The sequence below is a fragment of the Eutrigla gurnardus genome (genome assembly GCF_963514095.1).
Source record: "Eutrigla gurnardus genome assembly, chromosome: 19".
Taxonomy (NCBI): Eukaryota; Metazoa; Chordata; class Actinopteri; order Perciformes; family Triglidae; genus Eutrigla; species Eutrigla gurnardus.
Genome location: NC_139930.1, coordinates 11468218 through 11536065, shown reverse-complemented (window position 1 = coordinate 11536065; position 67848 = coordinate 11468218). Strand labels below are relative to the sequence as shown.

General features: G+C 43.0%; 3 protein-coding genes and 1 pseudogene across 7 annotated transcripts; all 4 read right to left on the bottom strand.

Annotated features, from left to right (window-relative positions):
- Nucleotides 1–11999: 11999 nt before the first annotated feature.
- On the bottom strand, nucleotides 12000–21646 carry LOC311030172 (kelch-like protein 10; the record flags this gene model as incomplete). The annotated part of the gene is made up of 5 exons (XM_084035777.1): nucleotides 12000–12371; nucleotides 12501–12650; nucleotides 12794–13390; nucleotides 14998–15481; nucleotides 21570–21646. The coding sequence occupies 5 exons, from the start codon at nucleotides 21644–21646 to the stop codon at nucleotides 12000–12002; spliced, it is 1680 nt and encodes a 559-aa protein (XP_083891903.1).
- Nucleotides 21647–24431: 2785 nt separating this feature from the next.
- LOC311029520 (protein NLRC3-like) lies at nucleotides 24432–49700 on the bottom strand. Of its 4 annotated transcripts, none has more exons than XM_084034686.1 (11): nucleotides 49561–49700; nucleotides 39768–39873; nucleotides 38838–38966; nucleotides 36953–37075; nucleotides 35443–35509; nucleotides 35067–35286; nucleotides 32408–34211; nucleotides 31183–31356; nucleotides 28428–28601; nucleotides 27916–27962; nucleotides 24432–26138 (listed from the first exon to the last, which is right to left on the bottom strand). In XM_084034686.1, the coding sequence occupies exons 2-11, from the start codon at nucleotides 39854–39856 to the stop codon at nucleotides 25624–25626; spliced, it is 3342 nt and encodes a 1113-aa protein (XP_083890812.1). In that variant the 5' UTR covers nucleotides 39857–39873; nucleotides 49561–49700; the 3' UTR covers nucleotides 24432–25623. The 4 variants fall into 4 exon arrangements, with proteins under 4 accessions (XP_083890812.1, XP_083890813.1, XP_083890814.1 ...); XM_084034687.1 differs by having other exon boundaries at nucleotides 39768–39870; nucleotides 49561–49697; XM_084034688.1 differs by lacking the exon at nucleotides 38838–38966.
- A 3162-nt stretch (nucleotides 49701–52862) lies between these two features.
- Nucleotides 52863–55848, bottom strand: LOC311029405 (kelch-like protein 10; annotated as a pseudogene). The gene is made up of 5 exons: nucleotides 55694–55848; nucleotides 54417–54895; nucleotides 53669–54265; nucleotides 53376–53525; nucleotides 52863–53234 (listed from the first exon to the last, which is right to left on the bottom strand). The product of its transcript is annotated as a kelch-like protein 10 (transcript).
- A 4070-nt stretch (nucleotides 55849–59918) lies between these two features.
- LOC311029404 (uncharacterized protein) lies at nucleotides 59919–67367 on the bottom strand (the record flags this gene model as incomplete). Its single annotated transcript, XM_084034540.1, has 5 exons — nucleotides 59919–60607; nucleotides 62119–62165; nucleotides 62866–63039; nucleotides 65570–65743; nucleotides 66850–67367. The coding sequence occupies 5 exons, from the start codon at nucleotides 67365–67367 to the stop codon at nucleotides 60084–60086; spliced, it is 1437 nt and encodes a 478-aa protein (XP_083890666.1). The 3' UTR covers nucleotides 59919–60083.
- Nucleotides 67368–67848: the final 481 nt, after the last annotated feature.

Sequence of the window (67848 nt, the reverse complement as noted above, 5' to 3'; positions counted from 1 at the left end):
CCATTGGGAGTCAGGCACAGGATGCAATAAGAGCAACAACAACTGTTAGAAGTAATCTATCTTGTTCTGTATTCAGACTCTCATAATCAAACTTGTGTTAGTGATACAGAGAAGCTCTACAGGCCTACTGTTTTCCTGTGCAGGATCTAAGTAACTATTGTCTATTGTGACTTTGAACACCTGTTGTATTTTTCTTTGCAGGCTGGAAAAGCATGGTTGACCCAGAGCAGGCTGCAGAGGAATACAGAAAACAATGTCTGCACAATAAAGAAGATGAGCCTACGCTTAAAATAAAATTTGACATCAGAGAGGATGTAGAGGAGCAAGAAGGCAGTATCTTCAACTTCTATAAGGCTCCTAACACTGACTGGGCCAGGCCATTTCAAGCTAAATTACAAGGTACTGTAATACCAATCAGGAGTTCTCCAAATCTTAGACTGTGGGCTTGATATGATGTTACAATTTGAAGTGAGCATAATGGATGGGGGACATAATTTACAGAAGGCCAACATTTCCGTATTAAAATTGCGTTTTTTTATTTGTCTTGTGTAATATTCAATTTCTTTGAGATATTGAATCGGGGTCTTTATTAAGTGAAGCCATAATCATTACAATTAAAATAAATAAAAGAAAACAAGACTTGAAATATTTCACTTAGTGATGAATAGTAATGAATCTATATTTTAAATTCAACCATTGAACCTTTATGTTTGCAGGAGATGTAGCCATTGGAGATGGGGTAAACCGCCACTTCTTTAGCATGGTCATGCACAAGTTGCAGCATGGTTTCACTACTGATTTTGGTAAGTTATGTATATGTCAAGACAAGTTAATATAGATATGAATATCTATTAAAGAAGACAACGTAAATAATGTTCTTACTACACACTTTTGGACTATCCATCCCAGATTTGATTCATAGCATACCAAGACAGAAAAAAGACAACAACACAAGTAAATCTGTTATACAATTTAAGTGTTTGTTGTCACCATGTAAATATGCATTTCTGCATTCACTACTGGATAGTTATGAAGTCAAAAAGCCTTCAAAACAAAGCATGATGGAATCACATCAGCTGCATGAGCATGTTGATATTGTAACTCATAAGTACTGACCACATCCTTTTCAGAAACCTGTCTTCATTTTGATCTCAAGTATACAACTTTTTAGCAGGTAGTCGAGTGGTTAGAGCGCATGCCATGTACGCATATACACAGCAGACCCCGGTCCGAATCCCGGCCGGAGGTCCTTTGCTGCATGTCACATCCCCCTCTCTCTCCCGTGTTTCCTGACTGTCTACTGCTAAATAAAGGGGTCTATGCCAGAAAGAATCTTTAAAAAATAAAAACTTTTGCAACAGTATGTCACAGATTGGGACACTTGTCTAACTCATGTGGCATAAATCTGTCTAGACAGTCGTCACATTTATATTGTGTTCTCTGTGGTGTTATTTCCCTTTAGGAAATGCATGTGGCACTGTGCTCTTTGAAGGCCAACCTGACCACCTAATCCCTTCCACGTCCCAAGTGTTGGCACAGAATGACATATTTGTCATGGCAGGGAGAATGATAGGACATTCTTTCCTTCATGGGGGCCCTCGTCTGACAGGTTTTAGCCCAGCAGTGCTTCATGTGCTGTCAGACAATCCACCCCAGACAGCCACCATCACCCTTGAAGATGTGGCAGACATAGACATCAGGGAGACCATAAGACTGGTAACACCAGAGAACCATAAAACAGTTCATTTGTGACAGTTTGTATTGTTTGATTTCTGTAGTCTGGTCCTGCATTTTTTGCTAATTTAGCTGTGGCGATGTGAGCGTTTATATTTTAAGTTTTGAATTTAGGCTTTTAAACTTGCATATAAAAGGCCTTGAATGTGTCATTATTCCTCATGAAAGTGGCTATATGTGTCATATGTGATTGCCATGTTTTCTTTATGATACGGAAGCTTGAAGATGGACAAGGAGAGAATAAAAGAAAATTAAGTGTACTCACTGAGGATGAGAGGGCAGCTGTGAATGCTTTGGCACTGGCATGGGACCTTCCTGTGTTAACTGAACGCAACCGCACCTGGCTCCTGCATAATCTCCTCCAGTATGCAGTAAGTATAAATGTCCAGTCCACTGTCCAGGAAGGCCTTGCTCAGTTCAGAGTTAAAGTTATGCTAATATTTCTTGATATCTATATAACTGGAAAAATCTCTATCCAGTTGAGTAATTTAAGAATAACTATCTGGAACACTGTCAAGCTCAATCATAAGACAATAATGATACATTGTTATTTATTTTAGAGCTCAGTAGCACAGAAGAATACATATCTATGGTTGAAGTGTGAATTAAAAGATAAAAAACATGGCCTTGAAAAGAGAAAGTCCCTTCACGTTATCCCTCTGACATTTTGAAGGTCCTTGGGCGGAATATGCGCCAGCTAAAGCAGCTCAAACAAGGGCTCAAGGACTCTTCGATTTGGCCATTATTGGAAACTCGTCCAGATGTAGTGGCATCATTGTTTCCACGTCAGGCAGCAGCTGGATGCAGTGCTGAGGTATTCAACAAAATAGTTTGACAACAATATATCTTGAAATGACAGCTGGTTGAGCGATTGTGTCGCTCAAGCAAGTCACATAAGCAGCAAAAGAATGAAACCTGTGTATAGTTGCCATAAATATACAATGGGTACAGAAAGTATTCAGACCCAATTCACTATTTCTTAAGGTGAAGCCTCATGTCAAAATAAAAAAGAAATCAGTTCAGTTTGGCTGGACCTCCAGCTGTAGGTACTGGTTGACCCAAACTTCTTCCATATGAGAATTAGTGAAAAAAAAAAAGAAATAGTGAAAATTTTAAGAGTGTCTGAATACTTTCCGTACCCACTGTATTTATTTCCAACAGGTCCTGCTACAGCAAATACTATGGCCCGAGGAAGGACATTTGGAAGATGAGGACGATGGGGTCTCCGTTGAGAGCAAGTGTCGGGTGATGGGATACTTGCGCCAGTTTGTGACAACAGGTGAATCATGTACTGATATTCTGTCAGTTTCAGTATTCTGTCCCCTTGGAATGTCCTTTTTTTTTACAAACTTCTTGTTCAGTTATCTGTTAGGATGATTGAGTAGGGAATTTAATGAACTGCAATGTGAGCACTATCTGTGGCTCTGAAAGTGTTTTTAAAGTCTGATATTTGTCTATTGAGGCATGCTGTAATCCAATGATGTTGATGCACTAATACAACTATTGATGTGACTCTTTAATTTTAGTTTCACAAGACACTCTGACATACTGTTTTAACAAGACACACTGGCACATTGTTCGAGCAAAACACATTGTTGTACAAACATTGTTTTACAAAGTTATTTGTGTTCATTTATAGCTATTGGTCAATTAAATACCTAAATTACTTGACTCACAAGTCGCTGTGTCCTGTGTTTCTATTCACTGCCAGTAGAAACAACTATTTCAGATGTATAGTTAGGTCCATATATATTTGGACACTGACACATGATAGCTCACCTATTTACTGGTATATATTCAAATTACAGTTACGTAATGCTTATGGACTGAAGCTTTAATTTGAGGGTATCCTCATCTAGATTGGAGGAATGGTGTAGGAATTACAGCTCCTTAAAGTGTACCACCCTCATTTTCAAGGTACCAAAAGTAATTGTACAACTGATTCAAAAGCTATTTCATGGACAGTTGCAAGCAAATCCTTCGTTATTTCATCATCAATAAATCACATACAAGGTCTGGAGTTTATTCCAGGTGTACAGGAAAACAGATACAAACATGAGAGAAATCACAAGGATATTATGATTGGAAAAATCCACAATTTGGTACATTCTGAGGAAACAAAGCAGTGGTGAACTCGGAAACACAAAAAGGCCTGGAGGTCCACAGAAGACCACAGCAGTGAATGATCACAGAATGATCTCGATGGTCTTGAAAAAAACATCACAACATCCAGTGAAATGAAGAATGCTCTCCAGGAGGTAGGACTTACAATATCCAAATCTACTATAAAAGCAAATACAGAGGGTTCACTGCAAGGTGTAAACCACTATTAAGCCTAAAGAACACAAGGACTGTATATTCAGACGTTGGTTGATCAAATACATTTTTAATTAAGTACAAATGTTTCCATTTGACTTTTTAGTTAACACCTCAGCATCCATACACCAACATTGCATTTTGCAGCCCCACGGGGAATCCATTTCCTCAGGGCATTTTGTGCTTTTTTGGCAGACCCATACTTTGGTCCAGTGTTCAAGTGTTTTCTTAATACAAGTTTGTTTATATAGTCTATCTTTAAAGTTTGTCTGAAATGGCTTTGCACAGCATACAGCATAATAACAACATCCTCTGAGGAAAAACTTGGAGAAACCACTGGGTGTGTGCCAGAGGAGGGATCCCTCACTCAGGACAGGCAGATGCGCAGAGAGGGGGAGGCTCCACGTAACCTAGCTGTGCCCCCCAGCAGTCTAAGCCTATGGCAGCATAGCTATAAAATGGTTGAGGGCTACCTGAGTCAGGCCTAACTAAAAGCTCTGTCATAGAGGTAGGTTTTAAGTCTGGACTTCAATGTGGAGAGAGTGTCTGGCTCTCTGACCCAAGGAGAGCAATTGAGGTATGTGTCTCTACATGAGCATCTATTCATGCTGTGCACTGTGCAGTCTGAGATGGACCAACTCTGTTACATATTGTTTTTTCAAGTTCGAACCACCAATCTTCCAATTGGAGGATGACCGCTCTACCTCCTGAACCATAGCCACAGCCGCCCCCTAAATCTCTATTTTTTAAATGCAGTAATGACACAGCAGCCAGGTCAGTTGTGGAAACGAAGAAAGGTTTGAGTAGGCCCAAAGTTAGAGGATGCACCCCAGCATTGTCTCAGTCTGCTGTGAGGGAGCATTTTGGGTGAAGTGCTACTTTGAGGTGAATTAAGATGACTCTACACATGCCCTCTGCGTTGCATATATTCGAGTGCAGTTAAATATTTGTCCACTCCCATGGATGATGAGGGTCCCATTGGGTCCACAGCAGCATGAATTTCAGCAAGGCCTTCAGGTGTAAGAGGACAGTCGATCTCAGGGACATGGACACCACTGTCAGGATCGCTGGGTATGAGACCACTACACTCCCAGTCAATCACTGGGATGCGCAAATCCTGTAACATAAGGAGTAATTACTTATCTTGACTCATTCCATGCATAGTGAGTGTGCTTCACAAATACTTACCCCATTATTGTATTCCTCAGAGCTGTGCCGTAGTCCCATGTGCCACAAGTGGTTTGGGGTGAGATTCCTCTCTGTAGAAAGAGGGTGATTGTCCCAGCCCTCTCTGAATGTGTCCAGATGAGCTTGGAGGCGAGGAATGAACACGTAGTGGCAGCAGAAGAGGTGAACACTGCTGGACAGGTCAAGAAGACCATCTTCCTCCAGCTGGTGCAGCATAGTGTAGAACCAGCATGTGACCGCTGTGAAAACATCTCTCCACAGACGTTCAAGTCTGTTTGAAGGACATGATTTGCATTCACCATTTTGAATGATGAAGACAACAGAGTAAATGACTGTGACAACGTTTGGGGATTGACGTGGTTAATATGGCTATTGATGTTATTGTTGTTGACAATATGAGTAATATTTATGTATCTGACGGACTCTGGGAAAACTGCTTTCCATCTTGGACAGCACCTGAAGCAGGCATTTTTGTACAGTTTGTCTTTTCACTGGATGTCTAAAATAACCTTGATGAAAAAGTAAATATCTATGGATGATTGTGAATAATGCTACCAGTCACTTCAAACTAGCGCAGTCGCCATTACAATATAATTGTCCAAGACTAATACCCAAATTGTTTGAACTGCATTCTTTATAATAAAGGTAAAATATGAGATTGGTGTGCATTGTTATCACCATAACTGTTCTGTTGCTACAGAGATGTCATGGAAAACAAATCATCAAGATGTGAAGAGACATGTTTGACATCACAGAAGTTTTATAGTTGAAGTGAGTAAGAAGTGAAATAAAAATGACAATTCACAATGTAATTTCATATCTTAAAGCCTGTCCATTTGGTCCAGCATGATGTTTTCGCATACTATGAAGTCCTAATAGAAAATGATAATATGAGTATGTGAATTGTTTGTCTCTATAAGTCAGCCCTGTGGTAGAATGGTGATGTCAGCTGAGACTGTCTGAGATATCCATCTCTGAACTCTATAGGTAGCTCTATCCTCCTCATAGTTTCTGCTCTCATATGCATGACAGCTGGTGTGTGTCCTTTCACATCATTTCAGTCAACTGAGTGTGCCAATGTTGGACTCAGTCAAGGTGTGAGCACATGCCAGAGATCATCAATAGGAAAATAAGAGATGAGATAATGAAATTAATCTTAAAATAAATCATATTGTGAATGGGTTGATAATGGGTATTTTTCATATGATAAAAGTGGGGAGGGTTTGGAAGTATTGTAGGTGCATGCGTGTATCTTTGTGGTTACCTCTGGTTATGAACACTTTTCCCAGCAATGAAGCTGTTTCTTCCGGTTCCTCGAACAGAAAACATCAGACGGGCAACATCAACGTTTTCCACCCCGTGGTCACCCCGAACCCTTGAGAGATGATTGTGGAATTTGTGAGGACTGAAGTTTTTAATTTATTGTAATGGTAGATTTAAGGCAATAGGTGAGGTCACTTATATGACAATGTGAGATATTGTATATACAGCTCGAAAATATCGATTTAAATGTACAAGATTTACCTTTGTGGAAAGCCATGCTTCTCAACAGCTTCACTGAAGAAGGCAAGGGTTGTGCTAGCCTTGTTGTTGTTGCTAACCCCAAGATACATAATCTATGGAAATAATAAAGAATACCATATTGTATACAAAACATACATATTTTCAAAGATTGATTTAGCTAAATATGAAAACATAAACTGATTAAACCTAGTAGCCTACTACATATAGTCTACATGTTCAGACGAAAATACAGATGTCACTTCAACATGGTACTAGTCTTTAAATAATCACTACGCCATGAACATACATTCTGTAACAATATTCTTCAAATTATAATCCCTACCTTCCTTGAGAAGCCATCAATCCCACCGAAGATCACAATGTTGTACCTTATTGTAGATGGGGGTAAAACAAGTATAATCATCGAACCATTTATCTTGTACATTTACAATAAGCCCAAAAAACTAACCCTATACGTTTGTGGTTGGTGTCTTTGGGTGCAGTCGAATAGTCAAAAAATAAGGTCCTAACTCCTATTCCTATCTCCTATTCCTTGACCTCTGGGGAAAACGTCACGGGGTTAAGGAAAGGCGATAGGAGAACTCAAAAGGATTTAGGAAAAGTCGGCCGGGGTGCTCAGAGAATCCGACCGGACTTTCACTAAGCTACGTCATTATAACGCTGCTGATGATTGACAGCTGGTGATCGGCACCGGCGATTGACGTGCGTCTGCGCTGGAGAAACTACAATAATGGACTACAAAAAGCGCATCGTCCACTTCTCCACATGTTGGTTTTATAAACAGCTCGTTCACTGACCGGCTTCAGTCCAGCAGCTCCTCCTTCCTGTTTGACTGTTGCTTTATTTACGTTTCATTTGTGGTTTTAGTTTCGTTTTTGTCAAACATTTGTAACATGATTGAAATAAATAAAAATACCATTCAATTATTATCACTGTCCACACACATTTATCATCACTATTCCAATGACTATATGTCTGCATGAAAGTCATTGTTAAATATGCAAATTCACATATCGTTTGTTTTCATGAAGGGCCGAGGTGTGCGGCACTTTAAATGTTGCTCTCGCAAAGAATTGTGGGTCAGCGTAATCTCCTTTCCTTTCGCATAGGAAGGTCCGTTGCATCCTATGCTAAAGGAGCTCTGAAAGGAAGCATTGGAGCTCCTTTCCTCTGCATTTAGAGAATTCGAACAGCTCTTATCATGGCGGCCACTTGTTTACTTCCGGGTCACTTCTTCAGTTAGGAACCTTCCTAAGCAAAAAAGACTATTCGACTGCACCCCTATATGTATCAGGGATCTGGGGCCTGGGACACAGTATGACCTGCGCACCACACAACGCAACTCAGACATCTTTGTCACAACCCCCAAAGTGTCGACTCTGCACGCGATGTCCTTGTGCCCGTAGCAGTCCCATCACCATCCGGTATCCGGCATTTGGGTTGGTGGTGTGGATATCTGAGATCAAGCTGTCTAGCTCCTCATCTGATAACGTACTGTATAGATCCCTAACAGAGAGACCCCACTCTGTCATCCGTCTCTGGAGTGTCCACCTGGAAAACCCTTGAAGATGGGCTATACAGGTTACTTGTTACGGAACAGCTTCGGTGATGATACGCTGGCTGCATATATACTGGCCTAATCCTCCGGTCAGAGAAGACGCAGCAACTTCTCCATGTGAGATGACTTTATTGACCTCCACATGAACAGGACACTGTAGTACACTGTAGTTTGTGCTTGTGTGTGGTTTGTGATGTCTGCAGAGGACAACAATAATAAAACAATATTAGTAATAATTAACCTACTATACAGTAGCATTAATAATAGAACAACCTGAATTACAATAGACATAAATAACATGTCATACTGCAAATCACCGACAGGGGTCAGTGTAGGATCGTTAAACAACACTACGGCTTGGCGCAACAGGCAAGTCACGTGACCAAGCTAACATGAGACAGCCACGTCGGCTACCGGTCAGGCCAATTTGACACGCTAGCAACAATATGATAGCCGCCTCAATGAACGACAACTACATTGCTAAATAAACAATCACAGAAGGAAATCAAATGTGCGGTAATTAAGTTACATGTCGGGCCGTCCATGTTTCATGGGGTTCAGTAAGACATGCTAAAGTAAGCTAACAAAGCAAACCGAGCTCATTAACGTGGTAATATTAATAGCTCTTGTTACATACAAAATATAAACGATATCCATTCATCAAGTAACTTACATCATCACCGACGCACAACAGTGTACAAAAGAATAAAGAAGAGTGCCGACGATCGGTGGAAGATTAACTAGACTTTTTAACTGCACATAAAGTTTTATCGAACACACTGCGCATGTGCAAACAGTCCGTCAGTCTCTGCATGAAGCAGTTTGCTGTGACGTGTCCTCCTCCCAGCAGGGAATTCACAACAGCCGCCCCCACATTCATTCATGAATGTGTAGAAGAAGTGCAATTCTCTGCTGTTGTTAAGAGTCCCTGGTGTCCACATTATCCTCGGGCATCTTGGGGAGAGGTACCAGCTTGGTAACTGGACGAGTGTAAACTTTCCCCTTGATGTTGACATCCGCTGAACGAACTGTCCCATCATCGCTGGGATGAACTTTGGTGACCTTTCCTATGGGCCAGAGCGCCCTAGGAAGCTGGGGATCCACTACCATAACTACTTGGTCTGCAGCAAGGCCAACAGTAGGTGTCCTCCACTTCTGGCGGCGCTGAAGGTCGGGAAGGTACTGACGGGTGAATTGGCTCCAGAACCGGCCTGCCAGGACCTGGCTATGCCTCCAACGGCGGCGGCCTAGGAAGTCACTGGAACCATATGCGGCTTGGGGAAGCGATGCGTCGTGCCGCCCCATCAGCAGCAAGTTAGGCGTTACAGGATCGGGGTCAGCCAGATCAGAAGAGGAGTATCCAAGGGGCTTTGAGTTAATGATACCCTCTACTTCCACAAGGACGGTCGACAAAACCTCCTCTGATACAACTTGGTCCCGCAGTACGACCTGGAGGGAGGCTTTAAGCAACATAGACCATCATAACCCAAGTTAATAGCACAATAAATGTATTTTTTTCCATCTGAACGGCTACCGAACTAGAAGCTAACTGTGTGCTAACTCACCGGAGTCTCATGCATTTTACTTCACAAAGGGGGTTTTTCCTCGTCGGCTCACGGCTTATCGGGTCTGCCTCGATGCCGTCAGTCGTATTGCCGCCACTCCAGCCTCCAATGGCCAGCAGGACGGCGTTTGGAAGGCGAGGACGGGCGAGATGGTGGTAGACATCAGGCTGGTTTTGCATGACTTCTATGGCTTCCCTGACCATGCGCTGGCAGTCTGCGTTGTTATTCACCAGCTTATAAGACATCACACTGATCCTCATGTAGTCTGTACCCATGGAGGCCAGCCACACCTACAGAGAAAACAGGACAGAATGTTTGGATAGAAGTTCATGGACGGCAGTACTTTAGGCCGGTCCTTAACTCTAGAGGTGTCCCTACAGACTACTGTTCAATCAGGATGAAACCACGGAGAAGAAATCATGTGACAGGAAGTCATCCTACCTTAGACAAGAGCACAGCCATGTGGTCTCTCCTTTCCTCCAGTGAGTGGGCGATCCAGCGGAGGACGGCCTCATACACAGTCCTCTCGTCTCTCACTCTGAGGTCGTCTCTGTTCAGGATGGCGCTGAGTTGCTGCACAGAGCTGCGGGAACTCTTCAGTGAAAACGAGCTCCTCAAAGTGGTCGACGATTAAGCTGTAGGCCTGGCGGTGCAGTTCGGGGCAGAAGCAGACGGCGGTGAACTGGAAGATGCCGATGCAGTTCTCTGGGCAGAGCTGGCTCTCCAGGAAGTCGCAGCACGTTTGAATGACGCCCATCCCATTGAACTGATCGGCTGCTAGAAGCAGCTCCTGAACATTGTCCTTGAACATAAAATGAATTACAGTTTTTATACACAAAAGTGCATTTTTCTTCATCAATAAATGAAATATACCACACCAGAATGGTGCTGTTATCATTTGCAGTGGCTAACAACACAAATAAACAGTTCGAATGGCATAAAAAAATTATTAAACTGCATCCTCTCAATGTAAACCGCATGGAAAATTAGCCTTAGCTTAGCGATTAGCATGGCGACTAGCATTACTAAGCATAAAACAATGGACAAAATAGCATCCCAACCTAGCAGTTAGCATGTCGCGGTTGCTAGTAGCTTTAGCATTTCAAGCTAGCGATCTTTTTACAAACGATAAACTACGGTAGAAATTGCACAAAAGTAACAGAAAAACATTGGAAGGCATCATATGGCATATTTTAAGCAACATAGACCAGCATAACCCAAGTTAATAGCACAATAAATGTATTTTTTTCCATCTGAACGGCTACCGAACTAGAAGCTAACTGTGTGCTAACTCACCGGAGTCTCATGCATTTTACTTCACAAAGGGGGTTTTTCCTCGTCGGCTCACGGCTTATCGGGTCTGCCTGCGGACGTCTCTGCCGTTATCCGCAGCTTTCTGCTACTCTTTGCGTCGTGTTTTCTTTCTTTTAGCTACCGACTCCCTCGGTCTGGCTTATGCCTTGAGAGAAAATGGCGTCTGCTCTCAGGTGCAGACTTCACGCGATACCTGACCTAGGTTCACGCCGGATACAAACACTAGCAGGGGAATACTGACATCTACTGGGGGTTTAGTAGAACTGTCTAAATGACAAATATGGGTTTAGTAACCTGATTTTTCATGCTGGTTACACATGTATTATATAATAGCCAAACCTGTTGTATATTAAGACTTACTCATTTGTATGCATTTTACTTTTGCTTTATGTACTTTCAGATGACAAGAATGAATGCGAGAAGTATGATTTTACTACAACTGCTGAATTGAGTGGCTCAGAAGAGGAGTTAAGGTACTGCCATGTTTATATTGACCTTTGAACTCATCACTCTATTGGTCTTTGAAAAAGCCAAAAATGTAAACCTTGGTGGCGTTTTAAATCTCAAAATGCCAAATACCATAGAAGCATATCACACTCTTAGATATGCTGGAATACACATTTAGCAGATAACAGCCAACAGTTTCATTTTTTAGTTTGACTACCTTATAAAATTCCCCTTCACATGGTATAAAACTAAAAGTTCACACAATCTGTCAGTAGCAGTTTGATGCAGAAAGAAGTTTATTATTTATTATTTACATTTTAAAAAAAACATATTAATAAACAGGGTGGGTGGTGTTAGGCAGAACGTCCTGCCTCCTCAGACTCCACAGGAACACTATCCAAATCTAAAAGAGGCAGAACATCACGTGGGACCAGATACTGGGCCATGTTGGGGAGTCCGGACACCACACAGCAGCTCAGAGCACTGCGGCCGATCCCCATGTCAGAGACCTCGGACCACTCACCAGTGGTCACGTTGTAGCACTCCACGTTGGTGGAGGTGTCGGTGCTGTTGAAGCCCCCGGCAACGAAGATCCGGTCATCGATGACTTTGATGCCGAAGTTGCTGCGAGGGGTCAACATGTGGGACACTTGGTTCCAGGTGTTGCTCCGAGGGTCGTAGACCTCAGCGCTGCGGAGATATCTGTCGTCATCAAAGCCACCGACCTTTGGGAGGAAGAGGAAATGAAAAGGTCAAACGGAGATTGAACCAGTTTCTCTGAATCTACAAAAAACAACTGCTGATCAAATCTCTCTCTCTGTTTTGTGAGGGTCAGCAGTGTTTCCTGGACTTACAGCATAGAGGCGGTCTGCATAAGTAATGACGCCGAGCCCACTGCGGACGCAGGTCATGAGGCCGATGGTCGTCCACTGGTCGGTCTCTGGGTTGTAACACTCAGCCGTCTGCAGGAACTCGTTCCCATTGAAACCACCGCAAACGTACACCTGGGAACAACAGGAAAGGACTTTAATAGGATTTAACAATTAAATGGTTTAAGAATTAACGCTTTTCTTGGCTTCTACTGGTAATAAATCATCTGAAATATCACTACACAACTGTGAGATAATGTGAGAATTATGAGACCCACCTTGTTGTGGAGCGTCGTGGAGCTGGCGTCACTTCTAACCTCCTGCATGGATGAAATGAGACTCCACTGGTTTGTCTCGGGGTTATAGCGCTCTGCAGTGGAGAGTCGTCGATGCCCGTCGTACCCTCCCATGGCATAGATGCACCCGTTGAGTGTAGTGACGCTCACAAAGCAGCGGCGGAAAAACATGGGCGACACCTCATGCCAGGTTTTTGAGCTGAGGTCGAACCTGCACACGCTGTTTAAACGCTCCAACTTGTCGAAGCCCCCAACGCAGTAGACGCTCCCGTTGAGGAAGGCGGTGCCATGGTAGGCACGAGGACGCTCCAGATGCTGGGTCAAGCTGATCCAGTCGTTGGTGTGGACGTTGTAGGCCTGGATGCCGTCAGTCGGATCGCCGCCACTCCAGCCTCCGATGGCCAGCAGGACGGCGTTTGGAAGTCGAGGACGGACGAGATGGTGGTAGACATCAGGCTGGTTTTGCATGACTTCTATGGCTTCCCTGACCATGCGCTGGCAGTCTGCGTTGTTATTCACCAGCTCATTAGACATCACACTGATCCTCATGTACTCTGTACCCATGGAGGCCAGCCGCACCTACAGAGAAAACAGGACAGAATGTTTGGATAGAAGTTCATGGACGGCAGTACTTTAGGCTGGTCCTTAACTCTAGAGGTGTCCCTACAGACTACTGTTCAGCTGTTCCTTCTTTGCTTCACACTAATAACTAGGATAAAAATATAGTGGGGCGCTTTTCAAAACAGCAGCAGAGTGAAATATGACTGATATCAAGGCTCCTCCCAGTTTACTTTAAACCACCACACTGATAAACCCAACACGCTGAATGACACACATGAAGTCTATTGAATAAATGACATCTGGAATGGAAATAGTGAATTATATGCATTTTGTAACAGATGTGTAACTTTTCCGAATGAACTCCATTCTAAAATCTGCTTTAAAGTACAGTAGTATGGAACTGAGAGACCAGCAGCTCAAATTCTACTTCACATTTTTAAAAAACAACAAAACAATAACACGTTTGGCAAACATCATAAATCCAACTTGAGCTGAGTCTACAACCGATGTACAAACTTCACATGTTGGAAGTTGATATGAGATGAATGGAAACAAGAAACCTCATTTGAGATGATATCCAGTCAAGTCATTATATTTATAAAAACTATAGACAGACAGGGAAACTACACCACTGGTTGAATTCTGAATGATCCTTTCAAATATGTTACAAATATTCTCGTAGCCGTCTATCAGGTGTTTAATGTCCTCTTGTTTTTGTTTAAATCACAAATGCTCTATGAGCTTGTTACGTGTTGTGGCTGTTCTCTCAGACTTCACATCGCTAATCAATCAATTTGCTGTTACTTTCTGCTCATTTGAAGGATATAAATTCACAAGTTTCCCCCCTAATATCAGATAATGTACTCACTCGAAGTAGAGGCTGCATCGACAGAGGAAGATCTTGTGGATTTGAAATTCCACGTCTTCAACAGTGATGACTGCGTCGCAAAACGTTCCCTCCAGACGTAAATCATTGAACCCTGAGGCAGGAAACAGGAAAGAAGAGTGGCGTTGATTGGCCATCTTGATTTGCTGATGATAGAGTTGTTGTTGTCTCTGGTTGTTGGCTTGTGTGGAGATCAAGAGAGAGACTGGACACCTTCACAGATTACACTTCTAGAATAGATGCTCATCACTTCACTGTGATTTGTGATTGATGCAGAATGTTATTGTTCAAATGTAGTTTGTATGTGTTTAACTGCATCTTCTATCAGTCAGACAGGAGGTGAAGGTTCACTAAGGCAGCAAAATCTAGATGGCTGATCAACGCAAATCTTCTTTCCTGTTTCCTGACTCAGGGTTCCATGATTTACGTCTGGAGGAAACGTTTTGCGACGCAGTCATGACATCAAATTGATTGATTAGTGATGTGAAGTCTGAGAGAACAGCCACAACACGTAACAAGCTCATAGAGCATTTGTGATTTAAAACAAAACAAGAGGACATTAAACACCTGATAGACGGCCACGAGAATATTTATAACATATTTGAAAGGATCATTCAGAATTCAACCAGTGGTGTAGTTTCCCTGTCTGTCTATAGTTATATAGAGGTGTCCCTACAGACTACTGTTCAGTCAGGATGAAACCACGGAGAAGAAATCATGTGACAGGAAGTCATCCTACCTTAGACAAGAGCACAGCGATGTGGTCTCTCCTTTCCTCCAGTGCGTGGGCGATCCAGCGGAGGACGGCCTCATACACAGTCCTCTCGTCTCTCACTCTGAGGTCGTCTCTGTTCAGGATGGCACTGAGTTGCTGCACAGAGAGCTGCGGGAACTCTTCAGAGGAAACGAGCTCCTCAAAGTGGTCGACGATGAAGCTGTAGGCCTGGCGGTGCAGTTGGGGGCAGAAGCAGACGGCAGTGAACTGGAAGATGCCGATGCAGTTCTCTGGGCAGAGCTGGCTCTCCAGGAAGTCGCAGCACTTTTTCACAACTCCCATCACATTAAACTGATCGGCTGCTAGAAGCAGCTCCTGAACGTTGTCCTCCGTCACTGAAACGGAGCCGGTGTATGCAAAGTCGATGAGGAGCTGCATCATGTCAGGAGTCAGGCCGGGGATGTTGAAGACCTTCTTGTCTGAAGAAGACCAGCGTTGGAAGAGAGCTCTGTGGGTCAGGATGAAAACACAAAGAAGAGGATGAGAAACTGACGTCAGCTGTTCCTTCTTTGCTTCACACTAATAACTATGATAAAAATATAGTGGGGCGCTTTTCAAAACAGCAGCAGAGTGAAATATGACTCATATCAAGGCTCCTCCCAGTTTACTTTAAACCAAAACACTGATAAACCCAACACGCTGAATGACAAACATGAAACCTGTTGAATAAATGACATCTGGAATGGAAATAGTGAATTATATGCATTTTGTAACAGATGTGTAACTTTTCTGAATGAACTCCATTCTAAAATCTGCTTTAAAGTACAGTAGTATGGAACTGAGAGACCAGCAGCTCAAATTCTACTTCACATTTTTAAAAAACAACAAAACAATAACACATTTGGCAAACATCATAAATCCAACTTGAGCTGAGTCTACAGCTCAGAGGGTGGGACCAAAGTATAATAGAGGTGAACAATTGGCTGAAAGTTTGTGTGAACAGTCACCACAAATTCCTGATTTTCTTATCCCGGTACGTCTTCCTCACATTCATACTGGGAGTGTTGGGAAGTTGTTCTCTGACCAGTATCTTCTTCTCTACATTGAATTCTGGATCTGAACCAGCTCCCAACTTCCCAGCAAACAGCTCAGCCGGCAGGTGAGTCTCGCGTTACAGTTTGTGAAGGTGTGCTGTACGTTAATTGATAAATTAATAATTTATATAGTATAAAAACTGCTTAAAACGTTTAATTATATATTAAAAAACACTTTAAAGTATTAGAATATTAGATAAATCATAATAAAAACATTTTGGAAAGCACAACTAAACTATTTAAAACAAGTATTCTATAAATTGCTGCAAAAAAACAAACAAAAAACAAACAAAATAAAAAAGTTTTTTTGTTTTAAATCTCATCCCTCTGTGTGTTCAATGCTCCAATGATCCTTTCAGATCTCCTTTAGGATACAACAGACCTTCCTTCACCAAAGGAAAGGATCTCCAATGATCCTTTCACATCTCCTTTAGGATACAACAGACCTTCCTTCACCAAAGGAAAGGATCTCCAATGATCCTTTCAGATCTCCTTTAGGATACAACAGACCTTCCTATACAAAAGGAGTTAAAGTGCCACACACCTCGGCCGTTCATGAAAACAAACCATTTGCATATTTAACAATCACTTTCATGCAGACATATAGTAATTGGAATTGTGTTGATAAATGTGTCTATTATAAGTGAAGGAGTTGCATTCATGAAGGACCACAAGTTGCATTCATGGACAGTTTGCAGTCTTGGTTTTGGGACACTCTGGTCTGAGTCTCATCAACGGCCCTAACTTTACCCTCAGGATCTACTTTTAACTCACATTCTTTGTATTATTATTTTATTTGAACGTTCTCATGTAACTTCCTTATTACACAGAGCTTTTGTCTTTTTCTTATTTCAGTCGTTTGATTTGAATCCACACATTCTCTCATCTTGATCTTAATCAATTTCCTTTTGGAGAATATTATGCGTTACCCACTGCGTCTAGGCCGAGGTGAAGCTGACGATAAAATAGTGGCAAAAAGCCTCCGACCTTTATTTGCGTCCGCAGTGTCGGAGTTGCCCAGAGCCGAGATGCAGCCAGCGGACGCTTCTCTTCTTCCAAGCCTGTTGGTGACTGTAGCGGCCCCTCGGATTTATTGATTAAGACGCAGAGAGTTTCAAACGGGTGTCTTTTATTTCGTTCTTCTGCGTGCACCACGCACCATATGCACCGTGAAAACTACAGAATAAACAGAAGAAATACAAAATGCTTCTTTGTAGTTTCACAAATAATTCACATAAAACATGTTCACATATTAATCATATTCTCTTTTCCTTGAACAAAGTATCTTCTGATAACAACACACTTTACATATTTTCATACCTCATTCCGCTCTCCAAGGGCGCTAATTACTGAGTTTCAGCCATCAGCTAGCATGCTCTCTAGCTCGCCACACACCTCACAGTTTGGAGCTCTTAGAAATAACAGGTACGAACAATACAAAAATAATAAGGTAAATCACAATGTAAACTCTTTTCTTACAGGGTTCAAACAGATGAAAAGGATGAATAACTAATGAGTTTATAAGTGTTACCGTTCCTCCGACGATGCGTGAGCACATTGTGAAAACAGAGTAACAGGAAGTTTAGCGTCACAAAAAAAACATCAGAAGAAGAAAACGATGCTCTTCAAAATAAAAGCAGAACAGACCACTAGGTGACACTATAGGGCTACAATGACCTGTTAACACATAAACAATCCTGTATGAGAATATAAACGCGATTTATCAGACATTTACACTCCCACCAAATCCTAGCACAATGAATGAATAAATACACAAAGAGTAAATGAATTGTACAGGATTTCTTGACTCTAGCAACATACATAATAAAAACAGTGTGTGCAGTGTTGTCTATCGCTTTGTTTTAATCAGTTCTCAAAGAGGAGCACCAATTTTTTGATTGGTCTCTCAATAACTGAGGGTTTGGAGGGGGGATCTTGTTTTTTACGAGGTTTCTGCTCCCCGACTTGCACTTTAACTCGACGAACTAAGCCATCACTACTTTGAACAGCTTCAATCACTCGTCCAAGTTGCCACTGATTTCTTGGGAGGTTGTCATCTTTAATAATGACAATATCATTCACTTTGAGGTTGCGCTGTGGTAAGTGCCATTTCTGTCTCACGGATATGTTCAGCAGGTACTCTTTTTTCCAGCGGCTCCAGAACTGTTCAATGAGATACTGAACTCTTCTCCACCTCTTTGTTGCATACAAGTCTTCCTTAACAAATACTCCAGGGGGAGGAAGCGCAACTTTAGTTTTCATCATAATGAGGTGATTCGGTGTTATAGGCTCCAGTGCCAGAGGATCATTGATTCCATCCACTGTTAATGGGCGGCTGTTAACTATAGCCATGGCCTCATATAGCAGTGTTCTGAGGGAGGCGTCATCAAGTCGGCCTGGGCACTGTGCAAAGGTAGCGTTCAGCACATTTCTAACGGTTCTGATCTGGCGTTCCCAGACACCGCCTGCGTGACTGTCAGAGGGGGCATTGAAGACAAATTCACACTGCTTCTCAGTCAGGAAGATTTCCACTAGCTTAGTGTTACATTGTTTAAGTGCTTCCTTGAGCTCATTTCTGGCTCCAACAAAATTAGAGCCTTGGTCACAGCGTAGTTGTTGAACAGCTCCTCTTAGGCTGATGAAGCATCTCAATGAGTTGATGAATGAGTCTGTTGACAAATCTTCAAGCATTTCAATATGGACGGCCCTAGAGTACAGACATGTGAAAATCAAGCCGTATCTTTTGTATTCTTTGCGGGCTTTCTTTACAATGAAAGGACCGAAACAGTCCACGCCGCTGTATGTGAAAGGTGCTGAGGCTTCGACGCGTTCTTTGGGAAGGTCGGCCATTCGCTGCCTCTCTGTCGGACGTCGAAGTTTCCTGCATAACACACAAGCGTGTATCAGCTTGGCAACCAGCTTGCTCCCACCAATTACCCAGAATCCATTGGCCCGAAGCTCCATTAAAGTCTGGCTTCGACCCTGATGGCATGTCTTCGCATGGAAATGGGACACAATCAGCTTGGTGATGTGGCTGTTATTTGGTAAGATGACCGGATGCTTGACTTTGTGACAGAGTGATGACTGTTTTAATCTCCCGCCAACGCGGAGGAGTCCTTCAGACCAGATGGGGTCGAGACTGAAAAGAGAGCTTGAGTTTGGAAGGTCTTTCTCAGCCTGAAGCATCTTTATCTCATGGGAGAAGGCTTGCTGCTGTACGATCTTAATCACTTCGTCAGCAGCCTTCTCACGCTCCTTAACGGTCACATGCTCACTGTGTTGTTTCTGTTTAGACCCCAGCCTCTTGATTCTTGCAACCACCTTAAGAATTGTTGTCCAGGAGGAAAACTGACTCAGACGCCTGAGGATGTCATTGCAGTTTTCGGCTTCGGTTGCAAGCACCTGGATTGTCCTGACTTCAGGATCACCAACAAGTAATTCTGTTGGAGCGTTGGGTGTTAGATGTAATTCATGCTCCCAGAGAAATTTCGGTCCTCGCAGCCAGTTTGTTGAGTGAATGTCTGAAGCATGAAGACCTCTGGATGCGTGATCGGCCGGGTTTTCTGCAGTGTCCACATAGTGCCACTGACTGGGATGACTGTTATCCCTTATCAGCTGAACACGGTTCGCAACAAATATGTGGAACCTACGAGCATCATTGTTAATGTACCCAAGCACAACTTGTGAATCCGTCCAGAAAACCTCTTCATCAATCTTTATGTCAAGTTCAGCCTTTAACATGACACCCACTTTTGTAGAAACCACAGCTGCTGCGAGTTCTAGTCTCGGGATACTGGTGACCTTTGAGGGTGCAACCCTTGCTTTCGCCAACACGAGACTGCAATGGACCTCGTCCTTGTCATTTTTGTACCTGACGTAAGAGCAAGCACCATATCCCACGCAGCTGGCATCCGAAAAATGGTGCAACTCTACTCTGACAATGTTATGGAAATCTGATGGGTGGTAACATCTCGGAATTGAAACCTCTTTCAACTTGTGAAGACCATTTATCCACTCCTCCCACCGTTGCCTCATATCTTCTGGGAGTAGGTCATCCCATCCGATGCCTCTGTGACACAGCTCTTGAAGGATACGCTTCCCAGTTAGACTGAACGGAGCGATGAATCCCAGTGGGTCATAAAGAGAAGCAATGACAGACAGGCAACCACGCCGGGTTGATGGCTGATCTTTCGAGCTGATGTTAAAGCTGAAAGTGTCAAATTCAATCGACCATTGAATGCCGAGTGCACGCTCTGATAGGGTCGGATCCAGTCCCAGAGGTTCGATGGTTGCTGTTCTTTCTGAGGGATCTAAGCAGGCAAGAGCTGCTTCCTCATTCGAGTTGAATTTATGAAGGCGTAGGCCTCCTCTTTTGCACAACTCCTGTGACTCAGTGATCAGTTTCTTAGCTTCCTCGACCGTTGGGACGCTGACTAGCCCGTCATCAACATAAAAGTTTCTCTCCACAAATGTTGATGCCAGTGGATAGGTATCTTTGTGTTGCCGTGCCAGATGTTTCAAGCCAAAATTGGCACATCCTGGAGATGAGGCGGCTCCGAAGAGATGAACCGCCATCCGGTATTCCTGTGGTTCCTTCTCCAAGTCTCCACCTTTCCACCAGAGGAATTTCAGGTAATTCCGGGATTCAGGAGTGACAGAGAACTGATAAAACATTCTTTCTATATCACAGATAACCGCTACGGCTTCCTTCCTGAAACGGCAAAGAACTCCTACCAGCGGATTGATAAGATCAGGCCCAGTTAGCAGAGTGTCGTTTAGAGAAACACCATGGAATTTGGCCAAACAGTCGAATACGACTCTCAGCTTGCCCGGTTTTCTGGGATGATAGACGCCATGATGTGGAAGGTACCATTCCGTCTCTCCCTCAGATGTTGTAGGGGTAGGCTCTGCATCACCCTTGTTAATTGTTTCTTCCATGAATGTTTTGTATTGATCATAATATTGTTCATTGGCCTTTAATTTCCTTTTAAGACACTGCAGGCGAACTGTGGCTAGCCTCTTGTTGTTTGGTAGGTTGGGTGGACTGTTGCCCTTGAAAGGGAGGGGCATCTCATAATGTCCATCTTTCTTCTGTGTGATGTGGTCACTGAGGAACTGTATGAAATGAAAATCATCCTGGGACACATATTTATCTTCATAAGTTCTCTCGATGAAGTCTGATTCTAGGGTCTTGAGAATGTCTGTCGCTGATGGAATTGGCAGTTCCTTTACTGTGAGCCGATGCACAAAGCTCTGACTTCCTTGTCTGTCTAGGTGGGGGTTTGATGAGCCTACAATACTCCATCCTAGTTCTGATCTCTGTGCAAACGGTTGATTTCTATCACCAATGATAACCTCAAGAGGAGCTAGTGCTGATGGACAGTCATATCCGATTAGGAGCCCTACGTCACAGTCTTGAAGGGGTGGTAGCTTATCTGCCAAGTGTTTGAGATGAGGCCACAGTAATGCTGTTTCCTTCGTTGGGACGTAAGACTTGTCCACTGGGATAAAATCGCGGCTGTAGGCCTGCTGTAGTTGGATGTGGTTCTTAGAGTGTAGTCCTCGAACTTGTAGACCATGGACGTTCTTGCTAGATATGATTGTGTCAATAGCCGTCATTGTACTTAGTTTCAGTTTTACTGGTTGGGCATCAACATTCAGTTTGTCAAGTACATCTTCTAAGACAAACGTTGAGTCACTCTGTGTGTCCAGTATTGCATATGTGAGTACCTCTTTGTGTGGCTCTTGTATTGAAGACACAAGGACTGGTACAATACTTGAGGTAGCGGAAGCACGTTGTGTTGATGTATGGGATACGACACTGTGCGTTTCCACGCTTGCATGTTTTTCTGTGGAAGTGGAGCTATGCGTTGTTGCTTCCACAGGTCTTTGTTTCCTGTCTTCGTGTAAACAGGTTGGGTGACGACGGCTGCATATGTCGCATGTGTGTCTCCTCTTACACTCTTTGGTCATATGACCTTTTCTCAGGCACCCAAAGCAAAGCCGATTTTCATGAATGAATGTCTTTTTGTCTTCACCACTCTTCGCTGAGAAGGTGGGACACTTGGTGATGATATGAGCTTCGCTTTTACAGACAGAGCAAGGTGATTTTGGTTTGCTGCTGTTTGTTTCTTGTTTCTCCTGAGCGAAACCCTTTGTTTGTGCATTTGTGTTGAAAGCTTTGGCTCTCTTTGGTGATCTTTCGTCTGTGGCCTTGAAACTTATCAACAATGGAGAAGCAATAGGGTTGCAAGCTATCCGTGCCTCTTTGCTCAGGAACTTTGTGAAGCATGCAAGATCTGGATAGCTTCCAGATGTGTCAAGTTCCTCTACAACTATTCTACTCCACTTGTGCAAGATCCACTCTGGTAGTTTTTTGAGCAACTTGTGGTTTTCCTCACAATCGTTAAGAATAGCTAGACCTTTGACGTGTGGGATCGCCTCAGTGCAGCCTTGGAGGAAGTCAGCGAACTCTCGTAGTGCTAGTGGGTCGTTTGTGTTGATCTTTGGCCATCTCATGAGCTTATCTCGGAAAGCCCTTTGTATGATGAACGGGTTCCCATATCTGTCCTGTAAGACTTCCCATGCTCCATTGTATGCGTTCTCTGAATCTCGATAAAAGAAGCCTTCTACAGCTTTGCGCGCCTCTCCAGCAAGATAATTTTTGAGATAAAACATCTTCTCACTTGGTGGAAGGGGTTTCCTGTCAATAAGAGCTATGAAGGACATCTTCCAATCTGTAAACTTTAAAGGGTCACCACTGAACGTGGTTGGTTCAGGGACCGGCAAGCGGTTCATGCTTAATGAGCTGGCGATTGCTTGGGCTAGACTGACAGACTCCTGGGTCATCGTCACTTCAGGAGCTGCTTGGTGAGGTTGGAATGATGCAGCACCTGGATTCAATCGAGGTTTAGTTTCCGTTCTGTAGCAAGCAGAGCTAGTTTCGTCATTAATCTCCTCATCATGGTTCTCGAAACTTTCAAAATCGTATGCTCTCACGCGAGCTGCTGCTATAGCAACGTCTTTTTCTACTTGTAACTGTTGCAACTTTGCTCTCTCATGTTCCAACTGTTGTTGCATTTCCACCTCTCGTTGTTTCATTTCTGACAACATTTTTGCCTCTTTAAGTTTCCATTCACCCTCTAACTTGTGAAGATGTGCTTTCTGTGCTTGGATTTCTTTCATGGCTTTTGATTGTTCCAGCTTAGCAGCGAGCTCTGCTTGTGCATCTACTCTACTGCTGTGGGTACTGGTTGAGCTGGAGTGGCTGCTCGATCTCTCTGATGACGTTTCAGTTTTGGTATGGCCAAAGACAGACCCATATTCATCTTTGGTTAATATTTCTCTTACCCTTTCTTTCTCAAGTTGGTCATTATGATCTTGATTAATTGTCTCAAGACGGTTACTTATGAGGTTACAAATTTCCTTTGTTAGCGTAACACAGGCATCCATTTTTTTTACAATACTTGGTGTGGTGTTACTGTTACGTAGAATAGGTTCATACTGCTGGCTTACATCATCATGCTTTGCTTGAATGTCTTGCTGTAATGTATTTAGGTCTTCTGATGAACAGAGGGTTTTTAGTTTTGTCCTTGTTTCCCTTGCTACCATCTTCCAAGAGTCATACGTCTTGTTAAATGTGTTCTCACGTTTTTTGGTGTCTTGGTCGTGCATCTCTTGGCCTTTCTCTGTTAGCTTTCTTTCACGTGAGCTGGACCTAAATGGTGTGTCTTTAGGATTGTCTGTCTTCTCTGTCGGGAGTGACATCTTGCTCGTTTGTGCTGCTGCTTTAGGTCGAGTGTGGCCTTTGATTGTCCTATGCCTGACTTCACACTTTTAAGCTGTAGTTATCCTTTACCACAGAGTAATATTTATGTCAAGCATTAACAGATTCTGCATAAAACAGTAACAACAAAATAGTGAGAAGACAGAAATAAGCGCTGCAAGCATTAATAGCTTAAAGCAATTTAACCTCAGACCTTGACACGTTATCAATTATTATTCCACAAGCACATGAGCCAGTTTTCTCGAAATTGTCACAGTGTTAGGACCAAAGAATTAGCAAATTATTTTGACCTCACAATACCAGTTATTATTTCAGTCACTTCAGTTGTACCGTAAGCTTGCATGTAGAATTGTCCCTTTTTCAGTCTTTTTGCTCCTGCAGTTGTACCTTAAGCATGCTGTCCATTTTCAGTCTTGCCTGGGTGCAGAAGTTGGGTGCAAGCGAAGTACTGGCTGGTATCAGGTTGGTAGTTGGACCTCAGCTGTGATGCTGTCAGCTTCTCACCAGGGAGGGCAGGGCTGGTGCAGCGATGAGTTTTCACTGTAGCGGCCCCTCGGATTTATTGATTAAGACGCAGAGAGTTTCAAACGGGTGTCTTTTATTTCGTTCTTCTGCGTGCACCACGCACCATATGCACCGTGAAAACTACAGAATAAACAGAAGAAATACAAAATGCTTCTTTGTAGTTTCACAAATAATTCACATAAAACATGTTCACATATTAATCATATTCTCTTTTCCTTGAACAAAGTATCTTCTGATAACAACACACTTTACATATTTTCATACCTCATTCCGCTCTCCAAGGGCGCTAATTACTGAGTTTCAGCCATCAGCTAGCATGCTCTCTAGCTCGCCACACACCTCACAGTTTGGAGCTCTTAGAAATAACAGGTACGAACAATACAAAAATAATAAGGTAAATCACAATGTAAACTCTTTTCTTACAGGGTTCAAACAGATGAAAAGGATGAATAACTAATGAGTTTATAAGTGTTACCGTTCCTCCGACGATGCGTGAGCACATTGTGAAAACAGAGTAACAGGAAGTTTAGCGTCACAAAAAAAACATCAGAAGAAGAAAACGATGCTCTTCAAAATAAAAGCAGAACAGACCACTAGGTGACACTATAGGGCTACAATGACCTGTTAACACATAAACAATCCTGTATGAGAATATAAACGCGATTTATCAGACATTTACAGTGACGCCGGATTCAATTCAACGGAGGTTCACTGCAGCAAAGTCAACATTTATACACGTTCACATGCATCATGCAGCCGTCTTCGTCAGCTGGTCTGTGTATCTCTCAACATCACCCAAGAGCAAGCGTTATAAAGCGTTGATGAATGGAAAATCACAGCTGCAGCATCATCATAGTTTATAATTCCTTAGTGGATTTAGCAGGAGCATTTTCTCCAACAATGAAGAAACAGTTTAATATGTTTTTTATTTGTAATATGTTAAATACATTATGTTTTCTATTCTAATCTGTGTGTGCTCTGTGTTTCATGTTGATGGTTTTCACTGGACAGCTACTAGTTGCTCCAGTCACTAATGCATGTTCCTCAACACGACAAGGTTCAGTCAAAGACAAAGCCATCCCGATATACTCCATTCATTTAAGTACATTTACACAAACATTAATACATTTACAACAAGTACAAGGAGGGATGAACCTGACTGATTACAAACTGCAATGTTTTCATTCACATCTTTGCATTGACTCTGAATGTAATCACACCGCTTTGTGTTTGTTGTGAACAGTTTCAGAGACGCAGAGACACTGATGATCCAGACCCGACTGTAAACCCAGGATAAAGAGGTTCAGTGAATGTGGTGTTGAAGGTGTGGAGGTGGATCAGTTTGTTAGAGGAGACTCTGTAGAAGGTCAGAGTGCCAGCAGGACAGTCCAAGTACACTGCTACCACACCAGAGGAGGAGGAGGAGGAGATGAGTGTTTGTTTTCTTTTGTGCCAGACATAGTAACGACCAGCAGAACAACCCAGACTCCAGGACTGATCATTCCATCCAAACCCAGAGTCGTTTCCTCTCCTCTTGATTCCTCTGTAACTCACTGATATATAAACCCTTCCTCTCCACTGGACCTCCCAGTAACAGCGACCAGTCAGACCATCTCTACACAGCAGCTGAGGCTGTGAGACAAATCTGTCTGGATGATCTGGATATGACTGGTCCTTCACATATGTCACCTCCCTGTTGGTGTCGTCCAGTTTGAGTTCTCTGCTGACTGTGTTTGTGTCCAGTTCCAGTTCACAGACATCTGATGGAGAGAACAAACACAATGCAGCTAAAGGTTATTGTTGGAGACAATCGGGTGTTTTTTGGTGTGTGTTTTGAAAGCTTAATAAATATACTTTGGGTATTAGTATATGACATCACAAGGGGGCGGTAACTTGATGGTGATGGGTCACGTCACCCATTTCATTGATAAATAGGACACCAGTGTGTAGTGGTGTGTGTTTTGTTGGATCGCAGAGAAAAACACAGTGTTGGGGAACTAGCAGGAGCAGATCCAGTTATTAATAGATAATTATTAATATCAATACTCAGTCTCAATATAAAGGAGTTTGTACTCAAATGCCAATAATTAATAACTATTAGAATATGAGTACAAACAGTTGAAGGATTTGTGAATTCTTCACAGAGAAGAGGTTGATATCATTCATTCTTATACAACATTAATAAACACAGCAGTATGTTCATAAGGGGTTTATTAATTATAAACAAAGAAACATACACTAAGTCCAAGTGGCCTATCTAACTAAATACTATACAAGTGTGTGTCTGTGTGTGTGTGTGTGTGTGTGTGTGTGTGTGTGTGTGTGTGTGTTACAAGATGGCGGCTGTGGGTGTCGACCAGTCAGCCATGTGGAGTGGGGGTGTTCTTTGTGGGAGGCCGTGTGGTCCTGCCTGGAGAACAGGTTTCTATATATGTGTATAATTAGTGTAATATATGTAGAGCTGTTAGGAAAGTTGGATTAGTGAGAACGCAACCTGTCTGTTCTGGATCACTGACGATCAACAGACAAAACAAAAACACGACAAAATTACATCGTTGGTCCTAAAAATATCACAGTTTGGCCTCAAATTACTAAAGATGGACACCAGACCAACCTGTGGTCTGGTCTCTGGACTAATGTGAGCTACTATCTAGACCTCTGGGGGACCACAGACAGTCTCTGGTTCCTCCACATAGACTGGTCTGGTCTCTGGACTAATGTGAGCTACTATCTAGACCTCTGGGGAACCACAGACAGTCTCTGCTTCCTCCACATAGACTGGTCTGGTCTCTGGACTAATGTGAGCTACTATCTAGACCTCTGGGGGACCACAGACAGTCTCTGGTTCCTCCACATAGTCGGGTCTGGTCTCTGGAATAATGTGAGCTACTATCTAGACCTCTGGGGGACCACAGACAGTCTCTGGTTCCTCCACATAGTCTGGTCTGGTCTCTGGACTAATGTGAGCTACTATCTAGACCTCTGCGGGACCACAGACAGTCTCTGGTTCCTCCACATAGTCTGGTCTGGTCTCTGGAATAATGTGAGCTACTATCTAGACCTCTGGGGGACCACAGACAGTCTCTGGTTCCTCCACATAGTCTGGTCTGGTCTCTGGACTAATGTGAGCTACTATCTAGACCTCTAGGGGACCACAGACCCAGGAGACAACATCTGGTTCCTCCATTTAGGATTCAGGGACGTCAGGACGACAGGAGGACGATCTCAACGCTGAGACGCTTTAGAGACACAGAGGAGTTTATCTCTTCAGTTGAAATATTTAAACATAAACCCGACTACGTGAATTTTGCGTGTTTGTCTCCGTTGCCGTCCGGCAGGAATTGGCGTCCGTTTGTGTCTCTGCGTTGACTTTGTGTGTAATTGAAGGTGAAAATGTGGCGTTTGCTGTGAACACAACACGACATCTTTACAGCCACGAAGAAACAAACGCTCCATCCTGATAGAAACGTGATCATCGGATTTCAGTCATGAACACGTTCAAATCTGGAGCAGCTGAGTTACTGAAAACATACTCACACTTCCTCAGACCAGGTCTCAGATTCTGCTGTCCCCCATGGTCCACCCTGCAGGAAGACATTCAAAGACCTCAATCAGGTCCACCATTAAACATGAACCCCAGTTCCTCAGTCAGAGACGGAGACACAGTCTGGAGCTGTTGTCCATCTGTCCTCACCTGAAAGTGTCCAGTCTGAAGTCTGTCCATCTGTCCTCACCTGAGAGAGTCCAGTCTGATGTCTGTCCATCTGTCCTCACCTGAGAGTGTCCAGTCTGATGTCTGTCCATCTGTCCTCACCTGAGTCTCCAGTCTGATGTCTGTCCATCTGTCCTCACCTGAGTCTCCAGTCTGATGTCTGTCCATCTCTCCTCACCTGAGTCTCCAGTCTGATGTCTGTCCATCTGTCCTCACCTGAGAGTGTCCAGTCTAATGTCTGTCCATCTGTCCTCACCTGAGAATGTCCAGTCTGATGTCTGTCCATCTGTCCTCACCTGAGAGTGTCCAGTCTGATGTAGTGTCCATCTGTCCTCACCTGAGAGTGTCCAGTCTCCAGTGTGGACCCTCCAGTCCAGCAGACAGCAGCTTGACTCCTGAGTCTCCTGGATGATTGTAGCTCAGGTCCAGCTGTCTCAGATAGGAGGGGTTGGAGTCCAGAGCTGAGGCCAGAGAAGAACAGCCGTCCTCTGTGATCAGACAACCTGACAGACTGAAGACACACACACTACTGTCACTTCTGGGGACTTTACATAGACTTATGTCCATTTGTCCACTTTTTAAAATGAGAAAAAGTGATATTTGTCTTTTGTTGTGTTGATGTTGTACTGGGTGGGATAAGCGTGGCTGAGTGATGGACAGAGATGGACAGAGGAGGACGTTAAAAGAAAGACAAGAGACGAGCTGAAATGATTGAGAGAGAAATTGAAGCGTTAGAAAAGAGAAGAAACAACAGTTGAAACAGTCTATGTGGTCTGTCTTCAGACCTGGTGTGCCAACAAAGATCTGGTATTGATTTTAAACCATCTAGCAAAGAAAAAAGGCTGGAATTCAATAACATTTCAACAATGTTTATAGTTTTCATATTGAACTGGAGGAATTATGAAGAACAAGTAGTCTGATAATAACAGTAAAATACAAAACACAGCTTTGAAAATGTGCTTCTTAAGAGTCTCAGAACATATGAGGCATTCAGGTGTTCAACTGCCAGTTGGAAGAAAAGAGTCTGTCTTGATTCAAAGCTCTGTTCTCACTGTCAGCGTTCCTCTTTGAGAGCAGCCGTGTGAACTTATCTATCGGCTCTAGATCTCACCGACCTGACTGACGTTTATCACCTCCACTCTCTGATCCATCTGTCAGCTGTCAGTGAGTCTCGTCAGTTGTCACCATAGAAACGTCACTCACAGAAACTCCAGTTTGCACAGATTTGATTAAGTTCAGAGTTAACGTTTCACCCCGTTGCATTACTGGGTAATTAAGTGTTTGTGAGTAGCAACCAGTGAGATGATTTAACCTCCAACCATCTGAACCAGTGTAGTGATGCTAACGCTGCAGCAGTAAAATGGAAACGCTCCGTCATCATTTAATAATTCTCAATGATCTATAAGTTATGGGTCTGGGTCCTGATAGGACGGGGTCTGGGTCTGGATCTGGGCCAAGCTCCACCTCTTAGTGACCCTTGCTATAGGCAGTGTTGGGCAAGTTACTTCAAAAGCGTAATGCATTATTTATTACTTGTTACTGTCATTTCAAAGTAATTAGTTACATTACAATATTACTGTCTTTGAATTGTAAGGCATTACACTACTTTTACATTACTTTTGCATTACTTTTCGCCAAAATAAAAGGACATTTTTGTTCTCGATAGATCTTCTTGTGTTCAATGCAGCTCATTACACAGCAGGATGTGATGTTTTTCACTTCAAAATAAAAGAATGAAAAACGGAAAATGACTCTTATCCCGTTATTCGTTTAAAAAAAAACGGAAAAAGAGAAACGGAAAACGACTCGTTAACTGATATTAGATATTGTGTTCATGAATGGGATTCGGGGATGAAATAACAGGGCCATTTTTCATTCCAGATTTGCCGTACGTATTTTTTAATGACCCGGAAGGCGCTGCGAAATTACCTGAAAGCCTACCTGAGACATTTAGGGGAGCTCTAAAACACTGTTCATTAACGCTCTGACAGCGTCTGACGCTCGCGTTTTGAAATAAACCTACTGTTTTAAACTCGCACCAAAAGCGTTATGACGCGGACATAAAAGCGGTTCAAAACCGACGGGGAGAATCGGAGCCTCCGCCTTTTCGCCGCCGCCCCTCAGCTGTTGATCCTCGGTGTGCCGGGGTCGGCTGTGCTCTGACCGACCGGGAGCCGCTCCGTGAGTCGGTGTCCAGCTCATGGAGCCTGCTAACAACAGCGCTTAATTAACATAGTGTAGAGTCACACGGACCGGCTTTCACACTTTTCCAAAAGTGGAGCGTATGCCCATCTCGCGATCGCGAATGTAGAGTCAATTGATTTCGGGTTTAAAATGCATTGTAACGTCATCATAAATGTGTGTGCACATGTTGGTGTTAAAATGGTGTTTTGTCTCCGCCGTGCAGACGAGTTAGAAGCTTTAAACTTTGAATTAAAACTGTCAGCAGCATCAAAATGTCTGGTTGGTTCATGTTCAGTTGTCAGAGTTGATATTCCAATCAGGCTTCAACCTCTGGTTCAGAAAAGTGAAGTCAAGCCTGAAGGTCCTTAAAGCTGCATTCTCTCTGCTGGCCACTAGGGGGTGTTTTCATGAATAATATGTCTTCATTGCATCTGCATAGCTTTGAGTCTGCATGTGGGTCCTCCCTGCTGGGACAACAATATTAGTTCATTTCATATAAAACTCAATAAACTCAACTGTATAGAAAGTGGTTCAAACTGGGTCCACCTTGACAGCAGAGACAGTCTGGTGTTGTAGTTCAGGCTCACATGTTCATGGAGTGACGTTCACAAACGTAGACTGACGTTTGCAACAGCATTTATAAACACCAGCTGGATTTATAAAACTATTAAAACATGGAACGGCAGGGAAAAGATAAACAAGAGGTTTGGTTTTGATAAAAGTTTTGTTTTGTTCTTTTGCTGGCAAGTCGTTAGCAGCAGAAACAGTATTTCATCAGCCGTGTTAACAGATTAGTAGCAAACGTGTCTATTTAGGAATACATGAATATAAATAACTGAATATTTGGTGCATGTAAACACATCATTGAAAGCTTCATAGGTAAACTTCTCAAAGTAGTTGAATCTGACCTGAGAGTTTCCAGTCGACAGTGTGGACTCTCCAGGCCAGCAGACAGCAGCTTCACTCCTGAATCCTGCAGGTCGTTGTTACTCAGGTCCAGGTCTCTTAGACTGGAGGACTGGGAGCTGAGAACTGAGGACAGACCTTCACAGCTTCTCTCTGAGAGCTTACAGCCACTGAGTCTGAAGAGGAATCAGAAATTAGTGATGAAACAATTACAAACAACTGTTCATCCCCTCAGGTTCTAACTGACATTATTATCATAATTAAGTTAAATGATGTTTAACATGTTTGTTCATCAGGTTATTGTTGCAGCTGGGTGGTGTATTAGGCTCCATGGTGAGGTTAACGTCACACTGTGCCATCTGTTTATTTCTGTCTTTCAAGACTCTCACGTGACTCCGTTTCACCAATCAAACGCAGCCAGGCAGTCACATGACAGAACACAAACTCTCCACGCCCGGTTATAGATAGAACTCTTTTAACGTTTTTTAATTCTAAATCCTTGTCATTCAGAGACAAATGTGCATAAATATGCAAGTGTATGTGCAATCATTTATGGAGGAGTCACAATATACAGCCCACTTTTTGAAATCCCCCCGACTTTTACCGTCTAACGTCAGTGAATCTGTCGATCCTATTTCACTTTCAGTTGTGAATGAGTTCATTTCTGAATGTTTCTGATGTGAGATTCTGTTTGTAGCTGCTCATCACTCAGATTCTTGTGGGTCGAGTCATTCTTATGTCGACAAAACTCAGAGAAAAGTTAGAATAAATGTCTTTGACATGACTATCGATCACTGTGTGTGTGTGTGTGTGTGTGTGTGTGTGTGTCGGTGAAACAGACAGAGAGGAGAGACGCTGGATGAAGCGGTGAGCTGTGTTTTTTCTTTTCTTTCAGCTGAGGTGACAAACGCTTCATGTTAGAGAAAGCATTGATTTTTATGTAACTGGGGGGGTTAGCTGCCCTTCCAACGTCTATGCCTCCTGGTAGTCTCTCAGATCACCAGGTGCGGGGCCACAATAATCAGAATTTACTCAGAAGTTACTCAGTACTCCAGTAGTTTTTTCACTAAATACTTTCTTACCTTTACTGTTAAGTAACTATTTAGAACTACTTTTTACTTCTTTACCTTTTACAGTTGGGAAAACCAATCAAATCGTTCAGAATGCAGATAGAACCTTGTAATTCCAAGATGGTTTGTTGTTTTCTGAATGAAAAACTATATTTACAGAGCTTTGCTGGAGGCTTGGACCACCGGCAGCAGCCTCAGAAGAGCCTCCTCTGAAGCACAGTATTCCTTCAGGTCAAACACGTCCAGATGTTTTTCTGAAGACAGTAAGATGAAGACCAGAGCTGACCACTGACCAGGAGACAGTTTCATGTAGGAGAGACGTCCTGAAGTCATGGACTGTTGGATCCTCTTCACCAGAGAACGATCATTCAGTTCATTCAGACAGTGGAACAGATTGATGCTTCTCTCTGGAGACAGATCCTCATTAAGCTTCTTCTTGATGTACTGGACTGTTTCCTGATTGGTGTGTGAGCTACTTCCTGTCTGTGTCAGCAGACCTTGTAGGTGTTTCTGATTGGTCTCTAGTGACAGACCCAGAAGGAAGCGGAGGAACAGGTCCAGGTGTCCGTTTGGACTCGGTAAGGCCTCGTCCACAGCTCTCTGGTGCAGATGTGTTAGTTTAGGTTTGTCTCTGGAGACTTTAGACCACCAGGAGGTTGTTTGTTCTTCTGCCATCAGATTGACACCAGAGTTGATGAAGGTCAGATGGACATGAAGAGCAGCCAGAAACTCCTGAACACTCAGATGGACGAAGCAGAACACCTGGTCCTGGTACAGTCCTCTCTCCTCTCTGAAGACCTGTGTGAACACTCCTGAGTACACTGAGGCTGCTTTGATATTGATGCCACACTCTTTCAGGTCCGTTTCATAGAAGATCAGGTTTCCTTTCTGCAGCTGCTCAAAAGCCAGTTTTCCTAGAGACTTAATCATCTTCCTGCTCTGTGGACTCCAGTGTGGATCCGTCTCAGCTCCTCCATCATACTTGACGTTCTTCAGTTTGGACTGAACCACCAGGAAGTGGATGTACATGTCGGTCAGGGTCTTGGGCAGCTCCCCTCCCTCCCTGGTCTTCAACACGTCCTCCAGAACTGTAGCAGTGATCCAGCAGAAGACAGGGATGTGGCACATGATGTGGAGGCTGCGTGAGGTCTTGATGTGGGCCATGATCCTGTTAACCTGCTTCTTATCTCTGAACCTCTTCCTGAAGTAGTCCTCCTTCTGTGGGTCAGTGAACCCTCTGACCTCTGTCACCATGTCAACATACCCAGGAGGGATCTGATTGGCTGCTGCAGGTCTTGTGGTTATCCAGAGGCGAGCAGAGGGAAGCAGTTTCCCCCTGATGAGGTTTGTCAGCAGCACTTGGACTGAGGTGGACTCTGTAACATCAGTCAGGATCTCGTTGTTGTGGAAGTCCAGAGGAAGTCGACACTCATCCAGACCGTCAAAGATGAACACAACCTGGAACTCTTCAAACCTGCTGATTCCTGCTTCTTTGGTTTCGGTGAAGAAGTGATGAACGAGTTCCACCAAGCTGAACTTCTTCTCTTTCAGCAGGTTCAGCTCTCTGAAAGTGAATGGAAACGTGAACTGTATGTCCTGGTTGGCTTTGTCTTCAGCCCAGTCCAGAGTGAACTTCTGTGTTAACACTGTTTTCCCGATGCCAGCCACTCCCTTTGTCATCACTGTTCTGATTGGTTCATCCCTTCCAGGTGAGCCTTTAAAGATGTCTTCTTGTCTGATGGTTGTTTCTGGTCTGTCTGGTTTCCTGGATGCCGTTTCAATCTGTCTGACCTCATGTTGGTCATTGACCTCTGCAGTCCCTCCCTCTGTGACGTGGAGCTCCGTGTAGACCTGATTCAGGAGGGTTGGGTTTCCGGCTTTAGTGATGCCCTCAAACAAACACTGGAACTTCTTCTTGAGGTTAGACTTGAGTTTACGTTGGTACACTGCACCAGCGGTTCCTGAATAAACAACAAAGGAACCCAGTTAGTGGATCCTACAGACCCTTTTACAGTCTATGAACAAGCCATGTGTTAGAGCCATGTATTCCTTCAGTCCTCAGTAGTAGTGACACCATGAGCTTCTTTCATGATTAAATCAAACTAATGGAGACAAAATCAATCAGGTGCACCTGATGAAGCCAACAGAAGTCAACTAAAAGACATTTACAAGACAAACTGAACTGGAAGGATATATAACCCTTTGAACTGCAGCTGTAAAGCTCAGTGAGTCAGTCTAGAAATAAAGAGCCTCTTGTATCGCCTCAATTCGCCGTTTTGGTTTTGAAAGGAAAATTCACCAGAATTAGATTTTTAAGGCAACAAAACAGAAACACTGAATTCTGGTTGAAAACATGGAGGTGTCCTCGTAGAAGCCTGTTTTAAATACATTTTTGTTTTCATCTACCAACTATTTAGTTCCTAGCTGAAAGTCACCAGTTAACAAGGTCACTGGGTGAAGTGAAACACCTGTTCCTCTTAAACGGTCGTGATCCTGTCTGAACTCTGTAGAACTTGAGTCTGTTGGAATATCGATTCTGACAACCGAACACGTAACAAGCAGACATCAAGATGCTACTAACAGTTTAAATTCACTGTTTAAAGCTTCTAACTCGTCTGGATGGTTGAAGCAAAACAACATAAACATTGACATCATGCGTACATACTTTATGATGACATTGGCTGTAATCGGGTCTGTAGACAACCAGAGAACCTAAACATTGAAGTTGTGTGCAGCCTATTAGGAGAAATATGAAGTTCTTCATGTTGAATCCTTCTCTTCTTTCCACCATGTTAAAACTGTTAAAATCCTCTTACTGATCTGCAGACGGTCAGCCAGCTCCTCCTGCTTCATTCTCCTCAGGAAGTGCACTGTGATCTTCTGAAACGCCTCTCTGCTCCTCCTCTGCTCTTTATCCTCACCGTCCAACAACTCCTCGTCCTCATTCTCCAAGCATTCTGGGTAATCTGGACTCAGGACCTTCTGGATCTTCTTCAGCTCGTTCCTCACAAAAGTGCCGATGTTCTCCTCCAGCAGCTGGAACAGAAGGATAAACTGAACATGAACTCTAAAGAACCCAACATGGGATTCATGTGTGGGTCTGAGCAGCATGGAGACCACTAGAACCTGTTCAGCATTGAATCTGTAGTTGATGTGGTTAATAGTGTAAGGTGAGCTTGTACATGTACTCACCATAAATATGGAGTCCAGGTGTGTTTGATGCTGCTGGGTCAACGGAACCTCTGAGATCTGCTGAACTCTGTGGAGAAAACCAAGTTTAAAGAGTCACTAAACCACAGACTGTAGATCAGAAGTGGACGTTGTCATGGCGACATCGCCTGTTGGTTTGTGGACTACAGTTTTGAAGCCTCAGATTCTGCACAAAGGGTGGATCTGATGAACACAAGCGGCAGACCGGCACCCAGAGCGGCAACCTTACTGGATCTGGATCCATCTGGATTCTGGTGTGAAGCTGCTAACAAAGTTAGCTTCATAATTCAAGGTCAACTTTACAGCTAAGTGTTTAAGTCATCTTAGTAGCTAACCAGCATTGGTAGTGTGGTAGCAACCTGTCAATCAGCAGGTAAGCCACGCCCCCTAAAGCATCCCCTGCTTTCTGGTCTGGTGGACTCTAAATGGACCATAATGTACTAAATGAACATCATGCTGGATTGAAGAAGACTTGAAACTAGAGATTGAGACCATAAACTCATGTTTACAATGTTTACTGAGATAATACATCAAGAGAGAAGTAGGACCATTTTTTCATAGACTTCTATACAACCAGAGAGGAGTCGCCCCCTGGTGGCCAGCAGAGAGAAGTAGGACCATTTTGTCATAGACCTCTATACAACCAGAGAGGAGTCGCCCCCTGGTGGCCAGCAGAGAGAAATAGGACAATTTTCTCATAGACTTCTATACAACCAGATAGATTGACAGTTTAAAGGAGTCATCACCTGGAAATCGCAATTTCTCTTGTTAAAACATGCATATCTGTGTTTGACCTCAGTTGAAACTTGCCTGAAAGGCTGGAGTTTGAAAGTGGCGCCGTTTTTTCGCTTCTGCTCTTTTTCCGAACAGGAATAGCACACAAGGGTGTGCATTCCTAAAGCACGAGATTTTGATTCTGCGCCTTCGGTGACGTCACCGTGGCGGCTACTTGCATAAGCCCACCCCTCTTTCACCACCCAACCCCGCCCCGTCCGCTACCTGAAATCGCCGAAACGCCGCCATTATGTTTTGGAGTCTGCATGCAGGCAAGCCCCCCCGGCTCTGTCCTTCCTGCGGCGAATCAACGCGCGCCTCATTACATATTATACAATGCACATCCGGACCAGTCAAAACCTCGCGCGTAATCTCGCGTGATAAAATCGCGGTACGAAAAAGGGTCAGAACAAGCTCAATGTTTGATTAAATTTTTTTTTTTTTTTTTCTAATAAGTTTTACGAATTGATCCAAAGCGATCCAAGGGGGGCTGGATACGTATAAAACCAGGTGATGACTCCTTTAAGGCACTTCAGCATTGGCTTCACTTTACGGAACTGGTCAGCTCCGATGTAAACCCACTTTAGCACATCTTAGCTTAGCTTAGCTTGCAGTAGCTGTCACGTTAGCCAATTTAGCTTCTCACTGACTCTTAACTTTTCTCTGGCTGGTCTAGACCTGATTCATCCTCTAAGGAGGGTTCAGGTTTAGTTCTTACCTTCCATCAGCAGCTTGGTCAGCTTTAAATTTAATATTGCGAGGCATAGACCAGTCACTCTTCATGGAAACACAGCTGGGACCAGTTCCAGGTCCAGGGGAGTCTGGTCTCTGCTGCTGCATCCTGATACATTAAATACAATTTCAGATTCTAACTAGTTGAGCTTCATGAATATAATAACTATAAATGGATCTGGGTCACATTAGACCACGTTGTGGACCCGACTTAGTCCTGCACTGTGGATCCAACTTAGTGCTGCACTCAGCGTTTTGCTAGCATAATGTTAGCTTTGTGGTTTGTAGCTGAGCCTAAGGGTTCTATAAGCTGAGCAGACTAGAAATATCTCCCGTTGCCAAGTCGTATCTAAGGTCCGTCCTATTAACGGGAGCAGTGGACAATGTTTCCGTTGCATGAGAACCTTATGGGGGGACAATGATGGGGAAACGGAGTTATGACTCGTGAAACAACTTTACATTTTGGTTGCAAAATCTCCACTGGGCGTCTGATGGTTCTGTCCTTCACGTAGTCCATTACCTCCTGATAATAGACACCTCCTCGGGTATTATCAGTTATGTTAAAACCTAAAATAAGAGTCTGGTGGATATAAAGTGTCTTACTTAATACTCTACAACCTCCCTTGAGTGAGAGGAAGACGGTGCTCGAGTTTAGTGTCTGTTAGTTTGGAGTCTTTCTGTTCTTATCTTAGCTTAGCCTGGCCGCTACTCTTCTATGTCATTAACGCTTTACTTTTCCCGTCTATGAGTCTTTTCTTTCAAGAGGTTTTCTCCTCATTGTCTCTTTAAGGTTGGATTTATTGGGACCTCACCATTAGGACTACACAATGCGGCCTACAAAAGCCTCCACATGCGGTCATGAAGGAACAAAGGAGATAAAAAACTACAACCTCCATTTTAGTTTCACTTCTCACCTGGGTGCGAAGTGCAACGTCACACAACTGGTGCCCTATTGGCTGACAACCATTATTTTATTATTTTATTGAATTGTTTGATTGTTTCATACTTCTATGCCAATGATCACGATCCTTGGCATGTGAGTATAAGACCTTTTATATTGAGACTGAATACAGTTTTAGGTTATCTTTTCCCTGATCTCAGGGTGCTGCCCCGTTTATTCATGATTATATCATGATAATATATTAAATATAGTTATTAATATCGATAATCATATTGACATTAATAATTAGCTGTTGATAACCAAATCTGCTCCTGCTACATCCCCAACAGATTGTTTATTTCATATTCTGTAGTTTAATCCCAGTTAAACTGATATGCTCCCACTAGACTTCTAGACCACAAAGATCTTCTGAGACCAATCTGTTAGTGATTCCCAGAGTAAACAACAATCACGGGAGAGCATCATTTAGTCACTATGCAACAAATGGCTGGAATAAACTTCCTGAAGATGTTAGACTTGCCCCAACTCTGACCACTTTTAAAACTAGACTGAAAACTGTTATGTTCACCATAGCTTTCTGCTAAATCTTTTAATGTCTGCACTGTTTTTAATTATTGCAAATATGTTTTTATTCTATTTTCTTTCTGTAATGCATTTTTAAAATGTTTATTATTTTCTTTTAATTCTTCTATTTTTTTTCTTTTTTCTTCTCACTTTGTTTTATGATGTGAAGCACTTTGAGTCTGCCTTGTGTATGAAATGTGCTATACAAATAAAATTGCCTTGCCTTAAAAAGGATTTAATTGGTCCTTTCTGTTCGAGCTTCAGTGAAACAAGAGACTGTCACTCATCGTGGCTCAGAAGACAGAACGGGTTGCAGGATTCAGGGCTGGTGGACTCTGAGTTATTGATTAAGGTGCTGGTCTAGACCTGATTCATCCTCTAATGAGAGTTCAGGTTCAGTTCTTACCTTCCATCAGCAGCTTGGTCACCTTTAAAGTTAATAATGATAGGCATAGACCAGTCACTCTTTATGGATACACAGCTGGGTCCAGGTCTTGGTCCAGGTCCAGGGGAGTCTGGTCTGTGCTGCTGCATCCTGATGCAATAAATACAATTTAAGAAATAATTTTACTATGATATTATCCCAATACAATATTATCATGATACATAGGTCACGATATGGAGGAAACCCCCCCTTCCTATCTGCAATGTCATGAGTGGTGCAAATAAACATAAAACGATCCTGCTGTCAAACTAAGTAGTGTGAGGGGCAAGTTGCATTGTGGGAGATGTTTGGCAGTTCAGACCATCACATTATTCATTCAGCAAATGTTTCATGTGTGTAAATTACAAACCACTCAGGTGGAAGATTCCATCATGCTGTTGTGAGTTATTGTTGATCGAAACTGTGTTTTTGTGGTCCAACAAACCAACAGAGAAAAGATCTGAATTTCCCAGTTAAACTTTCATTCCTATCATATCAATATTTGAAGCTGATCAGCTGAAGTGTCAGCAGGTTAGAAACGTCAGGTCCAGGTGTGTGTCAGGTTAATATTTAATCTGAATATTTATTTGACTCATCAAACTTTACTGCTTCTTCTTCTCAGACAACTAACAGTATTGAAGGCAATTAAAGCTTCTGGTCTCAGTGATTGTTCACCAAAGTGAAAACAAATGGATTCAACAGTCGACACTAGATTCAGATCATCCCCTACATGGACTACAAAGGTCTGGACCAAGACCTGATTCTTCACCTCAGGACAGTCAGGTAATAAAAAGGTTCAGTTTTAAACTCAATAAAGCGATCTAGTTAATATTATGTATATTTATGTTGTTGAGTGAGAACCATGATGGTGGAGTGATCTGAGTCCTGGACACTTCGAGATCCTAGTCTCACCTCTGAGCTTTGGTCTGGCTGTCATGTCCCCCATCCTGGGTGGTTTTAGAGGAAAGGACTCCATCCTCTCGGTCCTCACACTGATCCATAGCAGAGTCTCCACCTGCTGGCAGAGACGTACACTGTCACTACGGCAACAATACTCATATTAGAAAAGACAAAGTCCCGCCCCTTCCTGTGTCTCCAATGGTACCTCATTTCTTGAAAATTATGAACGGTAGTTAACGGTGAGACCAATAATGTTTTGGTCCCGTTCGAGTTGTACAGCGTCCAGACGACAGCAGGAGAATCTCAAAGGCTTTCAGGACACAGCGACACACAAAGTTACCGCTCCAGTTAAAATATTTCAACTGACTCAAATACGCATTTAGTCCTTGTGTTAATCTTTGAGCTTTTCTTCATAGATAACTTTAGCTTCAATGCTAACATTTTATTCACATTGTAAATAGCTCAGACGTTAATGTCCAACATGAAGCCGTAGGGATGAATCCCTGTTGTCTTTAAACACCGTTGTCGTCCTGTCGTAGGGAGTTAGACCATGTCCATGTGTTTTTGTTTGTTTCTTTTGTTATCGGATTAGCTCGAACTCCGGTCAGGAAGTTACATTGATACGTTTATTGCTTTGGCCTTTTGTTCGACATGAACATCCAACAAAGTCTCACAGCAATTAGTGACAGTCATGGAATTGTAATCTAGTCATTTGTATACATGGACATGAATTTTACATTTTTTTCCTGGCATTCAGCAAACTGTTTGTACATTCAGTTGGTCGATATTATGCCACAAAACCAATGTTAGCTTTAGAAAACGAAACCAACGTTAACTTTAGACCAAAAAAAAATACTACATAGAAAGAATGAAATACTACATAGACATACAGTAGTACACAATGTTGTTTAATGGTTAGATCGGTGTTTTCAGGGACATTTTAGGGCTGCGCGGTATACGCGGTATTTGCGGTAGACGGTAGAAAATTTGGCCCACGGTAGAGATTTGCGCAGTACCGTCCTACCGTCGATGACGTCATCACCACCTGCCTCACGCCTGGTTCACACTGGACGCGGAGCGCCGCGAATACGCGCGGCCCTCCCGCGCCGTGAAGCGATCGTTTCGGCGTCTGCTCTATTTTTTGCGCGTGCCGCGAGCGAACGCGTCAATTCTGGCAGGAAATCACACAGAAGAACACGAGACAATCCGGTCAATTTTCAAAATAAAAGCAATTTTCAAAATAAAATACCGCGATTGACAAACGCGATCATATTTGTGTATCTAAACTCGCACTGGGAAACAGGAAGAGACAATACATTTAATAAATGTGAAGAGTAGATAAAAAAAAGTGTATTTCAACGGTATATCTGCACTACTACTGTCTACTACCATACACACTCTCTCTGTCTGTGTGTGTGTCCCTCTCTCTCTCTCGCTCTCTTTCTCTCTCTCGGAGAGAGAGAGAACGGATAAATACAAGAAGTGTACTTCTTGGTTACAGAAACATGGCGTATTAATTGTATGGGGTTTAATGGAAAAAAATAGCTCTGAATGAACAACAGCTGAGCAGAAGCGCTTGTCGACCGCCGCGGAGAAATACGCGTCTGGTCTGAACCGCGGATCGCTCGCGATTTTCGCCGGCGCGCCGCGGCGCTTCCGCATCCAGTGTGAACCAGGCGTCAGAGTGAAAATGGCTGCAAGCACAGAGACAGCGGAGAAGGAGGAGCTGGTGAAAAAAAACGGTGCCACGTCAGTGATTTGGACGTGGTTTGGCTTTAAAAAGTCGGATGTGGAGCAGAAAAAAGTTATTTGCAAGATGTGTGGAATAACTGTGACCGCCAACAAAGGTAACACGAGCAATTTGTTTTCCCATCTGAAGTCAAAGCATGCGCTCGAGTATGTAGAGAGCCAGAGGCTGCGCTCGGCTCAAACACCTGCCAACACAGTGGGAAACAAAAACGTTTCGCCCGCTACCCAACAGCAGCCCTCCATTGCGGAAGCTTTTTCCAAGAGTATTCCATATGACAGAAAGAGCAAGCGATGGAATGACATAACAAGAGCCATCACAACACACTTGTGCAAAGATATGGTCCCTTTCCAAACAGTGGAGCGCAGCGGGTTTAAAGACATGATTAAAACCCTTGATCCACGATACGAACCTCCAAGCCGCAAGTATTTTACAGAGAAAGAAATGCCCAAACTGTATGGCCAGCTCCGAGAGAGAGTTGAGAATGACCTCCGTGAATTAAAATACTACGCAACTACTACGGACTTGTGGTCGAGTCGCACCATGGAGCCTTATATCAGCCTCACGATTCACTACATTACTGATGAGTGGAAATTGGCCAGCAGGTGCTTGCAGACTTCGTATTTCCCTGATGGCCATACGGGTGAGGCAATAGCAGAAGGATTAAAGGACGCGCTGGAGACATGGGGCCTCAGGGAAGAATCCGAAGTGTGTATTACCACCGACAACGGCACAAACGTGGTGAAGGCAGCGGCGCTGAACGACTGGAGAAGACTGCAGTGCTTCGGGCACAGGCTGCATCTCGCCATTGGTAGGTTAAAAGTGTAACATTATACACTATAATTTGCATTTCCAAAACGTGTGTGTGTGTTTAGGGTGATTCACATTACTTAATTACAGGACAATTCTTTGTACCTGCTTTTAGTGATGTTTAAAGAAATGGAATTACCGGTACATATACCCTGATAATATGGACACTGATAAAGATCATTTTAAGTATCACACCTCCATAGTGTAAAATTATTCTGATTCATTTGTTTAATCTGTTATCAGATAACTGTATAGTAATTTTATGTTTTGTTGGAAGAGGTGTCTGATGCTCTGTGGATTAAACTAAAGTAATAACTTTTATCTTTGTTAACAGAGAGAAGTGTGAAAGATCCTCGTGTGGAGCGAGCAGTTGGTGTGTGTAAAAGGATTGTGAGTGCTTTTTCATACACGTGGAAAAGAAAGAGAGAATTGGCCGCTGCCCAGGCTGACCTACACCTGCCTCCTCACAGGCTCATCACTGAAACACCAACAAGGTGGGGGTCACGACAACAGATGATACAGCGGGTTCTTGAACAGGAGAAGGCCATATCACAGGTCCTGAAAGCAGATAAAAAGACCAGACATCTGGTACCTGTTTGGCAGGACATTGATGTTTGGGAATCTGTGAACAAGACCCTCAGCCCTCTAATGGAGTTCACCGATGCACTGTCTGGGGAGGAGTACGTCAGTGTGTCATACCTCAAACCTGTACTTCATCTGCTGAATAATACAGTTCTTGCTCACTCTGAGGATGACACAGACCTGACAAAACACATGAAGACGGCCATCCTCCAGTATCTTAATGATAAGTACTCTGACCCTGCTACCAATGACCTGCTGGACATGGCCTCCTTTGCTGATCCACGCTTTAAAAGACTCATACATAGCTGAAGACAGAAAGGAATACATCAAGACCAGAGCAGCAGCTGAAATTCAAGCACTGCTTGTGATGCAAGCTGAAGCTGTACCTGCCACAGAATCACCCCCAGGAACAAGCACTGCAGCTGCTGGTGGAGCTGTGGAGAGAGAGGCTAAGAAGGTGAAACGAAGTCTGGGCAGTTTTTTCAAAAAAGCATCCACTCAGCCTGGCCCAGCTGCTCTCTCTGACAGAGATGCCATTGAAGTTGAGATAAAAAGCTACCTGCAGTCAGTGGAGGTTGATGGAGAAGCTAACCCATTAGAGTGGTGGAGGCTGCACCAGACAAATTTTCCAAGGTTGGCAAACCTTGCAAAGAAATATCTTTGCATTCCTGCCACCAGTGCCCCATCAGAGAGGGCATTTAGCACTGGTGGCAACATTGTCACATGCCACAGGTCTGCATTAAAGCCAGAGACCGTGGACAAGCTTGTGTTCCTGGCTAACAACCTATAAGAGGACGTGAACTTGGGAAGCAAGTGAACTGGAGACTGGAGTAAACACTAAAGTTCAGTGTTTATGATGGCAGCTTGTGAGTTTAATTTGAAATATGCTGCTTTTTGTTTTTGTTTGTTTTTTTAACTGAAAAGGTGCTAAGTGTACTGTAAGAGTTTTTCTTTCTTAAAAATATATTGTTCAGTGACACTACATAAGCCAAAAAAAAGCCTGTCTACTTGAAGTAGTGTTATTTAGAATTTTATTTTTGTGTTCTTTAAGATGTGGAAAAATTTGTTTGGTAACTTTTGCAGTTTTGGATTACAGAAAAAAAACCTTATTGTTGGCAAACAAAGTTAAGTGTTTGCAGCTTGATTCTAATTTGAAATATGCTGCTTTTTTTTGTTTTTTACAGAAAATATGCTAAGTTTACTGTAAGTGTTTCTCTTTAAAAATATCTGCAGCTGCAACTTAAGAAATCAATGTTCAGTGACACTTTTGCACGCCAGAACAAAAGCCTGTTCTGTGTACTTGAAGTAGTGTTATTTAGAATATCTTTTTTTATTTTTGTGTTCTTTAAAATATGAAAAATGTGATGTTTGGTAACTTTTGCACTATTTTGGATTACAGAACCTTTTCACTGTTTTTGCCATTTGCCTTATTGAAAACCTCTCTTACTTGAAGTACTGTTTACAATGTCCACTTTATTTTTGTATTATTGAAAAATGTTGTACCTCTGAGGTACTTCTGTTCTTACTTTTCTTCTTCTGCACAATAAATGCTCTAAAAATTACATTATATCTTTGCTTTTTTTGTTGTTTTTTAAAATCAACTTGGCTTTGCTAAGGGACATTAAAACCCATTCAGAAACATTTATGTTATAATTTATACACTTAAATATATATCGTGATATATACCGTTACCGTGAAGGGATTCAATTTATACCGTGATATGAATTTAAGGTCATACCGCCCAGCCCTAGGACATTTTATTCAGATACATGCTAACTGACCACGTTGACTTCAACTAGCATTGCTAATAAACACTTACAATAGCGCAAAAAAACAAAACACTTGAGGCAATGCCCTTTAGACGTATTGAAATGACTTTGTGTTTTCCTCAAATCAGACTGGCTTTTTAGACATAGGGAACCTTTTATTTAATTGCAAATGTCGGACGTAAAGGATTTATTTGTCCGTGTTTTCTGTTTCTTGTGTTTAACAGATAAATGAGAAGTTTCTGAGATGCAACGCTGAACATCTGGAGGCAACATTCATGCAGCGATTGGTCAGTCACACTCCAGGGCCCTCATTTATAAAGCTTGCGTACGCACAAAACGGGGCTGGAAACGTGCGTACGCCACTTTCCACGCAAATGTTGTGATCTATAAAAACCAAACTTGACGGGAAAGTGTGCGTACCCGTAAGCAAACTCTGAGGCATGCGTACCGGTACGCACATTCTGGAGACTGGAAGGGAATCAGCAGTAAACGTGAGAAGAACTATATATTTTTGATGACTCGCACACATTTAATTACACTCCATATCATACGTTAGATCTGCGTTATCATGAGGAACTCCAGCAATGTTTTTTACGCTTTTAATGAGTGATAGTTTATTTCATATTAACACCTTCTTTTAAAATCTGACTTGTATCTTAAATCAAAATCATTTTGAAATATTGAATCAGCGCTGTCACCGCAGGAGGAGGAGACGGCCCAAATGCATGTACAATAAATACCTTCCATTAGATCACTGTAGAACACAGCGGGAATAACTAAATATTCTCCTTATGTATGTGCATATATCATCAACACACATACATACAGCCATTAAGCCATCGTATACTTGTTACACTTTATCCTCCTTTTTAAACCACCAGAGCGCAGAGGAAATGCGCTATAATGAGTGGCACGCTCGTGGAGCGTGGAGAGCGCAAATTTATCGATGACCCCGCCGTTGACTGCAGCAGCAATGTGTTGCCACTCGCACTGCATCTTTTTATTCGTGATCCCGCTGCTGTGACCACTAAATTAAATTATTGTCCGGGCCTCCACCTCCCCAACAAGTGTCTCTTTCTCCGTTTCTGAAAAGTTACGTTTCTTCGCTATTTTTCTGACCTGTCGCCGTGATTCACCACACGGAAACGATTGCATGCCGGCTCATTAACATAGTAAAATGTGGGCGTGTACAGGGCGGGATTCAGGTACGCACACTTGTAGGTGATCCTGTGATTTATAAAGGGAACATTGCATACAGCTTGCGTGCGCACAGTTTTATAAATCAGATTTTTTTTTGGCGCACGCAAACTTTGGCTTTTTGCGTGCGCCAAAACGCACGTACACTTTTAGTAAGGATCCTACGCACAGTTTTATAAATGAGGGCCCAGAGCTGTAGACATGGTTCAATGAGAAGGGATGAGCTGTTGGCTGGAGGATGAGGTCCCACCTGTCCAGACTCATCCAGGTGAGACGCACATTAAATATACATATACTCCTAGTGAACGCATTCACAATGAATGTGGGTAGTTACTGTCCTTTCACCGGTGTTGACAAGAAGACATTTTTTACTTTGTCTTTGAACTAACAGATCCATGTCACCCAATCAACATGAAGAGAGGTGGACTACGAGTACCATGGGGACGAGAGCCGAGGACCTTCTCGAGGACTACCATGCAACTATTATCTTCATTGGTCATTCATCAACGCTCATGATTAGCTACTCAGTTTATTATGTCACGTTGGTGGTGGACTTTGTTTGGGCCGAAGTATGCGACATAGAAACGAGTTTGAATAATTTATAGTGGAATTAGAATTCCTCAACTTCTGTTATTGCATTAATAACTGAATTTGAATCACATACGTTGAATTTATGGTTGAGGTTATTTTTTTAAATCTTTTTTTTTTCTTTACAGTTTATTAGGCGACATGTAATTCTGTAGTTTTTATTTAGTGTATTTCACAGTAAAAATACTTTGTTAGTAATTATGAAAGCTTCTGCTTTGTAATCAGCTTAAAGCTGTAGTCTACGATTTGAAAGATTTTTCAATTGAGCCAAAATTCATCCAATAGTAGCCATGCGGTCCGCATGGCTACTATTGGCAATTTTGGCTGAGGCTGCGGCGTCAGCGAGGGAGGGGGGGATTGTGGCGAGTGATCGCTGAGCAGTTTGGGATTGGGGACGTACTGCAGTCGGGGTGAGAGAGAAATGCATTTACACCGATAATGTTTCATCATTCGTGGCCAGGGCATGAATGGGTGAAACTGTCAATCTCGCTGCCACATTGGCGGGTAGCCAATAAGACAACACAACACTGAGCAAGTGTCGGCGGCTAGTTCAAGCAGCAACTCTCTGGAACTCTCTGTTGACGTCAACTGTCAATCATCTCTATTCTACATTCTGATTGGTACTCGCTTCACTCGCATCGCAGAGAGTTACGTTATTTTATCTCCGTCCCCGCCCACATCGCATCGCCTGTCCTGACCACTTCCGCTAGAACACATTCACATTCATTGACAGCTGTCGCTCAGAGATGGGCGAGTGGCGACGTATGTGAACGAGGCTTCAGTCAAAACCAAAACACCAAGGAAGGCTGAGGAATAGTCACCCACTTATATTATTATTAATAATAGTCATAATAAACTCATAGTATAAAGGCTCAGCACTGTGTTTTAGTGATTTTTGTTCTCATCTTTTCTTGGATGCTTAAACTCCTCAACCCCATTAAGTATGTCAACATTTGTATCAGCACCAGCAGTTTGTAAGAAATTGGTCAGTAATTGATATGTCATATTTTGGTTCTCAGAATTCACCAAATTGATGCATTAAAATGAAATTATTCAAAATGTTCTCCCTGGAGATGTAAAATCCCACTCATTCGGTGTGTTATGGAAGCGTTGTGATTGGAGACGAAACAGCCAATCAGAATTGAGCTTCTCCAAGTCTCTGATTGGTTGCTATTGTGGCACATTTGTAACGCTGTGCCAAGTTGTGCGAGCGTACAGACAAAGTTGAGCACACACAGAAGGGACAGATTGAGAGCGCCAGCTCGTTTATTTCCTGTCTTACATTATTAGACCAATTGATTAATCCATGTGTGTCTGACCTCACAACAATGGTCAGGCACACCTGGATTAATCAGTTTGAGTCTTTCAGGCACTGAGGTTTAGTGCTTGCTTATGCCACAAAGTTTTACATTTTTACTAGTGCTGGGCCGTTAACACCATTAACAGCGTTAACTTAACGGCGCCGTTAATACGGCCCGCCCAGCACTAACTTCAACAAACGCCCACCTCCGAGAGAAGCACGAGTTTCCTCTTGTTTTGCTTTTTCCCCCTCTTGCTCGCGCCTGACTAGTAGGTTATTTTCGAAGCCATCACGTCTTCAACTGCAGCTGCTTGACAAGTGCCTGCAGCGTATGTGCATCTGACCAGTGATTGGTCAGATCGATTGCTGTCAATCATTGCAGTGACGGCGCGTGCGGTGTCTCTTCTTCTCTCTCTTCTCCTGCCTCGCGCTGACAGCTGATCTAGTAGCGCGCCCCACGGCTGTGCATATGCGCGTCCTTTGTGCAAAACGGGGCCCCTATTGGATCGCGGGGCCCTACGCACTGTGCGTGTTCTGCGTGTAGGCAGGGGCGGCCCTGAGTGAGAGTAATATATTTTTGCCTGCTCAAATGACATTATGTTTTGCTCGCCTATCATTTCTCTTTAAAATATCATTTCTGTGCTCGCAAAATATATTTTTCTGCGCTCAAAATCTCACATTGCTCCTTCATAAATGTGGCACAAATAACGCCATACGGTTCCACTCCGGCGTGCGCACGTGTTTGTAGTCAACACGAGCGGAGCTGAGCGATCGGCCCCCAAAAATGCTGATCGGAGCATCCCTACTTTGTACATGTTGTGGAAGTCCCGGAAACAGGGGAAACTAAACGGCCTGCCTGAGTTCATAGCGGAGGGAATGTTCCCATTCATTGTCTATGTAAGAAGCCGTGTAATGCCGTCGTGGAGCAGCGAGTTTACAGAGACGGCGCCGCCCGCAAGCTCTCGATAATCTTTCAAACTGACCGTTGGTGATCTAAAATAAAGACAGATTCAGCAACTGCACGGTCATGCATACATTTTATTTCCTCCGTTTTCCCGTGATAACGAGATCATATCATCCGTTTTCCCATGAAAACGAGATAATGAATGAAGCATGATAGGCGAGATATCAAGTTGGGTAAAGTTGGAAAGATATTCACAGATTTGAACTTCCTGGATGAATAAATCAGAAGTGAAACGTTTTTCAAACACAAATGATGCCTCTGTCCCACCGTAATATCATAGACTATGAGCTACAAGGACCAAAACCCAGATTTTTTACATAAATAAGCGTCCTCCGAGCTGAGCGGAGAACATTGATCTCTATGTGCAGCCGACAGCCGGGCGAGTGTGCAGGGACCGTCTGCAAATTACAAGACAATCAGTAACTCCACTGTTATACAGTACAGAGACTCCAAAATCACTACACACACCAAGGGTCTCCTCGTTGTCATACAACAGCTGTTTTGAAAATATGTGCCTTTTTATAATTGTGGTGATTTTTTTTAATGGTATTAATCATGACTATCTCCTATATTGATCAATAACTCCACTGTTATATAGTACAGAGACTCCAATATCACTACACACACCAAGGGGTGCTTTTTTCAAACTTTCAAATCATAGACTACAGCTTTAAAGTATCCACAGTAAAAGTACACAGTGTTGTACTATAATACATGATATGCTTAGATTATTCTTACTGATGCATTCAGGTGGAAGCTGTATTTTACAGCTTCAGTACATTTACTGCAGTAAAGACTGAACATTGTCTCATTCTTGTATGTTTGAAATATCAGAAACTGTCACTTACCAAACTGTTCACATGTAGGAGAGACGACAGGACGATGTGTCGCAGATCTCAGACACCAGGAAGTAACCAGAGTTTCAAGTATGATTTAAACCAGTTCAGGACTGTGCCAGGCAGCCCCACCCATGTTTCCAGAATGCCTGGTATGCCATGATCTACTGTATCAAACGCAGCACTACGGTCCAGTACAACTAGAACGAAGATTTGCTGCAATCTGTACGAAAACCAATATCATTTTAAACCGTGCGTTGCGGCCATCCGACTTTCTTTTTGAAGTCGACAACCGGAAAACGGATAACGAGTCGTTTTCCGTTTTTCACTTCAAAATAAAAGAACGAAAAACGGAAACGACTCATATCCCGTTATTTGTTTTAAAATCGGAAAAGAAGAAACGGAAAACGACTCGTTAACTGATATTAGATATTGTGTTCATGAATGGGATTCGGGGATGAAATAGGGTCCGTGTACCTTTCGTTCATTCTATTTTCAATTTTGAAACGAAAAATGAGTCATTTTTCTTTTTTCAATATACAGTATTTTCAACTTTACCGACTCTTTATTTCACCTTATGGCAGGTTATTAGTTAGTCACTGGGTCCGCACGGGCCGGACACTTTGCTCTTGCGGGCCGGATTTGGCCCGCTGGCCGCTAATTGGAGATGGCTGTCATATATGAACGTAATTGTCAACACATACATACGGACATTTCTTAATTGTTCAACTTTTAAATATCTCTCTCTGTCTCTTATGTATGTTTGGTAATTTCTAGCCTGCTATATTATCAGTTTTGCTTGTGTGTGTATTTTGGGGTGACTGGTTTTTATCGCAAACAACAACAACAAATAACCATAAAATTTAAAGTAACTAAATGTCAGAAGCACAACACAAATAAACAGTCTCAGCCGGAAAAAAACAAAATATATTCGAGAGGGAACAGGAGGAAGCAAAAAGCTTATTTAGTCCCGCCCCTTACTCACAAAATCATATCATATGCAAAAAAAATTAAAATATTGTCATTCAATAGCCTCAGTTTATTGTTGACTGTTGGCATCCAAGATGATGTCCGCTAATATAAAACATGTGTAGCACCTTTAATCCTGATTAATGGATACTCACATCCCTAGGTTCGGTAGGAGTTAGGTGAATGACTCAAAAAGAGGAGTGGTTTGAACAGGTGATATTTTAATATCGATGAGAAATAAAATAATAAACAAACAACTTGGTTTTTCCCTTTCTCAAAATAATAAGGCACCAGAAAAGAAAAAAAGAAAAGAAAAGAAAAGAGTCCTGGGACACTGAGCACTCCTGCTCAGCGTTCTTGTGTGTTCCGTTGAGGGGGATCCGATGTGTGTTCTGAGTGTCAATGTCAATTGAGTTTCCTTGTCTTCAGTTTCTTTTATTACTACTACCCGGGTAGGTGAGAAGTGTGTGTGTATATCTTATCTGCTCTCAATGTGTGAGATTCAGATGATCCGGAGTCGTTGAGGTAGGTAGGTTCTGCAGCTGGCCACACTGCTTCTCCAACTTTCTCTCTCGCTCTCAGAATCGCTGGGCTGGGCTCGCCATCTTGTTTGTCTCGTTCTCTCTGTTTCTCAGTTCAGACTAGCAAAGAAAAAAAAAACAACCTACACAGAAAGTGCATAGGTATAAGAAACTTCATCTGATTCTGTCTATATTTCTTATGAGATCTCATCGTTTTCTAGGTTCACCAAAATTTAGGAAATACATTAGAACACATTAAATTAATTATTATGACTTAAAACAATTAGTTTTGACCATAAATGAAATCAATTATTCATGAATTATCATGTTAATGATATTTTTAACAGACACAGTTTATGCATCTTTTTAAACCTTTATTTACCCTTTATCATCAGTTTTTAACTATTTTAATTCACCTTTTTAATATTTAACTCTTGAACATAAAATGAATGACAGTTTTTATACACAAAAGTGCCTTTTTCTTCATCAATAAATGAAATATACCACACCAGAATGGTGCTGTTACCATTTGCAGTGGCTAATAACACAAATAAACAGTTCGAATGGCATAAAAAATGATTAAACTGCATCTTCTCAATGTAAACCGCATGGAAAATTAGCCTTAGCTTATCGATTAGCATGGCGACTAGCATTACTAAGCATAAAACAAAGGACAAAATAGCATCCCAACCTAGCAGTTAGCATGTCGCGGTTGCTAGTAGCTTTAGCATTTCAAGCTAGCGATCTTTTTACAAACTATAAACTACGGTAGAAATTGCACAAAGGTAACAGAAAACATTGGAAGGCATCATATGGCATATTTTAAGGAACATAGACCATCATAACCCAAGTTAATAGCACAATAAATGTATTGTTTTCCATCTGAACGGCTACCGAACTAGAAGCTAACTGTGTGCTAACTCACCGGAGTCTCATGCATTTTACTTCACAAAGGGGGTTTTTCCTCGTCGGCTCACGGCTTATCGGGTCTGCCTGCGGACGTCTCTGCCGTTATCCGCAGCTTTCTGCTACTCTTTGCGTCGTGTTTTCTTTGTTTTAGCTACCGACTCCCTCGGTCTGGCTTATGCCTTGAGAGAAAATGGCGTCTGTTCTCAGGTGCAGACTTCACGCGATACCTGACCTAGGTTCACGCCGGATACAAACACTAGCAGGGGAATACTGCCATCTACTGGGGGTTTAGTAGAACTGTCTAAATGACAAATATAGGTTTAGTAACCTGATTTTTCATGCTGGTTACACATGTATTATATAATAGCCAAACCTGTTGTATATTAAGACTTACTCATTTGTATGCATTTTTATTTTGCTTTATGTACTTTCAGATGACGAAAATGAATGCGAGAAGTATGATTTTACTACAACTGCTGAATTGAGTGGCTCAGAAGAGGAGTTAAGGTACTGCCATGTTTATATTGACCTTTGAACTCATCACTCTATTGGTCTTTGAAAAAGCCAAAAATGTAAACCTTGGTGGCTTTTTAAATATCAAAATGCCAAATACCATAGAAGCATATCACACTCTTAGATATTACATTTACATTTAGGTCATTTAGCAGACGCTTTTGTCCAAAGCGACTTACAATAAGTAAGATAATAAGTAAGAATAAGATATGCTGGAATACACATTTAGCAGATAACAGCCAACAGTTCCATTTTTTAGTTTGACTACCTTATAAAATTCCCCTTCACATGGTATAAAACTAAAAGTTCAGACAATCTGTCAGTAGCAGTTTGATGCAGAAAGACGTTTATTATTTATTATTTACATTTTTAAAAACACGTTAATAAACAGGGTGGATGGTGTTAGGCAGAACGTCCTGCCTCCTCAGACTCCACAGGAACACTATCCAAATCTAAAAGAGGCAGAACATCACGTGGGACCAGATACTCGGCCATGTTGGGGAGTCCGGACACCACACAGCAGCTCAGAGCACTGCGGCCGATCCCCATGTCAGAGACCTCGGACCACTCACCAGTGGTCACGTTGTAGCACTCCACGTTGGTGGAGGTGGTGATGCCGTTGAAGCCCCCGGCAACGAAGATCCGGTCATCGATGACTTCGATGCCGAAGTTGCTGCGAGGGGTCAACATGTGGGACACTTGGTTCCAGGTGTTGCTCCGAGGGTCGTAGACCTCAGCGCTGCGGAGACGGCTGGCGCCATCAAAGCCGCCGACCTTTGGGAGGAAGAGGAAATGAAAAGGTCAAACGGAGATTGAACCAGTTTCTCTGAATCTACAAAAAACAACTGCTGATCAAATCTCTTCACCCTTCAGGTTATGTATTATGTGAGGGTCAGCAGTGTTTCCTGGACTTACAGCATAGAGGCGGTCTGCATAAGTAATGACGCCGAGCCCACTGCGGGCGCAGGTCATGAGGCCGATGGTCGTCCACTGGTCGGTCTCTGGGTTGTAACACTCAGCCGTCTGCAGGAACTCGTTCCCATTGAAACCACCGCAAACGTAAACCTGGGAACAACAGGAAAGGACTTTAATAGGATTTAACAATTAAATGGTTTAAGAATTAACACTTTTCTTGGCTTCTACTGGTAATAAATCATCTGAAATATCGCTACACAACTGTGAGATAATGTGAGAATTATGAGACCCACCTTGTTGTGGAGCGTCGTGGAGCTGGCGTCACTTCTAACCTCCTGCATGGATGAAATGAGACTCCACTGGTTTGTCTCGGGGTTATAGCGCTCTGCAGTGGAGAGTCGTCGATGCCCGTCGTACCCTCCCATGGCATAGATGCACCCGTTGAGTGTAGTGACGCTCACATAGCAGCGGCGGAAAAACATGGGCGACACCTCATGCCAGGTTTTTGAGCTGAGGTCGAACCTGCACACGCTGTTGAAACACTCCAACCTGTCGAAGCCCCCAACGCAGTAGACGCTCCCGTTGAGGAAGGCGGTGCCATGGTAGGCACGAGGACGCTCCAGATGCTGGGTCAAGCTGATCCAGTCGTTGGTGTGGACGTTGTAGGCCTCGATGCCGTCAGTCGGATCGCCGCCACTCCAGCCTCCGATGGCCAGCAGGACAGCGTTTGGAAGGCGAGGACGAGCGAGATGGTGGTAGACATCAGACTGGTTTTGCATGACTTCTATGGCTTCCCTGACCATGCGCTGGCAGTCTGCGTTGTTATTCACCAGCTTATTAGACATCACACTGATCCTCATGTACTCTGTACCCATGGAGGCCAGCCGCACCTACAGAGAAAACAGGACAGAATGTTTGGATAGAAGTTCATGGACGGCAGTACTTTAGGCTGGTCCTTGACTCTAGAGGTGTCCCTACAGACTACTGTTCAGTCAGGATGAAACCACGGAGAAGAAATCATGTGACAGGAAGTCATCCTACCTTAGATAAGAGCACAGCGATGTGGTCTCTCCTTTCCTGCAGTGAGCTGGCGATCCAGCGGAGGACGGCCTCATACACAGTCCTCTCGTCTCTCACTCTGAGGTCGTCTCTGTTCAGGATGGCGCTGAGTTGCTGCACAGAGAGCTGCGGGAACTCTTCAGAGGAAACGAGCTCCTCAAAGTGGTCGACGATGAAGCTGTAGGCCTGGCGGTGCAGTTCGGGGCAGAAGCAGACGGCGGTGAACTGGAAGATGCCGATGCAGTTCTCTGGGCAGAGCTGGCTCTCAGTCGCAGCACTTTTTCACAACTCCCATCACATTAAACTGATCGGCTGCTAGAAGCAGCTCCTGAACGTTGTCCTCCGTCACTGAAACGGAGCCGGTGTATGCAAAGTCGATGAGGAGCTGCATCATGTCAGGAGTCAGGCCGGGGATGTTGAAGACCTTCTTGTCTGAAGAAGACCAGCGTTGGAAGAGAGCTCTGTGGGTCAGGATGAAAACACAAAGAAGAGGATGAGAAACTGACGTCAGCTGTTCCTTCTTTGCTTCACACTAATAACTATGATAAAAATATAGTGGGGCGCTTTTCAAAACAGCAGCAGAGTGTAATATGACTGATATCAAGGCTCCTCCCAGTTTACTTTAAACCACATCACTGACAAACCCAACACTCTGAATGACACACATGAAACCTGTTGAATAAATGACATCTGGAATGGAAATAGTGAATTATATGCATTTTGTAACAGATGTGTAACTTTTCTGAATGAACTCCATTCTAAAATCTGCTTTAAAGTACAGTAGTATGGAACTGAGAGACCAGCAGCTCAAATTCTACTTCACATTTTTAAAAAACAACAAAACAATAACACGTTTGGCAAAGATCATAAATCCAACTTGAGCTGAGTCTACAATCGATGTACAAACTTCACATGTTGGAAGTTGATATGAGATGAATGGAAACAAGAAACCTCATTTGAGATGATATCCAGTCAAGTCATTATATTTATAAAAACTACAGACAGACAGGGAAACTACACCACTGGTTGAATTCTGAATGATCCTTTCAAATATGTTACAAATATTCTCGTGGCCGTCTATCAGGTGTTTAATGTCCTCTTGTTTTTGTTTAAATCACAAATGCTCTATGAGCTTGTTACGTGTTGTGGCTGTTCTCTCAGACTTCACATCGCTAATCAATCAATTTGCTGATACTTTCTGCTCATTTGAAGGATATAAATTCACAAGTTTCCCCCCTAATATCAGATAATGTACTCACTGGAAGTAGAGGCTGCATCGACAGAGGAAGATCTTGTGGATTTTAAATTCCACGTCTTCAACAGTGATGACTGCGTCGCAAAACGTTCCCTCCAGACGTAAATCATTGAACCCTGAGGCAGGAAACAGGAAAGAAGAGTGGCGTTGATTGGCCATCTTGATTTGCTGATGATAGACTTGTTGTCTCTGGTTGTTGGTTTATGTGGAGATCAAGAGAGAGACTGGACACCTTCACAGATTACACTTCTAGAATAGATGCTCATCACATCACTGTGTTTTGTGATTGATGCAGAATGTTATTGTTAAAATGTAGTTTGTATGTGTTTAACTGCAGCTTCCATCAGTCAGACAGGAGGTGAAGGTTCACTAAAGTGGCAGCAAAATCAAGATGGCCGATGACCCCATCTCCATCCCTCTTTGACGGAACTTAAAATACATGTGCGTGTTCAATTATTTATGATAAATCTGAGTATTATAATGAAATGGATCCTCAATACATTACAAACAGAAATCCACAGTGCACAAATCTAAACCATTTTAGTGGAGATCTTATAATTACTATGCGTATAGTAGATTGATAAAAATAACACAATATATCTTTTGGAAAAGCATGTAGCAAAACATTTTCACCCAATTCTAATCCAATAGTAATAATAACAACAATAATAATAATAATACATTTTATTGATCAGATTATTGAGAGCTTTTTAAATGATGAGGAGGATCTTGAAGTGGATATGCTGCTTTATTGGGAGCCAGTGAAGGTGTTGCAGGATGGGTGTAACGCATTTCTTTGAGTAACTTACACTTTGACTTCTAAAGAAGTCTCTTATGTCCACTTTTCTTTTTTTAGACATCCTGGCTGCATCTAATTACCAAACACAAATACGCACGCGCGCACATACGCACACGGACACCGATTCAAACGTAAATGTAAATGAAACCTCTGATATTAACATCCTTCTAGCTGACGTCAACCAGGCAGAACAAACTCCCAACTTCCAGTAGCGGACTCCTGTAGGACTCCTGACCGCAGACTAGCAGACCGGTGTGCAAGCAAGAAGGCGTGACGGCGGGGACGGCCAATCACACAGGCTTCAGCTTGAGCGGCCGTTTTCCGCCTGGTCCTAGTGCTTGACATGTCTCTGTGTACTATAGCTAACATTAGTTTTTTTCTGCCTTCAATGAAGTAACGCGACACATTATTTGGCAGTAACGATAACGGCGTTATAATAATGAGATGAGTTATCAATGAGATTACTCCATCCATCCATCCATTGTCTACCGCTTATCCTGTATTTAGGGTCACGGGGGGGGGGGCTGGAGCCGATCCCAGCTGCAATGAGATTACTCGTTACTGAAAAAAGTAACGGCGTTACTAACGCCGCTACTTATAATGCCGTTATTCCCATCACTGTCTATATCTAGGTTTGTCTCTGGGAAACATGGGAGGAACTGTGCTGTGTGCCTGAAGAGGATGAGGATGGCAGGTTTTCTTCTCATTAACTAATGCATGTGTGGATTTACGTATATTATTTGACTAAAGATGTGTTTCTAAAACACTCCTCCTACAGTTGATGCTGATCAGAGTCAGTCCAACTACTTTAAAACATGCCTGGATAAAAGTGATACGTTTACATTCCAGTGTGTTCATTTCCAGGGAGTGGAGTGTGTTCATGCATGTTAGCATGTCTGGCTGCAGGCTGACAGCTTACTGATGACTGGGTTTTGTTGTTTTGGTTTCCTGTTTTATTTTGTAGTCCTTCTGTCTTGTGTTGTCATGTGCTTTGCTTCCTGTCTTGGTTTCCCTCCTTTTCTGTCTCCCAGCTGTGTCTCATTGTCTCGTCAGCCTTGCCTCTCGTTCTCCCCAATCACCATAGCCTGCCCTTGTGTTTCCACACCTGTCTGTCGTTGAACCTAATCCACCCTTATGTATTTAGTCTGTGTTTCCTTTCAATCTTGGCTTGGTCGTCTGTTTTATCCCGGATGTGTGTCCACCACCTGAACTGTCCTGCCTGTGTCCTGGTCTTTGTCTGGATTATTGTTTGAGTTTTGTCTGCTTTGGATTGGATCTTTGTTTTTTTGATAGTGTTTTTGCCCCTGTGGCCTCCCTGAGTTTTTGGACTTATCATTTAAATAAACATTTTAACTGCATTTGGGTCCATACCTCCTTCAATCATAGTACATCCGTGACAAAAACACAACCACATTAACAAAAACACAACCACGTTAACACATTGTGGGAGTCTTTGGCCAAATCCCAATGTCCCCCTAAGGTCTAAGTCCTGAACCCTCAGGGACTTACCTGACGTCACCTGGTAAACAGTTGAGTGTGAGAGGCTGTGAGGACTTGAAATGGTAGAAATACAAATGGGACAGCACTCGGATTGTCACTTTACTTTGATGACACAAAATATATTATCTAAAAGTGTTGGGTTTTATTTCACGTTTTACAGCCTGATCTGAACGTCTTCCAGACTCTTATCATCCCAGACCAGTCGTAACTCAAATAATGTGTTTACTTCAATAAGCTAAATTAAAATAACTGGTTGATGATTAAACCAGGTGTGTAGGCTATGATGACATGCCTATGATTTCAAGTGTTTTATGTTCCATTTTAAATCTTTAATGTTAAAGTTTCTGCTTAAATGTAATATTCCACACATGTGGCGTCCTCTTTGTTTACCTTTTTTTTTTTAAGTCCTCCGGGCTTTCCCTGGTAACCCCGTGTTTCACGTTGCAACGCTATGAACTGTGGGTAATTCCCTCAGGCAAAGTCAGCATCTATGCTGATTTACGTAAGTGGGCATAAAGGGCTCAAAATGTCCACGAGCGAGTCCTCGTGCACTTCACGATGTGGCCGTCAGGGACTCAATGGGAACGCACATCAAAGTCCGTGAGTCTGTGAGGGGCGACGTTGGGATTTGGCCTTTTTCTCTGAGGAAGGTTCCTAACTGAAGACGTGACCCGGAAGTAAACAAGTGGCCGCCATGATAAGAGCCGTTCAGATTCTCTAAATGCAAAGGAAAGGAGCTCCAATGATCCTTTCAGAGCTCCTTTAGGATACAACGGACCTTCCTTTACCAAAGGAAAGGAGCTCCAATGATCCTTTCAGAGCTCCTTTAGGATACAACGGACCTTCCTTTACCAAAGGAAAGGAGCTCCAATGATCCTTTCAGATCTCCTTTAGGATACAACGGACCGTCCTTTACCAAAGGAAAGGAGCTCCAATGATCCTTTCAGATCTCCTGTAGGATACAACAGACCTTCCTATACAAAAGGAGTTAAAGTGCCACACACCTCGGCCGTTCATGAAAACAAACCATTTGTATATTTAACAATCACTTTCATGCAGACAAATAGTAATTGGAATTGTGTTGATAAATGTGTCTATTATAAGTGAAGGAGTTGCATTCATGAAGGACCACAAGTTGCATTTATGGACAGTTTGCAGTCTTGGTTTTGGGACACTCTGGTCTGAGTCTCATCAACGGCCCTAACTTTACCCTCAGGATCTACTTTTAACTCACATTCTTTGTATTATTATTTTATTTGAACATGTTCTCATGTAACTTCCTTATTACACAGAGCTTTTGTCTTTTTCTTATTTCAGTCGTTTGATTTGAATCCACACATTCTCTCATCTTGATCTTAATCAATTTCATTTTGGAGAATATTATGCGTTACTCACTGCGTCTAGGCCGAGGTGAAGCTGATGATAAAATAGTGGCAAAAAGCCTCCGACCTTTATTTGGGTCTGCAGTGTCGGAGTTGCCCAGAGCCGAGATGCAGCCAGCGGACGCTTCTCTTCTTCCAAGCCTGTTGGTGACGCCGGATTCAATTCAACGGAGGTTCACTGCAGCAAAGTCAACATTTATACACGTTCACATGCATCATGCAGCCGTCTTCGTCAGCTGGTCTGTGTATCTCTCAACATCACACAAGAGCAAGCGTTATAAAGCGTTGATGAATGGAAAATCACAGCTGCAGCATCATCATAGTTTATAATTCCTTAGTGGATTTAGCAGGAGCATTTTCTCCAACAATGAAGAAACAGTTCAATATGTTTTTTTATTTGTAATATGTTAAATACATTATGTTGTCTATTCTAATCTGTGTGTGCTCTGTGTTTCATGTTGATGGTTTTCACTGGACAGCAACTATTTGCTCCAGTCACTAATGTATGTTCTTCAACACGACAAGGTTCAGTCAAAGACAAAGCCATCCCGATATACTCCATTCATTCAAGTACATTTACACAAACATTAATACATTTACAACAAGTACAAGGAGGAATGAACCTGACTGATTACAAACTGCAATGTTTTCATTCACATCTTTGCATTGACTCTGAATGTAATCACACCGCTTTGTGTTTGTTGTGAACAGTTTCAGAGACACAGAGACACTGATCCATCCCAGACTCTAAACCCAGGATAAAGAGGTTCAGTGAATGTGGTGTTGAAGGTGTGGAGGTGGATCAGTTTGTTAGAGGAGACTCTGTAGAAGGTCAAAGTGCCAGCAGGACAGTCCAAGTACACTGCTACCACACCAGAGGAGGAGGAGGAGGAGGAGGAGGAGATGAGTGTTTGTTTTCTTTTGTGCCAGACAGAGTAACGACCATCAGAACTACTCAGACTCCAGGACTGATCATTCCATCCAAACCCAGAATCGTTTCCTCTCCTCTTGATTCCTCTGTAACTCACTGATATATAAACATCTCCTCTCCACTTGACCTCCCAGTAACAGCGACCAGTCAGACCGTCTCTACACAGCAGCTGAGGCTGTGAGACAAATCTGTCTGGATGATCTGGATATGACTGGTCGTCTGACACACGTGTCACCTCCCTGTTGGTGTCGTCCAGTTTGAGTTCTCTGCTGACTGTGTTTGTGTCCAGTTCCAGTTCACAGACATCTGATGGAGAGAACAAACACAATGCAGCTAAAGGTTATTGTTGGAGACAATCGGGTGTTTTTTGGTGTGTGTTTTGAAAGCTTAATAAATATACTTTGGGTATTAGTATATGACATCACAAGGGGGCGGTAACTTGATGGTGATGGGTCACGTCACCCATTTCATTGATAAATAGGACACCGGTGTGTAGTGGTGTGTGTTTTGTTGGATCGCAGAGAAAAACACAGTGTTGGGGAACTAGCAGGAGCAGATTCAGTTATTAATAGATAATTATTAATATCAATACTCAGTCTCAATATAAAGGAGTTTGTACTCAAATGCCAATAATTAATAACTATTAGAATATGAGTACAAACAGTTGAAGGATTTGTGAATTCTTCACAGAGAAGAGGTTGATATTCATTCTTATACAACATTAATAAACACAGCAGTATGTTCATAAGGGGTTTATTAACAATAAACAAAGAAACATACACTACGTCGAAGTGGCCTATCTAACTAAATACCATACAAGTGTGTGTGTGTGTGTGTGTGTGTGTGTGTGTGTTACAAGATGGCGGCTGTGGTTGTCGACCAGTCAGCCATGTGGAGTGGGGGTGTTCTTTGTGGGAGGCCGTGTGGTCCTGCCTGGAGAACAGGTTTCTATATATGTGTATAATTAGTGTAATATATGTAGAGCCGTTAGGAAAGTTGGATTAGTGAGAACGCAACCTGTCTGTTCTGGATCACTGACGATCAACAGACAAAACAAAAACACGACAAAATTACATTGTTGGTCCTAAAAATATCACAGTTTGGCCTTAAATTACTAAAGATGGACACCAGACCAACCTGTGGTCTGGTCTCTGGACTAATGTGAGCTACTATCTAGACCTCTGGGGGACCACAGACAGTCTCTGCTTCCTCCACATAGACTGGTCTGGTCTCTGGACTAATGTGAGCTACTATCTAGACCTCTAGGGGACCACAGACAGTCTCTGGTTCCTCCACATAGTCTGGTCTGGTCTCTGGACTAATGTGAGCTACTATCTAGACCTCTGGGGGACCACAGACAGTCTCTGCTTCCTCCACATAGACTGGTCTGGTCTCTGGACTAATGTGAGCTACTATCTAGACCTCTGGGGGACCACAGACCCAGGAGACAACATCTGGTTCCTCCATTTAGGATTCAGGGACGTCAGGACGACAGGAGGACGATCTCAACACTGAGACGCTCTAGAGACACAGAGGAGTTTATCTCTTCAGTTGAAATATTTAAACATAAACCCGACTACGTGAATTTTGCGTGTTTGTCTCCGTTGCCGTCCGGCAGGAATTGGTGTCCGTTTGTGTCTCTGCGTTGACTTTGTGTGTAATTGAAGGTGAAAATGTGGCGTTTGGTGTGAACACAACACGACATCTTTACAGCCACGAAGAAACAAACGCTGCATCCTGATAGAAACGTGATCATCGGATTTCAGTCATGAACACGTTCAAATCTGGAGCAGCTGAGATACTGAAGACATACTCACACTTCCTCAGACCAGGTCTCAGTCTCTGCTGTCCCCCATGGTCCACCCTGCAGGAAGACATTCAAAGACCTCAATCAGGTCCACCATTAAACATGAACCCCAGTTCCTCAGTCAGAGACGGAGACACAGTCTGGAGCTGTTGTCCATCTGTCCTCACCTGAGAGTGTCCAGTCTAAAGTCTGTCCATCTGTCCTCACCTGAGAGTGTCCAGTCTGATGTCTGTCCATCTGTCCTCACCTGAGAGAGTCCAGTCTGATGTCTGTCCATCTGTCCTCACCTGAGAGTGTCCAGTCTGATGTCTGTCCATCTGTCCTCACCTGAGTGTCCAGTCTGATTTCTGTCCATCTGTCCTCACCTGAGAGTGTCCAGTCTAAAGTCTGTCCATCTGTCCTCACCTGAGAGAGTCCAGTCTGATGTCTGTCCATCTGTCCTCACCTGAGAGTGTCCAGTCTGATGTCTGTCCATCTGTCCTCACCTGAGTGTCCAGTCTGATTTCTGTCCATCTGTCCTCACCTGAGTCTCCAGTCTGATGTCTGTCCATCTCTCCTCACCTGAGTCTCCAGTCTGATGTCTGTCCATCTGTCCTCACATGAGAGTGTCCAGTCTAATGTCTGTCCATCTGTCCTCACCTGAGAATGTCCAGTCTGATGTCTGTCCATCTGTCTTCACCTGAGTGTCCAGTCTGATGTCTGTCCATCTGTCCTCACCTGAGAGTGTCCAGTCTGATGTCTGTCCATCTGTCCTCACCTGAGAGAGTCCAGTCTCCAGTGTGGACCCTCCAGTCCAGCAGACAGCAGCTTGACTCCTGAGTCTCCTGGATGATTGTAGCTCAGGTCCAGCTGTCTCAGATAGGAGGGGTTGGAGTCCAGAGCTGAGGCCAGAGAAGAACAGCCGTCCTCTGTGATCAGACAACCTGACAGACTGAAGACACACACACTACTGTCACTTCTGGGGACTTTACATAGACTTATGTCCATTTGTCCACTTTTTAAAATGAGAAAAAGTGATATTTGTCTTTTGCTGTGTTGATGTTGTACTGGGTGGGATAAGCGTGGCTGAGTGATGGACAGAGATGGACAGAGGAGGACGTTAAAAGAAAGAAAAGAGACAAGCTGAAATGATTGAGAGAGAAATTGAAGCGTTAGAAAAGAGAAGGAACAACAGTTGAAACAGTCTATGTGGTCTGTCTTCAGACCTGGTGTGCCAACAAAGATCTGGTATTGATTTTAAACCAGCTAGCAAAGAAAAAAGGCTGTAATTCAATAACATTTCAACGATGTTTATAGTTTTCATATTGAACTGGAGGAATTATGAATAACAAGTAGTCTGATAATAACAGTAAAATACAAAACACAGCTTTGAAAATGTGCTTCTTAAGAGTCTCAGAACATATGAGGCATTCAGGTGTTCAACTGCCAGTTGGAAGAAAAGAGTCTGTCTTGATTCAAAGCTCTGTTCTCACTGTCAGCGTTCCTCTTTGAGAGCAGCCGTGTGAACTTATCTATCGACTCTAGATCTCACCGACCTGACTGACGTTTATCACCTCCACTCTCTGATCCATCTGTCAGCTGTCAGTGAGTCTCGTCAGTTGTCACCATAGAAACGTCACTCACAGAAACTCCAGTTTGCACAGATTTGATTAAGTTCAGAGTTAACGTTTCACCCCGTTGCATTACTGGGTAATTAAGTGTTTGTGAGTAGCAACCAGTGAGATGATTTAACCTCCAACCATCTGAACCAGTGTAGTGATGCTAACGCTGCAGCAGTAAAATGGAAACGCTCCGTCATCATTTAAAAATTCTCAATGATCTATCAGTTATGGGTCTGGGTCCTGATAGGACGGGGTCTGGGTCTGGATCTGGGCCAAGCTCCACCTCTTAGTGACCCTTGCTATAGACAGTGTTGGGCAAGTTACTTCAAAAGCGTAATGCATTATTTATTACTTGTTACTGTCATTTCAAAGTAATTAGTTACATTACAATATTACTTTTCGCCAAAATAAAAGGACATTTTTGTTCTCGATAGATCTTCTTGTGTTCAATGCAGCTCATTACACAGCAGGATGTGATGGTTTTCACTTCAAAATAAAAGAACGAAAAATGACTCGTATCCCGTTATTCGTTTAAAAAACGGAAAACGAGAAACGGAAAACGACTCGTTAACTGATATTAGATATTGTGTTCATGAATGGGATTCGGGGATGAAATAACAGGGCCATTTTTCATTCCAGATTTGCCGTTCGTCTTTTTTAATGACCCGGCAGGCGCTGCGAAATTACCTGAAAGCCTACCTGAGACATTTAGGGGAGCTCTAAAACACTGTTCATTAACGCTCTGACAGCGTCTGACGCTTGCGTTTTGAAACAAACCTACTGTTTTAAACTCGCACCAAAAGCGTTATGACGCGGACATAAAAGCGGTTCAAAACCGACGGGGAGAATCGGAGCCGCCGCCTTTTCGCCGCCGCCCCTCAGCTGTTGACCCTCGGTGTGCCGGGTCGGCTGCGCTCTGACCGACTGGGAGCCGCTCCGTGAGTCGGTGTCCAGCTCATGGAGCCTGCTAACAACAGCGCTTAATTAACATAGTGTAGAGTCACACGGACCGGCTTTCACACTTTTCCAAAAGTGGAGCGTATGCCCATCTCACGATCGCGAATGTAGAGTCAATTGATTTCGGGTTTAAAATGCATTGTAACGTCATCATAAATGTGTGTGCACATGTTGGTGTTAAAATGGTGTTTTGTCTCCGCCGTGCAGACGAGTTAGAAGCTTTAAACTTTGAATTAAAACTGTCAGCAGCATCAAAATGTCTGGTTGGTTCATGTTCAGTTGTCAGAGTTGATATTCCAATCAGGCTTCAACCTCTGGTTCAGAAAAGTGAAGTCAAGCCTGAAGGTCCTTAAAGCTGCATTCTCTCTGCTGGCCACTAGGGGGTGTTTTCATGAATAATATGTCTTCATTGCATCTGCATACCTTTGAGTCTGCATGTGGGTCCTCCCTGCTGCTTCAGCCACCGTGACAACAATATTAGTTCATTTCATATAAAACTCAATAAACTCAACTGTATAGAAAGTGGTTCAAACTGGCTCCACCTTGACAGCAGAGACAGTCTGGTGTTGTAGTTCAGGCTCACATGTTCATGGAGTGACGTTCACAAACGTAGACTGACGTTTGCAACAGCATTTATAAACACCAGCTGGATTTATAAAACTATTAAAACATGGAACGGCAGGGAAAGATAAACAAGAGGTTTGGTTTTGATAAAAGTTTTGTTTTGTTCTTTTGCTGGCAAGTCGTTAGCAGCAGAAACAGTATTTCATCAGCCGTGTTAACAGATTAGTAGCAAACGTGTCTATTTAGGAATACATGAATATAAATAACTGAATATTTGGTGCATGTAAACGCATCATTGAAAGCTTCATAGGTAAACTTCTCAAAGTAGTTGAATCTGACCTGAGAGTTTCCAGTCGACAGTGTGGACTCTCCAGGCCAGCAGACAGCAGCTCCAGTCCTGAATCCTGCAGGTCGTTGTGACTCAGGTCCAGGTCTCTTAGACTGGAGGACTGGGAGCTGAGAACTGAGGACAGACCTTCACAGCTTCTCTCTGAGAGGTTACAGCCACTGAGTCTGAAGAGGAATCAGAAATTAGTGATGAAACAATTACAAACAACTGTTCATCCCCTCAGGTTCTAACTGACATTATTATCATAATGAAGTTAAATGATGTTTAACATGTTTGTTCATCAGGTTATTGTTGCAGCTGGGTGGTGTATTAGGCTCCATGGTGAGGTTAACGTCACACTGTGCCATCTGTTTATTTCTGTCTGAGTCTTCTTTCAAGACTCTCACGTGACTCCGTTTCACCAATCAAACGCAGCCAGGCAGTCACATGACAGCACACAAACTCTCCACGCCCGGTTATAGATAGAACTCTTTTAACGTTTTTTAATTCTAAATCCTTGTCATTCAGAGACAAATGTGCATAAATATGCAAGTGTATGTGCAATCATTTATGGAGGAGTCACAATATACCGCCCACTTTTTGAAATCCCCCCGACTTTTACCGTCTAACGTCAGTGAATCTGTCGATCCTATTTCACTTTCAGTTGTGAATCAGTTCATTTCTGAATGTTTCTGATGTGAGATTCTGTTTGTAGCTGCTCATCACTCAGATTCTTGTGGGTCGAGTCATTCTGATGTCGACAAAACTCAGAGAAGAGTTAGAATAAATGTCTTCGACATGACTATCGATCACTGTGTGTGTGTGTGTGTGTGTGTGTGTGTGTGTGTGTGTGTGTGTGTGTGTGTGTGTGTGTGTGGGTGTGTGTGTGTGTCGGTGAAACAGACAGAGAGGAGAGACGCTGGATGAAGCGGTGAGCTGTGTTTTTTCTTTTCTTTCAGCTGAGGTGACAAACGCTTCATGTTAGAGAAAGCATTGATTTTTATGTAACTGGGGGGGTTAGCTGCCCTTCCAACGTCTATGCCTCCTGGTAGTCTCTCAGATCACCAGGTGCGGGGCCACAATAATCAGAATTTACTCAGAATCTACTCAGTACTCCAGTAGTTTTTTCACTAAAAACTTTCTTACCTTTACTGTTAAGTAACTATTTAGAACTACTTTTTACTTCTTCACCTTTTACAGTTGGGAAAACCAATCAAATGGTTCAGAATGCAGATAGAACCTTGTAATTCCAAGATGGTTTATTGTTTTCTGAATGAAAAACTATATTTACAGAGCTTTGCTGGAGGCTTGGACCACCGGCAGCAGCCTCAGAAGAGCCTCCTCTGAAGCAGAGTATTCCTTCAGGTCAAACATGTCCAGATGTTTCTCTGATGACAGTAAGATGAAGACCAGAGCTGACCACTGAGCAGGAGACAGTTCATCGGAGGAGAGACGTCCTGAAGTCAGATACTGTTGGATCTCCTCCACCAGAGAACGATCATTCAGTTCATTCAGACAGTGGAACAGATTGATGCTTCTCTCTGGAGACAGATCCTCATTAAGCTTCTTCTTGATGTACTGGACTGTTTCCTGATTGGTCTGTGAGCTACTTCCTGTTTGTGTCAGCAGACCTCGTAGGTGTTTCTGATTGGTCTCTAGTGACAGACCCAGAAGGAAGCGGAGGAACAGGTCCAGGTGTCCGTTTGGACTCTGTAAAGCCTTGTCCACAGCTCTCTGGTGCAGATGTTTTGGTTTAGGTTTGTGTCTGGAGACTTTAAACAACGATGAGGTTGTTTGTTTTTCTGCCATCAGATTGACACCAGAGTTGACGAAGGTCAGATGGAAATGAAGAGCAGCCAGAAACTCCTGAACACTCGAAGCAGAACACCTGAGCTGCGTTTCAATAACGGTTTGAGTCGCCCTCGCTCACTTGCCCTAAGCACTTGCCCTCGGGGGAATCCCCGCCGCCATCTTAAGGGCTGTTCCAATTCCCTAAACAGCTGAAGTGAACTCCGTGAGATCGACCCTTGAGGGCTGAGTGATCGAGTGAACAACGATAGTCACTTCAGAGCTGTATATCACCCACAATGCATTGCAGTGGTGCACGAAAAATATGTCCATGCGGTGGCGATAATGAACCTCAAACACCATTGTCTGCTGTCTATTCACCACCAAGGAAAAAGAAGAAAGAAGAAAGTAGAAAATTAATTATATTTAATTCATTTTCTCAAATTGCTGAATTGAGTGGCTCAGAAGAGGAGTTAAGGTACTGCCATGTTTATATTGACCT

Excerpts from the sequence above, each read along its gene's own strand:
- LOC311029520 (XM_084034686.1), bottom strand. The coding sequence starts at position 39,856 with ATGGATCAGTGTGAGGACCGAGAGGATGGAGTCCTTTCCTCTAAAACC. Across the intron at positions 28,602-31,182 it reads TGTCGACTGGAAACTCTCAG|TCTGTCAGGTTGTCTGATCA; the intron begins GTCAGATTCAAC and ends GTGTGTCTTCAG. Across the intron at positions 27,963-28,427 it reads TGGAGACTGGACACTCTCAG|GGTGGACCATGGGGGACAGC; the intron begins GTGAGGACAGAT and ends GTCTTCCTGCAG.